The sequence below is a fragment of the Bidens hawaiensis genome, unplaced genomic scaffold (assembly GCF_021521415.1).
Source record: "Bidens hawaiensis isolate Kalapana, Puna unplaced genomic scaffold, B.hawaiensis_p1.1 tig00019804_1, whole genome shotgun sequence".
Classification (NCBI taxonomy): Eukaryota; Viridiplantae; Streptophyta; class Magnoliopsida; order Asterales; family Asteraceae; genus Bidens; species Bidens hawaiensis.
In genome coordinates, this window is record NW_027493008.1 from 226,381 (window position 1) to 298,469 (window position 72,089).

At 36.6% G+C, this 72,089-nt stretch overlaps 3 protein-coding genes and 1 non-coding gene across 4 annotated transcripts; 3 read left to right on the plus strand and 1 right to left on the minus strand.

Annotated features, from left to right (window-relative positions):
• The first annotated feature begins 15,881 nt into the window (after positions 1-15,881).
• Positions 15,882-15,953, plus strand: TRNAD-GUC (transfer RNA aspartic acid (anticodon GUC)). The gene has a single exon. It is a non-coding gene; the product is annotated as a tRNA-Asp (tRNA).
• Positions 15,954-31,382: 15,429 nt separating this feature from the next.
• Positions 31,383-43,832, plus strand: LOC143559302 (agamous-like MADS-box protein AP1). Its single transcript, XM_077047922.1, has 8 exons — positions 31,383-31,570; positions 42,338-42,413; positions 42,503-42,567; positions 42,662-42,761; positions 42,925-42,966; positions 43,133-43,174; positions 43,262-43,335; positions 43,421-43,832. The coding sequence occupies exons 1-8, from the start codon at positions 31,386-31,388 to the stop codon at positions 43,524-43,526; spliced, it is 690 nt and encodes a 229-aa protein (XP_076904037.1). The 5' UTR covers positions 31,383-31,385; the 3' UTR covers positions 43,527-43,832.
• Positions 43,833-43,973: 141 nt separating this feature from the next.
• On the minus strand, positions 43,974-45,150 carry LOC143559305 (ADP,ATP carrier protein ER-ANT1-like). The gene is made up of 3 exons (XM_077047926.1): positions 44,893-45,150; positions 44,425-44,796; positions 43,974-44,308 (listed from the first exon to the last, which is right to left on the minus strand). Exons 1-3 carry the CDS (start codon positions 45,148-45,150, stop codon positions 44,033-44,035), a joined length of 906 nt encoding a protein of 301 aa, XP_076904041.1. The 3' UTR covers positions 43,974-44,032.
• Positions 45,151-48,543: 3,393 nt separating this feature from the next.
• On the plus strand, positions 48,544-51,111 carry LOC143559306 (hexosyltransferase GAUT11-like). Its single transcript, XM_077047927.1, has 2 exons — positions 48,544-48,711; positions 49,554-51,111. Exons 1-2 carry the CDS (start codon positions 48,544-48,546, stop codon positions 51,006-51,008), a joined length of 1,623 nt encoding a protein of 540 aa, XP_076904042.1. The 3' UTR covers positions 51,009-51,111.
• The last annotated feature ends 20,978 nt before the right edge of the window (positions 51,112-72,089 follow it).

Below are 72,089 nucleotides of genomic sequence, written 5' to 3' on the forward strand. Positions count from 1 at the left end.
ATTTAATAAATTCTTTATATATAATAAAGAAGTATTATTTTATCTATAATCTCGACTTTATGAAATCTTATTTTTACTTTATAAAATCAGGGTACGGGCTATATCCCCGACTAGGGTCTAAGCCATAATATAATAACCGGCAGAACCCCTACCTTGAATGGCTTATTACTCGAAATGCTTATGCTTTACTTGGACCGTACTTCTACTTGGACCGCACTTCTACTTGGAAGAAGGTCGAGAGAGTATTTAGGTAGGGTTATGGCACACATTTCGAGGTGAGACTTGTCAGGATATCGCCATATCGGGGTCGTGGCACGCTTATCGTGGCACGCTGACCTATTTATAGAAATTTTCTTGCAACTTCGCGTATCGCGAAGCTGCACTAGCTTCGCTGAGTTGCCGCGGAGGCTTGCCACGTGTCCTGCATCTTCGCGTATCGTGAAGATGCAACTTAGATTCTTCGCGTATCGCGAAGATGCAAAACTTCAATTCTGTTCATTTTTTGTCCTTGATCTTTTGGTAATTTGCCATATCTTGATTTTGTCTCATCATCCAAAAATACAAAGGCGGCTTTTTCGCGGCGATGTGAGCGTGCGAAGTGCGCTATCAAAGCGCCACATTGCGCCCATCGCCCTTCACCCGTGCCCGAGCCAGTGCGCATGCGCGTCGGGTGCTTCGCACCCTCCGCTAGGACTAGGGAGAGTGGTTGGCCACATAAGAACATTTCCATGGAATGTTCTCTCCTTATATAGTACTTTATATTTCCTTCTTCCTCCGATGTGGGATGAAGTCTCCTTACTTCATTCCCTTAATATAAGTTATTTCCATTCTTTGTCTTATGTTATCTATTCCTTATACCATGAATATTTTTAGTACTTAAGTTTTATTAATTTGTCAAATTTGGATCAAAATTTTCATGATGTTACAGGGCGTATGATCATACTTATTGAGGCTACCACGTGCAAGTAAATTCGAGCAAGTAATCAAGTAACACACAAGTCCATATAGTGAATTGTAGTTTGTAATCGAAATCGTAATACTTGAATTTGTAGTAGATACATATGCTACCCCAAAATATGAAAATGTTTAAAAAGGGGTTGTGAGAAACTCGCCTTGAATTTGAAGATAAACATTGCAATGAAACCGAAATCATGATAACGAAACCGAAGCAACCGAAAGTGCATTAAAGAAATCCGACACGATTGAACTTCTCGAACTATAATTAAAACAAAAGCAAAGTCTAACTATCGGGATTGAAAATGTTATAAATATTTTGTTAACGGAGTTAAGCATTATTTAATGTATCTTTTATTATTTTATGGCATCTTTATATTATAATAATATTTTTAGGCTTTAACGGGGTTTAACGATTTATATTATTTTAACTATTTTCGATCAATAATTTAACATAAATACATGAAATATAATGTTTACGAATATTGGATTTTAATGAAGTTTTAACTAAAAAAAATTGATTATGATAATGAATTATAATGGTTAACGAATCAAATCATAAAGTTATTTTTGATGGTTTAACGAATTATTTTTATTTATTTATTATTATTATTATTATTATTATTATTATTATTTTAAATATCATTTCAACTAACAATCTATTATTAATATGAGAATTTCATCCTATTTACGAAGCCCGGATTTTAACGATACGAATTTATAGTTTTAGCGTTTTATAATGTTTAACAAAAATAAATTAATAAAAAAATAAGTAAATAAAAACAAAATTATATTATAATATTAACGGGTTTCGAGAACTTGATGGAATAGGAAAAATTGGTTTTTAGGTAAGAATTGATAAAAATTTAGTTTATAATGATTTTATTTAATTTACGATAATTATATTTGATTTATGATAATTTAATTTGTTTAATTCACTAAAAAGAAAATGAAACAAAAATAATAAAGAGAAAACGGCTTGACCCGGGTTCGAACCCGGGTCCTTCTGGACGCCTACACATGATTTAACCAACTAAACTAACATGTAATTTGTTTTAGTTACAGATACAAAAATACATAACCAGTACTTTATGTTCATCATATTCAACGAAAAACCCAAGATTCCAATCAGTTAATTCATCCCATGTTCGTTAAATTAAAGTTAGGGGTTTGGATTGCTGGTTTAAAACGATTCACAAGCATATAAATATTACCTCATAACATTGCCGTTTGATGGCTAATCGTGGTTCACCGGAAAACGAGTTTTGAAGGGTTAATCCGAGATGAATAGAGCGTGTTTGATTAACAGGATGATTGTAGCGAGTTTCGAAGATGTTTTAGAGTCCTATTTATGCTAGCAATTGGATTGATTATGCGTCAATTTTATTAATTTTGATTGAGCTTGTTATCCGGCGATGGTTACGGATTTCCCAGAGATTACCGGATGTTATGATGTGATTAATATATCAATTACGAGTTACAGTTGACGGTTATGGTCGTTGATATAAAAAAAGGGTCAACGGAAAGTTACGGGGTTCCGGCGGCCGGAATCCTAGGGGCCGGAAACACGGGGTAAAGGGGGTGGGGCTGGGTGAAATAAAATATTTTGAATATTTTCCATTTTAGTCCCTAAATCCACATTACATGACTAGTCTTTGAATTATTAAGTGTTATCAAAATACGTTTAATAATTATATTTACAGTTTGTCCCTCAAACCTTGAGGATGTTAGATCTTATGTTAAATAATTATGATTTTGATTTCTTTCGCATTTAGCTCGATTAACGATTGGACTCGAGATAAACAAATTTAACATAGAAATAAATGAACGGACGTTGAACATAAAAACGTCGGGAAAACTTTATTAATTGTAAATGATGAACAAAAATACATTGAACGATAAACCGAGTCGGAAAACATTGAACGTCAAACAAATCTTGGGAATTTAATAATACATCTTGAAAACAAAAATTCGAAAATTCGAAATGAGTCGGGTTTTCAGGTTTGAAAATTAACGAATGTCACAGGATTCACAACTTTTGGGAATTTTGTCCCGAAATTAAAATAAAAATAAAATTTTAAAAGAAAACAACCGGTACAATGAGTTGTTAAAAGTTTTAACAATTTTCTATATACAGTGTTAGATAAAAACAATAACGTCGATCTTTGAATGGCCCGAAAGACGTCACAAATGGGAATATGGCAAGGATACTTATATATAGGATGTACCAACGGTGTATCCACCATGCCCATATAATACTGCATTTGTCCCGCCTTTCAAAGTCATTCTAGGTTTCTAGTTATTACACACAACGTACTTATTATGTCTTTCATGCGAGAACTTGGATAATTACGTGTCGAACCATAATTACCTTTATCGTCAGATGGTCCACATAATCCGTCCCATTGTGTAGGTTTTGAGATATGAACAATAAATACAATAAATTTTTATATGAAAACTTGGAAATCAAGAACAATGAACTATAGAAATTAACAAAATATATAAATAAATTCTTGAGGTCAAGGATAAGCGAGACTATGAAATCATTGAAGTTTTAAAGATACAAACGATGTTTACTGATGTGCTTGATGTAGTTTAATATTTATTAACTAAATTAACTAAAAATAAACACTAAGTAATACTCTAGACTCTCTAAAACTCGACTAAACTACTAACCGACAAGTGAACCGATCGGCTCTAGTAAAGCTAAGTAAGTCCGGATATCGAACCCACGAGACTCTTTAAATTACGTTTATTAGCTAATTAGACTCGACTACAAGACACGACTTATTATTTATATTTGTTTGGGGGATTTTTATTTAAAATACTAATTTAATACTATAATTAAAAACTAATTAAGAAAACAAGTAATTTAAACGAAAACAAAGTTTGTTATTAAAATACGATGATGATGAGAAGACTACCTAGGCTAGACTCCTTTAAATTTTAGCAATGAATTTACTCGGGAAAATATTTAGTTATGGACTGGGATCGTAAAATAGACACTTAAAAGAAAACCCAAATAGGACCCCTGACCCTTCTCAAGAGAAAACCTATGGATTTCTAACAAGTTTTAATGCACACCAGTATTAAAAATCAAGTTCGTTTACGGTCACCCAATTGTTTTTAATTTATTTCCTTTATACGAAATCCTACCTTACAGCGCGGAAATCAAAGGCAATTTACTATACTTAATTGATTTGATAAATAATAATAAATAATCAACCCTAGACGGACTACTTACGAATAACTAAATCTAGCAAGATTAAATAGTAAAGACTTATCAATAATCTAGCACTTTACAGATTTTAGATTAGCAGCACACTTAGGTTTATTTAACAATATTATTCCTATGATCTTATCGCGAAATCAAATCATAAAATAATCAAGAACACAAAGTAATTGACCTAATAGAAATCCTATCATATGACAAACAATAATCAAGGAAAACTATGGAACAAAACTCATCAAACAATCCTAAGCATCCATGCGCATCAATTAATTATAAGCAAATCTTTTACTAAATCATAAAACCATAACGTAAATAATCCCAAATCAAATCAAAACGTCAAGATAAGTTCATCATAATCCTAGGCAGTCTATAACGTTTAGCCTAGCATCTTAAAATTAAACGAAACAGACAAGTAAGAATTCATGGTGATAAAATAATGAAAGTGAAAGAAATAACAGATAGAACCTGTGTTCTTCGCCTTCAACCAATATGCGCAACACCAGCTGATTCTTCGACTCCAAAGCTACCGGAAACTCGTCTCGGTCGCCTCGGAACTCACCACATTCAGATGGAAGATTAAGGTCTGATTAATGGTGAGTTTAGGAGTCTTCATATAGGCAACAGGGTTCCAAAAATAGGTTAAGTCGGCCTACAAAAGAACATTCTGGAAATCTGGGCACCGCCTCACCACGCCGCGCGGCGGGCTTCTCCTCCCCCGTCGCGTGGCGCACCGGCCCAGGGGGGGTGCCTTGTCCGGTTCACTTCACGGTTCGGTCTGGTTCGTTTCCTGACGCTTCGGTTCTCCGATTCGGCTTGTTTTTGCTCCTTTTTCGCCCTCTTTTCACCAATATTAAATCCCGAAACCTAAGACATAACAATATGTTAGTAGTATACAAATCTTACGAGAAACCGACCAAAACTAATAAAATAATAGATAAAATATACACGGGATTTAATGAATAATAAACGTTATATCAAATATTCCCACACTCAAACTTTTTTCATCCGTGAAAAAGTCTCATTGCAACGGGATCAGAATCGGAGAAATACAGTCTAACAAACATATAGATTATCTTAAAATATTTTAGAAACAACGCAAAAACTGCGATCACCGATATTGTTTTCCATTTAAACCCATTCCTTTGTCTTTACCGGGACAAGTAAGATCCAACTATTATTATTATTATTATCATTATTGTTATTATTATTATTATTATATAATCTAGTGGAACCGACAGTCAAGACCCGCTTTATTTTAGATTTTATCGGATCAAACCACCCCAACGTGACTTTAACCTCATAATAGCAGGTTAAAACATTGTTGCACATTTTTCATAAATAGCTAAGACGATCAAGGATATTGTTTATCATCCTAAATTTAAACATCAGAGTATACCAAGCAACCATTAGATACGATTAAGTTTCAATTTAGTCAACTGACTAGCAAGTGTTCCTCACTACATGACATACCCCCGTTATCAAGCAATACCCCGGACCTATTACCACACATGATTTTACAAGTTTCCATCTGTCGGTTTACATACGTCGTGTCTCTAGTTGATCATGTTCTTAATGGTAAGGGACGCAAGTAAGAGGACCACGTATGACTAACAGTGGGATGATCACTGGATCATCAAGATTTTACTTCACTGTAATGGATGTAAGTGAGTGTAATAATTACAGTAAACTACGGGTTTATGCTTAAAAGCTTTTTATTTGATAAAATATCCGAAGATACCCAGATGAACAACCGTAAAAAGCCCCTGGTTTCCGAACCCGAGGCACCCATCAATACAGGATTTAAGGCTATAAAACCATACGCCTATGAAGTGTTAACCACTAAAACTAGAAGTGCAAGTTTTTAAGTTTATATCACTGGCTACACGGTATACTTTAACGTTTAAACCTACCCAAACATCATATGATAGCGTATTCATATTTCTATAAAATTCATAATTTTCTACAATCGAACTGTAAGTCCCGTGTCGGAGGATCTTGCAATGTGATACCAAATACACGATGAAATGCGGAAAATAAAAACTTGTTGATTCAATACGTGAATGATAATAGCAATAAGAACACACAAGAAAGGCTTCAAAACACATGTATATTATATGTCGGGTGCTTAAGCCCTTAACAACTTACACAATGTCACGACTTCAATATTAACAAATGACCAACCCTTTACAAGGTGAAATGCATGGTATTTATAGACATATACCATACCTAAGCCCAACACAATCACAAGCCCACCGAAAACCCTTTTCGGTTTACAAAAGAAGCCCACAGAAATTAGTATATTTCGGTTTACATATAAATGCCCAACTAAGCCCAAAAATAAAGCATAAACCATAAATATAGCCCAACAATCTCCCCCTTGGTTTATTGCTTGATTTTAGTCATGCTCGAGAATATCTTCAAAAATATGTTCTTGAGTTTGTTGAGTAGCATTAGATGGGCCTTGAGCTGTCTGAGCTTCAACAGTAATGGGCTCAACAACAGTTGGTTGAGTAGTTGGTATCACATCACTAGCCAGCACAGCCAGTCTCGGATATTTCTTTCGTTGTTTGCATGGAATAAGATCGATGGCTGGCTCTTCGTCAATATCATCTTAAACATGTGTCACAGTGACTAATTGAGGAGGCTTCAATGCAGTCAACTAGAGCCTTTTCTTGAACGCTTCGAACTCTTTAACTTGTTCAGCAGTACTGACTGTTGTACCTGGTGTTCATTCTCCATAGGTTGTGATGGAGAACTATCCGGCTCATTATCATTGGACAATGTCTCAAAGGCGGTAACATGCCTTTGAGCAGGAACTACAGGTTCCTCAGCTACAGCTTCACCTACAGCTAGAGATGATCAAAAAAACCGGTTCCTGGAACCGAACCGGAACCGAACCGGTTCCTACCCGTTTTTTGTAGGAACCGGACCCTATCTAATTCAACCCGATGATCCGTGACCGGTTCTTGCATTTCTGAGTGGGGGCGGGTAGGAACCAGAACCGAACCGGAACCGGTTCTGGAACCGGAACCGGTTCCTAACCGTTTTTTTGGCCGTTTTTTGACCGTTGGGGTCAAAAATAGCCGTTTTTTGACCGGTTACGGTACAGGAACCGGGTTAGGAACCGGTTAGATAGGTTAGGGGTCCGAGGGTGGGAGAACCGGTTCGGTTCCCTAACCGGTTCGAGCCTGGAACCGGTTTAAAAGGTGGTTTTGAATATTGGAACCGGTTAGGAACCGGTTCCGGTTCCTAGTCCGGAACCGTTTTGAACATCTCTACCTACAGCATCAACATCTGCCTTGATCTCAGCAAATCTTCCAAACTTAACCAACGGATGAAGACCTCGATAAGCCACTTTGTTTCCCTTCCAAACTTAATCAAATCTGTAAACAAAACCTTTTGAACTTCTGGGCCGAGAACACCATTAAACACAAACAACTTGGGCCAAAGATGACTGGGCCAAGAACACAAATATTATGGACACATTGGGTCAAACATAATGGCCCAAGGATCAAGACTAGCAACCGTCAAATTTCATGATCTAAAAAACAATCCCGATTCATGATAAAAACGATTTCTTAAAGACATTTGTTTCGACACGAGCAGTCATGAGGTAAAAATTAAAAGTTAAAAATAAAATAAAATTAGAATAAAAACTAAACTAAAACAAAAATGATTAACCATCTGGCCTTCAGTAGATTTAGCATATTTTGGGATCAAATTTCAGCTGTCTTAAAACAAGCAACCCTTTTAAGAAAAGATCCGAACATGAAATCATATTGATTAGGATACTTTCACAATTATTCATTTTCAGCATTATTGTGACATAGTGAAAAGGTTGATAGCAGGTAATTAGAAACTTAGCATGATTTTCATTGCGCCAGTGATATGCTTAGATTCAATTAGGCATAAAGCTTATATGGACATCACTTATGGACCTATGATGCTCCTTATCTCTTCTCAAAGCGTATTTGACTTTCCCCAGATCACCCCAATTTGACTCCAACCCCCTAGTGTTTGATCAAAGAACTTTCTTTACACAAAAAAATTTTAAGCTTTAAGGTTGAGCGTTGGACTTACATGCCATCCGGACTTACAAGCCTTACATTCAGAGTGTTTAGGACTTACTTGAATGCCCCACCCCTGTAGTTCCCTGGGACCCCTTTAAGCTTTTGGAAAACAAATTTGAATGACAATAATTTTCATATATATTTACAGTTTTTTTTTTAAGCTTCAAATGAAATGTAATATTTTTGGTGATCAAGACACTAACGAGCCCGTGTATGACTGGGTAATTGCTTTTCTGCCTATCATTCGGAGAGATGTATCTAGAGACATCCAAACATCTTCAAAATGACCTTCCACAATAACTTATATCACTTCAAACTTTTACTTATCATGGAAAGCTACCATACACATCAATGACTTATCAAAAGCCCTTTTAGCTTAATAACTTCACACGTTAAGCACGCAGAATCAATTTATCTATCATTTTTCAAAGGTTGGATCAATTTTCATTTGAAAATTTTTAAGCTTTTAATAAGCTTTAGCTGAATATTAATATCATTTCCCAGATGATAATCCCGAAGACAATTTTAAATCCAATCACCCCAGTTACCTTCAGTTTTCAGGTGAATGGCTATCCTATGTGTCTACATGTAGACGATAGGACCAAACACATAGTAAAATGTGTCCCTCAAATTTTAGGTGGCCGACATAATTTTCAGTGAGAGAACTTAAACCAATAGTTAAATCAAGAAAAGAATTTTTTTTTTTATGTAAGTTCAGTCGCCCCAGTTGCTTTGTCCTAAGGTTAATGGCTATTCCGTGAGTCAAAAATTGATGACGGGACCAAACATATAAAATATGTCCGTTGAACTTGAGTAACCGGCATGATTTTAAGCAACAGAACAAAATGTTTAAATTTTTTTAGTTATTTTTTATTTTTTTTAAGCACACACACACTCTTTTTGTATTTTTACACACACACTCTTTTTGTATTTTTCTTTTTCTCCCCCTAAATTTGTACAGAAATTATGACAAAAAAAAATTTATGTACACAATTTAAACCTCAAAAAATACTCAGTCATCAAAACGTAGCATCTTAAGAAACCCTACAAGCACATTGAATCCGGCTGTTTTGACCGGTTTCGTAAATAGGTCCGCCACATTATTATCAGTGTTCGGTTTCGTAAATAGGTCCGCCACATTATTATCAGTGTGGACCTGTTCAAGATGAATTAACTTCCGGTCGTAACAGTCACGAATAAAATGAATTTTGATATCGATGTGCTTGGTTTTAGCATGTTGAACCTGGTTTTTAACAATGGCAATGGCAGCATCATTATCACAAAAAATAGGAGTGTCAAGAAATTTCAAACCGTAATCCAGCAGTTGATGTTGCATCTAGATAACCTGAGAATAGCAGTCTCTTACACCATTATGTGTAATCTTTCCCTTCTCTCATCCCACAAAGGAAACATACCCTCCATTACAAATTTGAATGTCTTCCAACTGAGAGATGCCTCCAATCATGTGTCTAGAACAGCTACTATCAATATACCACGGTCTGATGATATTCCTCTATAGCTGTTCCTGCACGATGTGCGAGATTAGTTAGTCTTAGGTACCCAGTCCATTGTCACTCTTGGCACACCAAGTTTATCAATTTTAGATACGGGTAAACAAGACATGTCTTCCCGATTATCTAGAATTGTACATGAGGAGTTCTTAGGTTTGGAAACCGGAGACTTAGGTAACCATTTGTATTTCGGTTTTAAAATTTTGTGGCTAACACAAATGATTTGCTTTGTCTCAGGTTTACGATCAGAAGACCATGAAAGATTTGATTTGTTTTTTAATTTCAATCCCGAAATGTGTGAAGGTCTCGAAACCAAACTCAGTTTTCCGATGTGTTTTCGAGACATGGCAGGAGTTGCTTGTCTAACTTTGGCACGATCGGCCTTGTCTCGAATCCAATTTCCATCAGAAGGACTTGCCTTGAAATACTTTGATTTATTTGAATGTGATTTGTTGAAAGTATTCCGAGGCACGCTCCTCTGACGGTGTCCATAATATGGGACATAAGGATGATGCGGGCAGTTTCTAGCAATGTGACTAGGAATGCCACAGTTGAAGCAAGTTTATCGCTTCACATGTAAATCTGGGTGGCCAATTCCTGGTCTCGATCTACTTTGCAAATTTTGTTGTCTCGCATCGACCTTAGTGGTTGATTTACTTGCACTTTTCGTGCCTATGTTTACTTCTTTAACATGTATTGGTGGTGTGTATTTACTAGAATTTTCCTGTTTAACATCAGTATTTAAAGATACATCACACTTATTAATACTACTAAAACATTCAACCACACAATTGTTTATGCTCTTAAAAACAGAGCCCACACAACCATTAGTCTTAACATAAAATAAATCACACAATTCAAAGCAAGCATTATTAAAATTGTCTTTATTAGGCAAAACAAGTAAATCTTCCTCATCGTCCACCCAATCCTCAATGATTACTTCATCTGCACGCGAAGTAGAAACATTAGTATCATTCACTTTCACAACTGATTGAGCTGGTTTGACAAACCCGGGTATTATCCTTTCATTATTTTCAGGTTTGCCATATTTCAAAGATTTCTCTTTATCTTCCTCAATAACAAAAGGAGAGGGAGTATAATTATCATTGTATGGAGGTGGAATCTCATTATACCCAATTCCCTCACCCTTCTTTTCTTTCCATCTTAATTGCTTTTCAATCATAGACTCAGCGATCGCACTAGAAACATCAAACTTTTTAAAATGGAACCTAACGTTTTCAAATTTATTCGTTAATTTAGCGTTTTCCAAAATAGATGCTTCAAGTTTGGCGGTTAGATCAACAATTTTCTTATTGGCATCTAAGATGTGACAACACTTGACACTGAAATCACTTTGCAGTTTTAAAATGTCTTTGTTTGATGCTTCTAGTTTTTCTTTAAGACCCTTCTCAAGTTTCTTAAATGTATAGTTTTCGTGTTTTATATTTTCCATTTCCCTAACAAGATTACTATTATGCACACGAAATAGCTCTACCTTTCTAATACATGCTTGAGAACATAAATTAGAGTTTACCTCAGATGAACCAGCAGGAGTAGAAGCCATGAAAGCAAACTGGAGACTCTTCACCTGATCTTTGGCCTCATTTCCTTCTTCAACATCATCAACTTGAGCGAGGTTTGCAGTCTGACCCAGAATAGTGAGTTCCTCCATCTGATCAATTCAATCAAACTGTTGTGCAACTAATCCTTGCTCATTTCTTCCAGCAACAGCATTATCTCCCCTTGCACCATTCACAGGATCCAGAGCCCTTTCAGTATTTCCCTCCTTTGCTGGATTTGTGCATTCTCTAGCAAAGTGTCCTGGTTCATGACAGTTGTAGCACATGAGGTTCTCCGTGTTGAAACCCACCTTTTTGTTTGCAGGTAAGTTCCAATTGTTCCTGCCAGTCCTTTTGGTGAACTTCTTCGCTCTGAATACATCTATGGCAATTTGCCAGGAGATGTCCATCTCTTCAACGTCATCAGGATGGATCTGATCCAGTTCAATAGAACCAACTGGTTGAACAAGGTCTCCAGCAAGAAAAACATTATAGCAGTTCATGAAGCCTGCCATGAGAGCAATATTCTCTTGAATTTATTTTGAGATGGCAGGTCCTTGGGCAGGAGACTTGCTGGAAGAAGCAACACTGGGTTGGGGTTGAGACTGTGGAGATGGCTGTGGAAAGAATATGGAAGCAGGCGGCTGTGGTTGAGGTGTAGGTGGAGTGAATTGGCTTTGAGTTGATCTGAACATGGAAAAAACTTCCATTTGGCTGCTGCGGCTGCGAGTACACACCCTGAGAGGACTTGAACATGGAGAAGTTGTCTTGTGATATAAGTGCGTTGTATGATGACGCGGCGTATCCAGCAGCAGTATACGAATTTGCATGGTTGATTGCTCGCTGTTTGTCATCCATATCACATGACTTGATGATAGCGATCACCTCAGATAGGGTTAGTCTAGAAAGATCCTTTGTCTTCTTGATAACAGCAACGTTCATATCCCATCCTTGTGGCAGAGATTTAATCAACTTGTTGTTGGTTTCAATGAGAGTTAAGTGTATGTTGGCTGATCTCATCTCGGTTACAAGTGTGACGAATCTTTGCAACTGACTTTCCAAGGACTCACCCAGAACATGATTGAACATATTAAACTTTTGGCGCAGCAAGTCCTGACGACTGCGCTTCATGTCTTCGTTTCCCTCATAGACCTCTATCAGTGACTACCATAAAGCCTTTGCTGATTGCAACTCGGGAGTCCTTGAGCAATCTCAGGTGACAGGGCCATAGTCAGCATCAACATACAACTCGATAGGCTTGACAGCAATCTCTCCTTCGGCTGTTTCATATGTGATCGGTTGAGGACCTCTAACTATGCTCCTCCACACCTTAGCATCTTTCATCTTGACATACTTTTCGAACCTGAATTTCCATTCATAGAAGCCTTCATGCTTCAGCAGACGAGGCACACGGGAAGCAGTACCCATAATGGAGTCTAGCTCCTGGTGAAGTGCTGAGTTAATGGATGCGTCGATGGATTGATCCATGATGATTACAAGCCCAAAACAAACCCAATACTCGAATGGTAGCTATTATTGTAAGAAAATTCTACCAGGTGTAAGTGATTATCTCAACTTCCTCCAAAGTCTAACACACAATCATGTATCATATTCTCAAGGGTTTGGATAGTCCTTTCAGACTTCCCATCTACCTGAGGATGATACGCGGTACTGATGTTTAGTATTGTTCCCATTACTTCATGGAACTTCTTCCAGAATCTCGAAGTAACACGAGTATCTTTATCAGACACAATCAACAACGGTACTCCATGCTTTACCACAACCTCACTTATGAACACTTTTGCTAACATTTATGATGAGATAGCTTCTCGCATAGGCAGAAAGTGAGCACTTTTTGTTAAACGATCTACAATCACCCAGATGGTATCATGATTCTTAGTTATATGCGATAGCTTAGTCACTAAATCTGTGGTGATGTATTCCTATTTCCATTATGGTATCTCAAGGTTGCATCTTCCCATACGGCTTCTAATGTTCTGTCTTTACTTGAAAACAAGTTAAACACTTACTGACATATTCTACCACTTCATTCTTCATATCCGGCTACCAGTAGTCTCTCTTCAAGTCCTGATACATCTTGGTGGATCCTGGATGAATCGAGTGTCTCGACCTATGAGCTTCATCTAGGATTTGGCCTCAAAGATCTCCATGACGTGGAATCCACATTTGGTCAAATCTGGTATTTGCACCATGAGTGTTATCCATCAACTCATTTTGATGCCCAATAATTCTTTCTTTCTTCATTAATCTTTCATCCTTGAGAACTTCTGACCGAGCCTTGCTGTTATCTCCAAAGAAATCTGAGTTAATGATTAGCTTATATGACTTTCCCTTGCAATGACTTCCTTATTCTTACGTCTTAGTGCATCAGCGACCACATTCGCCTTACCAGGATAGTACTTGATATCACAATCATAGTTTTTATCAGCTCTAACCACCTTCTCTGCCTCGTATTCAATTCCTTCTACTCGAAGAAATACACTCTTATGATCGGTATAGATGGTACACTTAGTACCGTACATGCAATGCCTCCATATCTTGAGAGCATGCACTACAGCTACTAACTCCAAGTCATGTGTTGGGTACGTACTTTCGTGAACTTTTAACTGTCTGGATGCATAAGCTATCACTTTACCTCGTTGTATTAACACACAACCTAAAACTCGATCGAAGCATTAGTACAAACCACCAAATCCTCATCACCATCAGGTAAAACAAGGATTGGAGAGCTTGTGTGAGTTTTTTCTTCAATTCTTCAAAATCTTCTTCCTGATACTTACCTCAATTAAATACTATAGCCTTTCGGATCATACCAGTCAACCGTGCGGCTACCTTAGAGAAGTCTTGAATGAATCTCCTATAATAGCCAGCCAACCCTAAGAAACTGTGTATCTTAGTTGGGTTTTACGGAGTTTTCTAATTCATTATTGCTTCAATCTTAGCTGGGTCCACAGTGATCCTATAACACCCCGGCTTAAGCAGAAACGCCCGAGTGTGACGTACAAATTGATCAAAACACATGCGACACTATTAAGTGACAATATTATCATTAATTGATTTAAACATCATATAGGCAAGTTTGTAACAAAAATTACAATAATTCAACTACACTGTTTGTCCGTTTGTTTGTATAACCTAAGTCTAGTGTCTTCTGCAAGTATCATCCTCTAACGTTTGTACATTTAGCATATGTATAAAATAATGTCAACTATATGAATAGTTGGTGACTTCACACAGTTTTATACAAATACATAAAAACCATACAATTCCATGAAACTTGTGAAAAACGCAAATAAGGTTCTTTATACTCGATTTAAGGTCATGAGTGTAAAGAATAAACGAAGGTCCTTTCCAGTTGGGGACAACCAACGTACTCGGATAATGAGGTCCATTTTCCACTCAAAACAAATGGTCCTAAGTGCAAAAGGGGGCGTGTGATCATACTTATTGGGGCAACCATGAGCAAGTAATCAAGTACACACACAAGTTCATGTAATGAATTGTAGTTTGTAAATGAAATCGTAAATACTTTGAAGTTGTAAGATACATATGCTACCCCCAAAAGTAATAAAAAGCGTTAAAAAGGGGGTGTGAGAAACTCACCTTGCAATTGAAGATAAACTTGAATAAAAACCGAAAGCGCGTTAACGAAATCAATGCAATCGAACCTCACGAACTATAATTAAAAATACAAAGTTAAAAACTAATGGGATTATAAAGGTTAAGTAACTCGGTTTTCTGAGTTTTGCAATATTTTAAGTATCATTTATTATTATATGGCACTTTCTATTATAATATTATTTTAAGTTTTAACGGCAATTTTAGCGATTTAATATTATTATATTATTAATTTAATATGCGAATTTTTATTATTAATGGAACATGGATTTTTTTAACTGTAGGATTTTATTTGAAACAAACTATTTTAATGTATTAAAAAGTGAATGAACGGAATTATAAAAATAATATTAATGGTTCAACAAATATGAAAGAGTAATTTTCTAGGGATGGCAAAATATAATTTATAATTAATTTTATTTACTTTAGAATAATTTTGTTTAATATATATAAAAATTTAATTTAATATGATTAATATAATAAAGGAACAAAAATATCTAATACTGGAACAAAAATGAAACTTTAGTAACCTGATTGAAACAAAATATTTTATAAGTGATTTGATTGGAACAATTTCAAAACTTATTACCATTATATAGAATAATCCCTTTATATTATGTGGTAAAAAAAAAATTAAACATTATCTCTGACATTTTGTTTTAGATCCGTCACTATTTTGGCATGTGAAATGATTCCAAAATCTAATGCTTATCATCATTCAAATTTGAGCATATTCATTTTTAAAAGTTGGAAGAATCATCACTTTTAAAAAGAATACACGGATTTTAGACGACGGATTTTGTTTCAGATGAGAACAGGCCTGTAGGTTTTGTCTTTCTTTCTTTTGCTGACTTGCCATTTATCATGGACTTTTGACAAGGCTAAATAAAAAATAGCAATACAGTGTATTAAAAGTGTCGTTGTAGTATAGTGGTAAGTATTCCCGCCTGTCACGCGGGTGACCCGGGTTCGATCCCCGGCAACGGCGAATTTTATTTTTGTTTTTAGTTCGAAAATGTTTAGGATAATCAATGATGATACTGAACCAAACATTAATGCCACTCAGCACAACTCATATCAACGGTTCACTTATCATTAGACCAAGCCCGACTCATCGTGATTCGTTCTTTCTGAATCTGAACCCAACTGGTTCACCACAACATGCTTAATGTTTGTTCATGGCCCGAAGACCATTAATAGTTTCATCTTCAAGTTTTGTTCGCCAAATAAAAGATGATGTTGCCTTTGATCCTGTAGACACCTTAAACTTGCTATTTGCTGGATCTCAAAATGTTATGGATCATAAGATGTCAAGAACTGATGAAAAAGTATTGAAATCGAATCAAGTTTATAAAAGCGTGATCACACATACGCATACACTTTCTGAATTGTTAGCATCTCTAGTCGTACCAAGAGGCTTTCTTCTACACTCATGGCGGTCTGAAAGCCGCTCACGACAGCTCCTCTTTCCATGGTCAACTTCTCTTAAAAAAATACATGGAACCTGAGATAAGCAAACAAGCTTAATCACCATAAATCATAAATGTCACTAAAATTGATTTTAAAGATGCTTCATGGATACAAAACAGACAATAAAACATAATTAAAAAAAAAGCTATTCAGATTTGGTTGAGGGTTACGAAAACTAGCAAGCTATTCTGTTAAAATTTACAACTACTTTATCATTCTTTTGAATGCAAAAAACAAATCAGACTTTATGCCTCTGCCCTCCGGTGGTAATCTTTAAACTCATGATGCATTGTTAGCGTCCGTTTGTTTCAAGTACGTAATATGTTTCGTCTGACTGAAAAATTAAACAACACATCATGTACACGTAACTTTTCGAAGAGGTACCAGAAGTGAAATATGGTGTTACCATAGTACCATCCATATACGCTTGTGTGATTCAACAGTACCATCCATATACGCTTGTGTGATTCAACATCTTCAACACGTTTGTTGTGTTCAATTGTTTGGTTCATCCATATACTCTTTTGCGTGATTCAATATTTTTCAACACGTTTGTTGTGTACAATTGTTTGGTAGTACATGTACTCCATGTTAAATGGCCCACAAAGCATAACCTGGGCCGTTACATAAAGACTCTGGTTAGGCCCATTGTTTGGTAGTCTGGTAACTGTGGTGGACCGGTAGTCTTTGTCTCTCTGATAGATGTACATCTATCAGAGAGATAGAGACTACCGGTCCGCCACAGTTAGATTTTCTTATAATAAAAAGAAATATTCTTTTATTTTAGAATGCTGGCTTTTTTTTTTTTGTGTTTACCATCATATTCTTCAATTTAGAGAGCTCTGTTGCCCTAATCAGACTAGACTATATCGTATTAACTGGGTCCATGCTAGCTTCAGAGTTTGCATGGGTGTTCCCCCGGGTAAATTTTTAATAAGTTTCCTTATGTATATATATTTTAATTAGCTTGATTTTAATAATATATCTTATAGGTTACGCTCTTTTATTTATACTTATAAGAATACGTAATTATTTATTAAGATGTATAAGTATGCGTAATTATGTTAACTCCAACATATAATGGTTAGTAGAATTATATAATATTCAGAGCATTCCCAACCTATCCCCCGTCTCATCTATATAATTACACTAAAAAACACTACATTTCTCTCTTCTGTTTAATTAAATAATATTTTTGTGATACTTTTACCATTACAGTTTTCTCTATTCACCCTATAATTTACAAAAAATCACTACATTTTTCCTAAATTTATAAAAAATCACTATATTTTCTCTCTCTACTTTATAATTTACACTCACAGCTACTCAAAACCACACCCTATAATTTACAAACTCACTCACACAAATTTGGGAGGTAGAATGGGAATGCTCTTAGAATAGTTATTAGTTACTCTAATTTAATTTAATACTCGTAATAGTAACACTAGTATTGTTTTGTTATTTAAAGAAACCTATAGTAATTCACTGACTTGTGATATTTGTATTTGTTGGTAACACCGACGAATACTAACACAATTACTAATATTCCTTACATTTTAGAAAATAACATTTACTAAAACGTTCATCGACAACGACACCCAATCCAGGTAAGTATGAATTTGGTCATCTTTTGTGGAAACTCTGTTGACGGACGATCATCGACCATCGCTAATTTAAAGATAAAAAAATATGATAAAGGTCTAGTGAGAGTTTTCAATCGGTAATAAACATACTTTTTAGTATCTTACTTTTTATTTTAAGTCATTTCAATCCTCACATTCACTTGACAAATAAAAATAAATAAATATATACTTATGACAACATGAATAAACGAACAATAACATAGTTTTCTTTAATCATCATTTATATACTTATGACAACATGAATAAACAAACAAATCATCTCCGTAGATAATATTCCTTACATTTTAGAAAATAACATTTACTAAAACAACATAATTACCAAATTAGATAATAGCATGGTTATACAGAATAAACTCTTTATCACCCATTTATTTGATGTCATATTGTACTCACGTGAATGGGTATTTCTAAATCATTTAGTCACCCATTTATTTGATGTCATATTGTACTCACGTAAATGGTTATTTCTAAAATCATTTAGTATTGATTAAACAACTTAATGCATAATAGTGCTTACATTTATTGCGTAAAACTAATGATATTTTTCTACCAAATCAATAATATATATAAACGAAAACCCTAAAATCCTATGTGTCGCGATGTGGTCGCTTTACCCTTTTATGGAAGCCACCAGATTTCTTGATTTTTAAATGGAATTCTCTCATTGATTTAACCCAAATTCATGGGTATGGGTCTTACCAAAACCAGATAGCTCTTAAACGGGTTATAAGATCTCATTAAATTAAAAATTAATCTTACCAATTATTTGATATGAAAATCCTATAAAATAGGGATATAGTAAAATTTAATATCCAATTAAAAAAAGATATTATTTATAATTAATAAACAATTTTATAGTACAAAACATAAGCGGGTCATGGATCACCAAATCCAGATAGCTTTTAAACGGGTTATAACATATCATTTATTTATGAAACCCTTTCATTATCAAATTCTAAGTATATTATTAACTTTCTTACAATAAAGAAAATTAAAATCCAAAATATAAATATTAAAAAAATAAAAAATATAAAACAACTATTCTCTCAAGCCATCAGATTGTTTTATTTGTAAATGAAGGCTTCTCACGCATTTGACCCGAATTCACGGGTAAAGGTCTCACTAAACCTAGATAGCTATTATATTAAAAAATAATCTAATCAAATATTTGAGATGAATATCCTATAAAATAGGAATATACTAAAAATTAATATCCTATTTTATTTAAAAAAAAGATATTATTTATAATTAGGCAACAATTTTATAATAAAGAAAATAAACGGTAATGGATATCACCAAACCCAAATAGCTTTTAAACAGGATTATAACATATCATTTATTTGTGAAACCATTTCATCATCAAATCTCAAGTATATTAATTATTAACTTTCTTATAATAAATAAAATTAAAATCCAAATATACATATATAAATATTAAAAACGAATAATTTAAAATAACCCCGTAATACGGAGGATAAAATCTAGTATATGAATATAACGATAAGTTCTACCTTATATTTTCATTTTCTACCACGTTCATTTATGAGATAGCTTATGTATTATCATTTTTTTTTAATTTTACTTCTTTATTAAACTTGGTTTGTTTGTTTAATAAAAAGGACCCTGTTACGGTTACGGGAATATAAATATATAATGCTTTCAACACATTTGTAAACTTTGACATGTTTTCTAAGTTAGTAATCACGAATTCACGGATTAAAGATGATGAGACTTATTATTATTAAAGAGTTAGGTGCCACTGTCAGTTGGGTCACTTGGTGACACCTTATTAGTCTTTATATTTTGTTTTTTTTATTTTCGGTACAATAACAAAAATAAGGAAAACCGAACGAACGTAAATTTTGTTTTTTTTATTGTTTTAATTTTTGTACGGTAACGAGCGTGACAAAAACGCGATTTTTAACTTCGCGTGGACTCGTAGCCTTAACTTATAGGACTGACAACACGCAGGTTTACCAACGCCCGAGTTTACCGAACGACGCCACCACAATGGTCCACCTCAATTTTTATATGTTTTCCGTTTTTTAGCTCCGGTACCGTAACGAAATTAACGGAAGCCGACCGAATTCGTGCCGAGTTACCACCTCAATGCCCGAGACCGACAACCCGTGGGTTTTTGTCACTGCCCGGGTTTACCGACCAAATAAACGTCGAATATTTTATTTTTTATTATGTTAATAGTTGTATAGGTTAACTTGACCAACTTATTTTTTTGATTTTAACACTCAAGTTTTACCAATGGTGTCAATAGTGTAACTACACCTAACCGATAATCTCCAAATTCGCGTTGACTCACCGCTATAATGCTCGGGTTTTACCAACTCCCGAGTTTCAATACTGACAAGGCCGACTGGGACACTGTGCAACGTGGGCGAACGGCACGGACACTTAATTTTCGGGGGCACAAATTTATATATATATATATATATATATATATATATATATATGAAAAAAAAATATGTGTATTTAATGCTTTACCCTAATTATAATTATATAATAACTAGTTTGGTCTAGTGGCAAAGTGGCATAACTCCCAACCAAAAGGTTGTAGGTTCTATTTAATACAAATTTAAGCTTATTTTTATACAAAAAGATTTTACATAACCTAAATCCTAACCAGGTAAACTCATATAAAAATTTAATTATTTAAACTAAAGAAAAAACAATTTAAATAAGGCCTAAAAATTTTTTTGCTTATATTTTTTTCGTTACTTGCTAGGGTCTCCTTTTTATTTCGGCTCTGTCGAGGCATATAAATTCTCGAAGACGACCCTGAATACTGAGGTTATACTAGCTGCCTACCTCAACACGACAGGTAAATCACTAGTCTAACTAATATATTAAAGCAACACAATTTTATTCACATGTCCTTCACATAAATTGTCCACATAGGCTTTCATGTCATCAACCTTCCATAAATCTATTTTCCACATATTCACAATAAAATTTTTAATCAATGGTATTGACTTTTATATTTTTGTAACTTATTAATGTAATTATGATATTAATTATTCTAATTATTGTTAGAATTATAAAACTTATTAAATTTACTAGGTTTAAATTGTTCATCGTTTCTTCTTTAAAAGACACATGCTTCGTTCAAAAATCATAACGCTCCCCATCATTTGTAACCAGATTATTCACCTCATTCATAACCGGTTCTTCATGATTTGTCGATTTCATCATCCAAACAACATCAAATATGTTCATCGTTTGCAATTATCAGGTATGATTTATATTTTAGTGTTTAATCGATTTTTGTGAAGAACAACATCAACTTGATTCACTGTTATTGGATTTAGGGTTTAACTGCATGAATTTTCATACTAACGATTAATAGATTTGATATTTATTCTATTCCTATTAATCGATTTATGTTTTAATCTATTTATGGTTTAAAGGTATGATTTTTTTTAATTTATCGGTTAATCGATATGATTTTTAATATGTTTGTTACTAAAAATTATGTTTATATATTGTGATTTTTTGTTCCTAATACGTTTTTTCCAAGTTTTACTAATATTAATTTATTTTTATGACCTATCAATTTAAAATTTGAAAATCTTATTATATATGAATAGGAACCTAACTGTTAGAATAATTAAAATATTAGTTTATTATATTTAACACATTCCTTTATTTGGTATAATATTAGTCAAACAATAGTAATTCATTTAACGAGCATCTAATTTTACTAATATTTTAAAGCAATATAATTTTGTCCACATGTCCTTCACATAGGTTATCCACATAGGCTTCCATGTCATCAACATTCCATAAATCTAATTTCCACATATTCACGATAAAATTTTAATCAATGATATTAGCTTTTATATTTTTGTAACTTATTAATGTAATTATGATATTAATTATTCTAATTATTGTTAGAATTAAAAAACTTATTAAATTTACTAGGTTTAAATTGTTCATCGTTTATTCTTTAAAAGGCACATGCTTCGTTCAAAAATCATAACGCTCCCCATCGTTTGTAACCAGATTCTTCGCCTCATCTATAACCGACATTTTTTGTTTCAAAAGTTTTTTGAACGAAAACTCTACACGGGTGAAAATATAAGTTTAAACTTGGTATGCATTTGTAAGCTTAGTTTTCAAATAATATTACAAAATCTGTTATTAATGTGTTTTTTTATTTTTTTCAGGTATAATGGTTCATTTATGTTATATTATTCCTTATTTAATGAATTATTTATTTATAAAGTATTTTTTTTGTATGTTATAGACATAGTTTACCATATTTTGTAATATCTGCTGGTAAAAACTTATGTCAGATATTTGTTTTGATTGAATATGTTTTTTGCATTTTATATTGTTTCTTAATATGTTTTCCATCCGTATGTAACACGGGTTATTATCCTAGTTGAGATTGGAAACCCAATTTTGGCATGTGATTAAAGCGTTGTATGTTCAATTTGGAGGTACCGGAGATCGTGTCGTCCATCAACTCAACTCAAAGTGGTGGGATCTTAAAAGAAAGGGGTCAATTCCATCGATTCTACCTACGAGCACTTAACGAGATGCCTGGACAAGATGCATATGCACAAGCGCATCGTGATTACCCAAGCTTTGTCACTCACAAAGGGTTTTTAAACCTCGAGGCGTGGGATGTTTTAAAAAATCATTCCTAATTGTGCGGGAAGCTGCTTCGGCTCTTGCTCCCGCTTAAGATAACTCTGATTCCAGCGTATCCATAGTCGAGGATTAATTTCATGTTTTATTTATTTAGTATTGTAATATTATTTTAATGTTTTTTAGTTTTAAATTTATTTTTTAATGTATGCTATTTTAATTTATATTTATATTTATGTTTTTCAGATTATAAATAATTTAGTTAGTTAAATTAAAGGAAAAAAAATAGTTGAAAGATGGAGTGAGATGGTTGTGGATAGGCATACAAACGAACCGAACGAACAAGAACAAGGGTATGTTCGTGTTCGCTTATTTAACTTTAAATGAGCACGAACACAAACACTTGATCGAACACACATTTTGTGTTCATGTTCATTTATTTAAAAAATAAACATGTTCGTGTTCATTTATGTTCGTTTGTTTAAAATCTAAGCGAACAGTTCACAAACATGAAGGAGCATTATTAATATAGTTGAACAAAGATAAACAAACATAAATTCACATATATGAACAAATGTAAATGAACAAAAACAAACATGAATGAACAAATATAAAACTATTAAGTAGATAACTTATCCAGATAATATCCAAATATTTTTTATTAATATATAAACGAACATAAATAAACATGCATAAATGGACATAAATAAATGAGCGTTCATGAACATAAATGAACGAAACATGTGTTCATATTCGTTTGTTATATTCGTTTATTTATTAAATAAACGAACATAAATGAACTAGGGATGAGCAAATTCAGTACGGTACCGGTTGGTATCGGTACCGGTACCGAAATCGGTACAAATTTGGTACCGTCGGTACCAAATCGGTGCCAAAGTTTTGAATTTCAGTATCCGAGCCGGTATCAGTATTTCACAAATTTTTTACCTTTGAACCGGTACCGGCCCAGTACCGTATTGACCCAAAAGATTTCGGTACCGATACCGGTACCAAAAATTTGCGATTTTCGGGACCGGAACGGTCGGTACTGGTACGGTACCGTACCGATCTCATCCTAAAATGAACTTCCCGTCGACGGTTCATGAACAGTTCACTAAACGTTCGGTTTGTTTACATGCCTAGTTTGGATAATTCCATGGGTTATAGGATGGATTGAGATGGCTGTAGGATGTTATGATATTACGCTCATGTAGATGAGAAAGAGTGTGTGAAAAAATGGTGTGGGATGTGGGAAGGTAGTGGTGTCACACCCTGACTCAGGGCCTAGGTGTGACGTCCCGGGTTGGTACTTATTTTGTAAATATATCAGAGTAGTGGGTTCATTTTAGCGGAAGTCTTATATATTAAAATATTAATTTACATTGTCAAAATTACTCGGTAATTAAATACCCGAGTTTAGTTTACAAAACAGTGTTATATTATTATTACAAGGATTTATAAATATTCAAAATAGAGCCATCTCGAGCGATCTTCTAATGACTCAAATCCTTGTACATCATCTATCGTCATTTAATTACCTGCATGGTTGGGAAAAACACGTCAGCTATATGCTGGTGAAACGTTGACTCGATAAAACAGTTTATAGCAGTCGTTAATATACAAACATAGTTTTCTGTTTCACAAACTCAGCAGGAACGCCTGTTATTCTCGGGATTTGTACCATTGCCCTACACACACAATTCAAAGGTTCCCCGAGTACATAGCCCCTGTTCGGAGACAACCTTCCCCTAGGCTATGTGACCCTGGTGGAGAACTGGTTATGACTGACTTGGTTTTGTATGCCAATTATCAGTTATGTTTGGATCCAGATACATGTGTATTCGATATGAGTTGCTTTTTATTATCTATTTTGTATTATAACGATTTTAGAGACAATAATCTCATGCAAACATTTATCAGACTCTTTGCAATAAACAACCTGTCTATTACAAGAGTTAAATCAGTTCAGACCATAAAAGGTTAACGTGTTCACCTTGTATTATCAGTTGGTGATACTATAACTTTTCTCCTCAGTATGCTATTGACCTATATTTGTAATAGGTATGCATAAGTACCTAGTTGGTAATATTCAGCAGACTTTAAGCCTGTTTCAGTTCAGCAGACTCGAGGTCTGATTAGCAGACTCTTAGGTCTGATTCAGTTCAGCAGACTCAAGGTCTGATCAGCAGATTCAGTGGTGAAGCTTGGGCTTTGCCACGGCGGTGACCGAAGTCACGGACCCAAAAATTTTTGGGTCAACGATTCGGTTCATGTCGGTGGTTCGGTTCGGGTCGGTGGTTCATTCGGGTCAATGGTTCGGTTCGGGTCGGATCAAGCAATATGACATCTATATATCTAATTTTTTTTCCATTCATTTAAAAACAATTGTTTTTACAATTAAAAAACCTAGACGTAAAATATTCATAATAATACGAGAGTCCAGAGGATGGGTGAGTACCTTAGAATAAGAATTACAAAGCAGCCCGGTAACCTTTAAAATACCAATTACAAGCTTAATTGACTAATTTCCTCAAATCCCCAATTCACAATTACAAACCTTAATTTTATAGTCCTTGAACTATGTTTAACAACACAAAGATAGAGCAAATAAACTATTACCTTGCGGTGGACTGGGGACCGTGGACAAGCCACGAGCGGCAGAGGTGGATGAGCGGCGGACAGCAATGGGGCGGTGGGCCGGTGGCGAACTCAGAAGGCAGAAGGCAGGCAAAAGGGAAGCAGCCAAGCAACATGGCAATTGTTTTTTAAAAATTCCCGTTTCATTTTTTTCTAATTTATGTTATGTAACAATTTACAGCAAGCCCCTTCAAATTTGAATTCTATTAAAAACTAAGTTTTTTATAATTTTTATAACTTTTGTTTATAAAAACCGTGAGGTTTCATAAAAAAATCAAACGATAGGGTATTATATTTTAAAAAAAAATTGGTGGTGACTGGTAGCTTTTTGGAAAAAATAAATTGGCGGTTACCGCGCTTAATACTTATAAAAATTTTCGAAAAAAAATCACGAAATTTACCAAAACGGCAATGACTGGGGCCACCCCCGGTCCCTTCATAGCTTCGCCCCTGAGAAGACTCTTAGGTCTGACCTAAGCTTAGTAGAGTTATAGTCGTTTTATGAAAATATTTTGTATTTACATATGACGTTTGGAATAGCACGTTTTGGCCTAATAAAGGATATCACGTTGGCAAACTTCTCCAGGTAAGTAAACAAGTCCCGCGGTTGATTGGGATGTGTACGAATTACTTTCCTTAGGCAAGAAGAGTCTACTAATGATATCCCCTTCCAGTTACTACGTGTCCGTCAAAATAATAGTTTTGATAACATTACTTCTTGTGAAAGTAATGTCGTTATATTAAATAAAACACCACTTTGAAAATCAGTTATGTTAAACGACTATAACCATAGCTAAGTTTTAATAACTATATAATAAAGTAACTTAACCGTAATCCTACCTTAGTCGGCTAGTCGGAAGTAAAAAAACTAAAAAAAACGGCAGCAGTTCAGCTCGTGTTTTGCTTACGGGAACAACAGCTCGTTAACAGCACCTCAGCACCTTGTTTCTTCATGAAATAGGACCCTCGGAACCTTTGAACACCCTAGCACACTTCCCTAGGCTAACTATGTGAAAATGGTGGTGAAATGGATGTGAAATGGTTCAAACCCGAAGCTGCCTATTTATAGCTTTGGCTAGTGCATCTTCGCCTCGCACGAAGCTGCTTAGCGTAGCGCGAATCGCCTTATGCGCCGCAATTTTTGCAGGTCAAATCCCAGGCTGACACGTGTCGGATAAGCTTTGAATCGTGTGCCAGCAACTTCGCGTCACGCGAAGATGCATGAAAATCAAAATTTTCATTTTCAGCTCTTTATCTTTTAGAATTGGCATTTTTAGCCCAAATTAAATCGGGTATTTCCATCGTGTTACAAGTGGGATGACTCCCACCACCCTAATGAAATAAATATAGCTCTATGAAAAAAAGAAGACCATATCGAGTACAATTCCATCCATAGTCATGTTATAAGTAAGGTATGTGAATGGTGAGATGCATGTAAATTATAGCTCAATTTAAGAGGATAGATAAGTTGTTTTCAAGAAGATCTTCGCTCCAAAATACCATTCATAGACTTGAGAAAATGCAAGAAGCATGGTGTGCATTATTAATAAAATTATTTATAAAAGTATAATAGGAGCAAATTAGTGTCATAGAGACAAAAAGAGAACAAAAAAGAAACATGTATGAGCCAATAAAAGTAAAGAAAAAACGAAGCCTTTAAGATAAAGCTAAGTGAAAAAAACTGTATCCTCAACTAGAAGTTATTAAACTTACATTTTTACGAAGTCCTATCCTCGATCACGTGCTTCAATGTTTCATAGAGATGCAAGTCTAGCAAAATCTTTCTAATCATGTCACCCCAAGTTAGTTGCGGTCTATCGTTACTCCTTTTATCCTCCTCGGGTTATCAGGGCTCTAACCGACGCCGTCGTGTGTATGCTCCTCACATGCCCAAACAATCTCAGTGTACATTCCCTTATCTTATTTGATATATTGTTTTTTTTTTCAATAAACCTAAAGTTTTGGGTTGTGGAGGGCAATGTGAAGTGTGGAACAAATTTTGTTTGTTTCAGTCTTATACCAGGCTATACAAGTGCAAACTCGACCAGTACTCGTCAGGCACCGAGTATATATATTACTTTCTTAAAAAATTATATGCTAGGACTTTCGAATACATTTAGAAAAGAGGACTAATTGCTATCATATGTAAGGTACACGACTTTATTTACGCTCAAAATCAACAGTGTTCAAGTTATAAGACAAACGTGTAACGCTTGAATACATTAAGTATAAATCCCGTTCATTTTAAAGATTGATGACATACTATACAAACACAAATGACAAAATTTCTCTCAATCGTCCACCAAAAATTGTTACAGAAAAAAGAAAGAAAAAAAAAAGCCATGGGAGGGGAGTTGGACCACCGCATAAAAGCCCTAGTTGACACGTGAATCCATATTTTAAGGGCTACCTATAATTTCTTTTATATGATATCTATAAAAGGACACTCCACCAACACCTCAATTTTGAAAAGTGACATATAGTTAAAATCAAATTAGTTACGTTGTGCAAATTGTTTTACTTCATATATATTTTTTTTATAGATTTTAGCATTTCGAATCTTAGGATGGTATCTTCGTTCTTGGACATATTTGGTGGGTTCAAGCCTATTGTGAATTTGGCTTTATTTTAACCGTAAAAATAGAATATCATAATTACGTGATCGACTTCTCACACCTCTCACGTATATACTTACTATATTTGTATAGGTACATAATCTATATACCTTTTCCGTATACATTTACTAGTTAACTTGACAGTGGAAGGGTCCACGGGGGTTTTGTTCGATCACATGGATGTTCTAATGGGTTATATCGTGTTGGATCATTTTAAAATCGTGTCGTGTTCAAGTCATGTTATGTGTCGACCAGTTTAATGTTTATTTGTGAATGTAAGTTATACATACTGTCTGCTGAGTAAGTAACAATTTATACAGTATTACGGCTCAAATGAAAATGTTGTAATTGATGTCCTTTTAATTGTTTTTGTTTCTCTGTTTCTTCAGTTAAGAGCATTCTCAACCTATCCCTTATCCCTATCACTATAATTACACTAAAAACATTGTATTTTTATCTCCTGTTTAATTAAATAATATTTTTTTTTATATTTTTATCATTGCAATTTTCCCTCTCCTCTAATCACAACCGATTCAACAAATATTAAAAAATAATTAGAGACAAACTTTGTTTCCACAAATTTACAAAAAATCACTTCATTTTCTCTCTCAATCTTATAATTTACACTCACAACCACTCAAAACCTCACCCTATAATTTGCAAACTTCCCTCACATAATTTTGGAGAATATGATAAGAACGCTCTAACAAATTGGTTTTACATGTTTATCGAGATTAGAAAAAACGAATGGAAGTTATAGGAGAATTATAAATTAGTAAATTGAGAGCCTTGATGCCATAAAGTTTTTTAGGGCTATTACTTTGAGCATTTATATAATTATTTTCAAGATTTATTTAAATTGTCGAGTTGTTCTAATGGTTGAAGCAGGGCTGGCCCTAGGATGGGGGGGGGGCTGGGTGGTCGACGGCCACAGACTCGACACACCGCTAGGCCCAAATTTTTTTTAAATATGTATTTTATTAAAATAATATGTATATTTAATGTTTAAACTTAATTACGCCGCTAGCTTGGTCTAGTGGCAAAGGGGTATTACTCACAACTAAAAGGTTTGGGTTCTAGTCTTAATTGAGACAAGTTTAATCCTATTTTTATATAAAAGTATTTTACACAACCTAAATTAGAACCAAGTAAATCCATATCAAAATTAAATTATTTAAACCCAACAAAATACTCCTTTTACTTAAGGCCCAAAAAATTTTTCGTATTCAGCCAACTTTTTTTTTCTTGTTTACTTTGTCGGAGCCGGCCCTGGGTTAAAGGAATGCTTTCTAACTCTTGAGATACTGATTACTAATTAGCCGAAGTTTGAATCCTTATGGTAGCAGTTTTTTAGCTTTGTTTAGTATCCATCTACGTATTGATTGTTGTATTAAGGTCGTTTTTATAAGTATGTTTTATCTGTTTTTTTTTTGTTTTAAATATGACGAAATTATTTTTTAAGTTTAATTAGGTTCTCGTTGGTAGCTAAAATGAATGGATAGAATTTTTAGAATAAAAGGCGATAATAAATTTCATACGGAAACCAGTCTTAATGTTAAAAGTAAATAAATAGAAGGAAAATGACCGATAAAAACCTTAAAATTTTTCGTTTATTAAATAGCTCACTTTAAAATCTAAATGTGAACTCTCTCTGTATATATAAAACCTTAAACAAGTTAATATGTTAGCTCATTCATTAAACAAGTTACTAAGTTAATTCATACATCAAACGACGCGCTCATGTTAAATCATTTACTAAATATGTCGTGCTTGAATTGACATGTTTAATAAAACAAGTTCTATTTAACTAGTCCAAAACCTATTAATTTTCATGCCATGTTTATTTAATATTATATTAGGAATTAGAGGTGGGCAAATAAACCAGTTAACTGAACTGACCCGAAAATCAAGCTGAAACCGAACCGGTTTGCAACCGATTGAAACCGTAGTTTTGAAATCGGTTTATAATTTTCTCCACCAAAATTGGTTCCAAACCTGTTAACTGAACCGAAACCGGTCAAAACCTGAACCGAAACCGATCATAACCTGATAAAAAAACCAGTTTCAACCCGAATTAAAAACGATCATAAACCGGTTTTAACTTTTGTTAACCAAAACAAACCGGTTTATAAAAAATAATTTTAAATTTTAAACATGTTTATGCACCACTGTCAGAAATTTGCCTCATAGTTCTAACTCAAAAAGGAAAGAAGTGACACAATAACACCAATAAGATCACTACAAATAGAACGCATCTCATATTTTCACCCTAACAATGTGATAAAATCTAAACAATTTCTCTTATTAAAAATATTAATTAAAATGAAAAATCCAAAATATGTTCATTAACTTGTACTACTTATACAATTTCTCAAAAGTTTTAACTAAAATTAAAAATAATTATTCCTTGTGTTAAAAAAAAAGTGTCTCTAAGATACTAAACTAAAAAGGAAATAAAGAAGTTAATTTATATTTCAAGAGACATGAATGTCGGCTTTCTTGAAAGGGAAATAAAACTTAAGTGGGACCCACTACATGCTGTTGTTGACTTGGCATTTAGTCTTTCTCTTAATCCCACCACCTTCAAGGTTGTACTATGTGGTCCCCGCTCAACCAAACAACTACTGCGCAAAATTGTCCTCGGACCAATCATACATCGACAACGTTTTTTGCAAAACCACTCCGGTTTTCCACGTCTTAATCAGATTTAATCAAACATTTTCTCACAAATATGAATATATACTAGATTTCCAAAAATAGCATACCTTTAAACATTTGTTACTTGCTTTTTCATATTCTTTCATCTTTGTGAAATTAAAACCAAACCACAATAAATTCATAGATTTTTCTCTCTATTTATCTTACTTGTTGAACAAGTCACACTCATCGTTTAGAAATAAATCAAGTTAAGTATTTACCAATCGAAAAAACAATTAAATTCTATCTGACACAGACACAGTTACCGCTAAGCTTCTGATCTTATAATGTTTCCGAACATTTTGATACTTTACCAATTCTCACATAGGATAATGGTTTCAGGTATATGATCATAAGATCTTGACCCGAAACAATCTTGTCTTAACATAGTCAGCAAACCAAGCTACAAGCATAATAGTTTTTTTGTTGAATATAATATACAATAAATAATATATAAACTAACAAGTTAAACTATCATATATGAGTACACACGATACAAATTTAAAAAAAAATACAATTTATTTTAAGATACATAATTTTGTTATGGGAATGAGTAGTAGAAACCAAACTATTATTGTTTTTTTTTTATATTTGTCTATATATATATTTATTGTTAGAAAGAAAGTAAAAGCATCTATCTATCTAGCTTAAAACAGTTATAACTGTGGGAAGAAGACCAAAGTCTTAACAACTGTGTGTGTGAGAGAGAGATAAAGAGAGAGAGTGATAATAATAATCGGTGGCCGGAAAATGGGTCGAGGAAAGGTGACGTTGAAGAGAATAGAGAACAAGATCAACCGGCAGGTGACTTTCTCTAAACGGAGATCAGGTTTGTTGAAGAAAGCACATGAGATCTCGGTTCTCTGTGATGCTGATGTTGCTCTTATCATCTTCTCCACCAAAGGCAAGCTCTGCGAGTACGCTACCGACTCCTCGTATGTAATTCTTTCATTTCTCTACGTTTTAAGTCATGTAATTTCATTTATTTTATTTGGTTATTTTGTGTTAGTTGAAATTGAAGTTTTTTATTTACTTAAAAAAATGATTTTGAAAATTTATGTGTGTGAAACACTACATGAAATCAAGATAATTCATGCACGGTTAATTTATGTTTGGTCAAATCGTATTCGATGGCGATTTTTGGGAACCGAAATTGGTGTGTATAGTTTGAAGTAATTTGGTGTGAGTTTAGGGTTTTGATTTGTTGTGGATTTGGTACAAGTGATATAGAGACATGTTTTTTTATATGAGGAAAATAAGTGTTAGAAGTTGGAAATAAAACAATTTAAGAAAAGTGGGATAACTGTATTTTCGTGAACGTTATGTTTTTCTGAAATTATAGTACATGCTAACCCTTAGTTTTTATTTACATCAAATTAAATGCTCTACTATGCTTAATTATGACTTCTTCAATTAGCTGATATAAGTTGTGTGAGCATGTGTGCCCATGTGAAACAATATATACCAAAAACAATATCTTTTCCTACATGAGTTGTTGATTAACCGAAAGAAGAATGAGAACTTATAAATAGACAACAAGTACCAAAAAGTTCAGTAAGAGAGAAACAGATGTTGCTATAATAAACTAACTTGATTTTGGCCTAGCTTAAAGTGTGCAAACTGCAATCAAATGTTAATATTCCGTACAATGAATTTAACATAAACAAGAATGATAAGTACTTTATCAAAATATTACATGAAATTGTGTCTAGGCAATATATCCTACAATGAATTACACCTTCATATATACCAAAAAACATACACCGCAAAAATTACACTACATAAATTAATTAGCAATGACATTTACGGATGTAAAGATATAGAGGGCGTCTCCTTGGCAATGTGTTACTGTTGGTGTTACTTGTACGAAAACATGCCAAGATAATTTATTTACCAAGGTTACATACAGGAGTTCAGCGACAGATAACTTAGTGGTTATTCTAGCAATATCACCGACGGATCAATGGTGGGAGTTTCAACCATGGATTAGCAACGGAGCCTGGCAACATATCAGCGTTAATATCCATGGAAACGCCTCTTGCAACATATTCTTACTAACAAACGACTGAAGAATCTTATGCTAGCTAGGTATCACCGACGTTGCTATACAGTCCTCACAATCGACTGCCAATGCTTGGGTTTGCCTGCGTCGGTGTCCGTAGGTGATTACTGTCTATAATTACATCCTTGATTAAAATAATTATTCACATAAAAAATAGTAAATTTATGTAACATATAATTCTTTATTCTAAACATATAACCGAAAGAAAAGCAAAATAGAATTACATTTATATCTGCCTCTTGCTTTTCTAAAGCATACAAACATTAATTAGGTACCAATGCTCAGTTGGAACATCTAAGCAATGACATAGTCTTTTAAGTCTCATTTAGGCTTCTTACCACAATCATTATGGGAAACATGTGCCAAATATTATGAAGATTCTTCACTTGTGCTCATCAAACATTTTGATGATTAATTAGTTAACTCAAAACAATCTTTAAAAGTATTGGAATCATGCAACCATGTGACCCATATTCACATAGCCATGCCCATATCCTTTTAAATGTGATTGCTACAATACTGTCAATACACTTCTATGTAAATCATATTATAACATGGTTGTGTACCCTTCTGTTTCGAAGATCCCATTTTCTTACATAAGATCACAAGGATACGTGATATGAAAATATGCAGTCGTGTATTTTAGTTCCAAACATCATCTAAAACCTTACACGACTATGTGAATAGTTTCACATTGTCATGTCTAGCATTTCCCAAATATTTTATGTTTTTTTACAAAATGTAGCACGACTGTGTACATAAGTAGCATAACTACATATGTACTCGTATTTTTCGATTTCTCAAAATTCCATTTTATTCACAAAGTGACATGGCTATGTAGATAGAAAATGTGTAGTCATGTCCTGCATTTTCAACTCATTAAGTTTTTTTACCCAAATCGAAGTTCATGAATCATAATTAGATTCTGAATCCAACCTTTCAAAATCCGAATCTATATGTATGATTTGAACAAATTCATAATTTGACCCGCGACTAATTTCATCAAAATTTATACCATATCAATTAAATATGCTAATGCAACTCAATAAACTAAGAGTAGTTCATTATCATATTACATTTCAATTCAGACACTTAATTAAGACTTAATCTTATAACCATATATGTTTCACAAATTCTAGAGCAAATGCGTATTGGCCTCGATCTCTACTTATATTGCTACGGATTCAAGCTTAAAACATTGAACTAGGGTATATATCACCTTATAACATGCCAACACTCATAAGTGTTTCACGAGTCTTAGGGTATATGGGATGGGTCCGACTACTTTTTTAATCAACATATGCACTTACACATGCATATTATAACTAACTAATCGATCTAGTCTACCTGTGTGGTTTTATACATTCAGGATTCATCACGGTATTTTTTTCCACCTGTAACATAAATCCTTTATTATCAAACCATCTTATTACCGATTTAATATGCACTTGGTCATTTAACAAATAATTTGTACAAGTTGCAAGTAATCCATCTATTTCCCACCACAAAACTTATCCAGATATGTAGGTACGCATATATATTTCATCGCCAAACTGTCCAAACACATCTTGTAATTGTATAATGACTAATCTATACGTAATTGCACCATTAAACTTATCCAGCTTTGTATGCTATAGCCTTTAGATTTAAAGTTAATAGTATAAATAAGGGGTCTCAATCCTCACTAAAGATAATGGGTTTTGACATGATTAGGTAGCATAATGTCAATCTCTTTTTATTAACTAAATCAAAGCTTTAACTTTTTAACTTCAATCCAAACTAAACAAATATTTATGTATTTATTTATTTAATTGATCATATCATTTATCTGCATTTCAAACTAAACATATAAATACCGTCAACACCCTTAAGTTCTAATTCGTCATAAAATTATTATCAAACCATAGCAAATGCTCATGTAAAATATATCTAAAAACATATTAAATAGTCATTGTATGTAATAATGATAATCCTGTGTGTGTGAACTTTGAGAACCAAGCAGAAAACATGATTTTGTTTTTTAAAATTTTGAAGAGCTTCTACACACTTTTGAGAGTATTTTCGTCAATTGACTTATTTATGGAAGACTAATCAGTGTTCGTTTCTTTTTTCTAATCTAAATAATCTTTAAAAGAAAGTTTCATATAATATAATATAATATAATATAACAAGTTTGGATAATGGTATATCCTCTAATAATTGTTGGTATTTCGGACTCCAACTTACAAATCAGTGAACTTGAGGGACCAATATTGACAAGTAGGTCATAGTTGATTATGCTTTCTAATTACAATATGTTTCCTAATTGTTTTGTAATTATAATTGGTAATATCTTGGCTAGCAAGTTAGGGTGAGTCTATATAAACCAGGGTATGGTTAGACATTATAGAACACACGACATGCAACCGAGTTAAGGCTTATCAAGAGTCAAACCGAGTTAGGTTTGAGAGATTGTAATCGGTTTTTTTGAGTTATATGTTCTAATTAATATAAACGAGAGTTATTCGTTTAGTTCATATTTGATTGTCGATCGAGATTTGAATTGGTATCAAAGCGGTTAAGCTCTTGGTGTTTATCAATCAAACTCGTGATCGATAAGGAGGAGACCGAAGACTCAAGACATTGATCAAAGTGGTGATCGATAAGGAGGGTTCGATCAAGTCGTGGTCGGAATTGCATCCAAGTTTAGCCGGGTCGTGATCGGCAATTGAGACAAGGGTCGTCAACAAGCTGAGATTTGGTGACCAGAACACAGCGGCGTTTTTGTTCTCTGATCGGTGGTGAGGTGGGTCAGCTAAGACACATATCGAAACTAAGTGGGGTTTTCGAATCAGGGACCATTCCTAGCAGTGGTAAGTTGGACTTGTTACGGTTCTTGTAAGTTGATTTTTGGTTAAACAACAAGGTTGGTTGTTTTGATGCCTTGAAATCCATAAAACAAAGTGCTTAATTTACATTGGTTACTTATCTTTCAAAGTAAGAATACAAGCTGATTTATTTTTATTTTCTTGGTTAAGAAGTAAAGTCTTGGTTACAAAGAAAGAAAAAAGAGAACATATTTAAGCATTGAAGGTTTCTTTTTCCGAGCGAAAGGGCTCTGTTCTGAAAAGTTGTTTAGACTGATTTGTTTATATTTTCTCAAACTGGAGAAGCGGGTTCAATTTAGAGTTCAATTTTCATTGTTCGGGTTGAATGAGTTTGGGTTTGACCGAGGTTTGAATTAAAGAACCTGGATTGGTAAGGAAGAACGTACATGGAGGATTAAGGCGGACCATAGAATTGGTACGAAGATTAAAGGTTTAGTCAAGTTTCTTCAAGAAGCCAATACCATTATTTTGGTTGCAAGTCAAAGATGAGCCTAATTTCTAAGGGAACGTGTAAGGATCTAAGAAAGCTAGTGTTTGCTCAAGATCACAGTGGAGTCAATGGTGGTGTGAGTTTTTATGACTAAAGGACGAGTCATTGACAAAGATTAGTTAAGTACAAGGTTGCTAGAATGTTCGAGCTATGAAGGATTCGGAAAATACAACTACAAATCATGAGTTCCAAGAGAATCGAGACAAAGAAGGCATGTGCCTATTTCTAGTCGGAAATTAGGGGGTGATTGTTGGTAATTATAATTACAAAACGATTAGGAAGTATAACCAACTACGACTAATTGTCAATATTAGTCCCTCAAGTTCATCAACTTGTGACTTAGAGTACGAAATTACCAACAATTTCCCTCAAGATGATACTAGTAGTAAATTAAGAGAATGAATGTCTTACCATCACATGTTGTAAAGACATATCATTTTCCTTTCCAACAAGTTTTAAGTACTTAGGAATTAGTATGCACCTTAAAAAGACCATTTGCACTCTTTATTTGTAACATAAAAAGAACTCCTAAATATGTATACATAATATATATATATAACAGAAGTAAGTAAATAAATAAACTGAGATTTGTAATAAAGTTCATGTTAGTAGCCGCTTTCAATTACTCAGTCAATCATATACAATGAAATCCCACTAACAGAGTAGGGGCTGGGGATGGTTTTCAATGGAAGCACACGTTATACCTAATCCATGGGATATATAGGCTGCTCCTAACGAGACCTCCGTTTCCAAGGGCACAAAGAACAAATATTAGGTAAATAAAAACATATGCATATATATGTACATAAGACATAACACTTAACAACACATAAACAACTGTCAGTAGTAGGAGTATCAAAAGATAGACAAGAAGGCATGCATATTCAAGTATAAACAAAAAACTACATAACCTTGATACCCTAAACTCGGGCTCCCTTACACTGCAATCCCTGATGTATACACGCTCTCCTAGAAGTCTCTAACTCTCCACGAGCTCCTATCACTGATCATGTCCTCAGAGCGGTGCAAGTATAACAAATCCTTCTTAATCTGCTCTTCCCAAGTCAGTTTTAGTCGGTCTCTATTCCTCTTCGCGCCCATTATGAGGTTTTCCACTCTCCTCAGAGGCACTATCAGCTAGCTGTTTCTTCTTCACGTGCCTGAACCACCTCAATCTTCCCTCCCGTATATCTAGCCTTGAAAACTTCATTCCTTATCATGTCCAATCTCATATGTCACACCCCAATCTATGGTGGAATATGCCAGGGCGCGAACTGCTGGTTCACAGCTCACAAGGCACTAACATAACAATATTAGTGACAATATCTAAATTACTTTATTAAATTCAAATCCAAAATACACCAAATATCTCAAAATAATAAAAGCAAACACAATAATCTTTTTATTAAATTAACTTAGGGTATCTTTAAATGATTCTTCACCTTAGCTTCAAACCAGATGATAACCTGTAATATGCATACAAAATAGATATATTTGTCAACACAATGTTAAGTGAGAAAATCACCAGTTTTTTATAATATGATATTATATGTATAAATGAGCAAACCCATACTGTGAGTATCAATCAATTAAACAAATGTAAGTAATTGGTGTCGTTTGACCATTACCATGCGAATCGGGTTTTGGCTACTAAGACGTTATCAATGAGTTATGCTAGAATCAATGATAGACATCTCTGAATGCTAGAATTAAACAAATAAGCAAGTAAGCAAATAGCAAATAATCATTTAATCGATCAACACACAATATTTGCTAGCTGTATATAGTATGTAATACGTAAAGTATGAATAGGTGTGCATAAGTCCCCAAAACAGTTGTGAAAAACAGTAGACAAATAGAGGAGTGATTATTCACGGTATTAATTAGACGAGTTTTAGTAAATTATAAGAATAAAACAAGAAATCAAACTTTTAGCGTGCTGACTGAGTTAACCCGAATGAACCTGAAACTTAGAGATAATATAATAGAATTAAAACCGAGAATAATGCAGTTGGAATCAGATTAAACGGATATATAAAACTCAAGTTATGAGGTTTTTAATATTCATATAAGTTGGTATTGTTCAGAATTCAAACTTCAAGTCGAGAGTCGGGTTCTGACCAGTACACTTAAAATTTTATGGTGAACAAAAAAGTCTTCCGGCCCGAAATCTAGTTCTGACCAGAAGTTAGAGAAATCGGATAGTCAAATATGTTGACTATTATGCCCTTAAGCGGGTCGGGGTCAAATTGACCACCGATACTCCTTCAATCTGTGAAATTGATTGAGGACTTTTGTTTCTGAGATAAAAACTTATAAAAATGTAGAAGACAACTTACTCAAACAAAGACTAGAACTAGGAGAAATTCGTGATCAAACGTTCTTGAACACCAAAGTCAAACTAAGCTTGAAAGAACTTGATTATATCCTGAGAAATCAATAAAGGGAGAGGGCAATTCCGTGAGATATGAAGAGGACGGTTGAGATGCAGTAGGCTTAGGGTTTAAGAATGTGTATTGGTTAAGTATGCAGATGTAAGACTTGTTAATTTAGAAATCAACTCGATTAGGGAAGATAATAACCTATTGATGACTATCAAGCCTATTAACCCCACTAAAGTTACAATAAAGGTACTCGATTTAGAACGACTAAATCATAAGCCTTTAATCTCTAAGGCTGCTCTCCATTCCTCAAGCCTCTCATTTAAGCCTTATTTACTCTCCACCACAAACGCAGTATCATATGCGAACTACAAGCACCACTGTATCATACTCTAGATCCACTTCAACAACTCATCTAGGACCATTGTAAAGAGAAGAAAATTCAATGTCGAGCCTTGATGCATGCCCACATCTACTGGAAAAGCGTCTAAGTCCCCCACGGGGTCCTCACGATAGTTCTAGCGCGATCATACATGTCCCTAATAGCTTGGATGTACCTCCCTGGAATCCTTCTACATGGCTCTCCGATATAATTCTTGAGGCACGTTATCGTATACATATTCTAGGTCTATAAACACCATATGCAAATCTCGCTTCTTTCCTCTACACTTCTCCATACACCTCCTAAGAATGTGTATTGCTTCTGTAGTAGATCTCCCCGGCATAAAACCAACCTAGTTTTTTGAAACTTGGGCTTCCCTGTAATTCTCACGTCAATCACTCTTTCATATAATTCCATAGTATAGCTTGGGAGCTTTACCCCCTATAGTTATTGCAACCATGGGCATCACCTCTATTCTTGTATAAAGTTACTACAACGTTACTTTAAGTTTCAGGCGTCTTACATGTCTTAAATATAATGTTAAAAACAGTTGTTAACCACTAGACTTCTTCCTCTCCCAAACATTTCCAAGTCTCAATAGGTATATTGCCCGGCTCTACCATTTTCATGCAAGTTCTCTTTACCTCTTCTGATATGATATTCTAGCAAGAAGAATTACTTAAATGACTCCATTGTATAGTAGGTCCATAATTTTCTTCCCAATGACTGCTTCCTTCGCTAAAAAGGTTGTAAAAATAGGGTTGTCATATTTCTTTGATGTCCAGCTCCTTCCTCAAAACTCGCCCATCAACTTATTTTATGAGTTTTGTGTCCCCAATGTCTCTCTAGCTTTAGCGATTTTTAGCATTCGATGTTCTCCTTCTTTAGTCTCCAGTTTCTTATACATCTATTCATATGCTTTGTCTTCGTGTCTAACATTGCATTCTTCGCCTCCCACATAACCTATTTATATTATTCAATCTCATTTTATCCCCCTCCTCTACACACCTAATATGCTCTCTAATTGCAGCATGTTTGTCTCTCAGCTCATGTTGCACTCCCTCATCCAATCACCATAACTCTTTATGATCATCACCTCTTTCGGTCGCAACCTCAAGAGTCACTTTTGCTGCCTATGTAATAGTGTACGCCATCGTTTCACACAACCGATTTGCATTGTCATATGGTCTGCCTATGTCCCCGTTGGATGTCTATGAATGTTGCAATCCTTTCGTCCTTCAAGTTTCCACATATGATTTACTGTTTAACTTAAGTGAGTATTTTGGCCACACGTTGCGGGGGCGATCAATTCGAGCGGTTAAAGATTGGCCAATTCGAGCGGTTAACAATAGCCTAAAATTGGCAAAGCCATGGTTAACGATTGGTCAATTCGAGTGGTTAACAATAGACTAAAATTGGTGAACCCACGCCAACGCTAATGCCACTAAGGGCTCGAAATTGGAACCAGACAATGTTAGTCCAGACATTTCGAGTTCTTAGATGGAAATTCTAAAAAAATTGGATTAAGGTTAAAACCTGAGTTGCATATATATCTTCCAAAAAGACATCTTATCACTATAGAAATCCAAAAGTTTAACGCACAATATGTTAAGGGATTAACAATTTTGACGATTTTGCTCTTTTTATACATTCAACATAGGGGTGGCAAATGGGTTGGGTCGAAACGGGTTATGGTCGGAATTGGTCAACTAAATAAAGGGTTGCTTTAGTTCGGGTCGGAACGGGTTAGGGTCAACAGGTACGGGTCAGAACATGTCCGGGGCGGAATGGGTCAAGGTTGGAACGGGTTTCAGATCGTTTTTTTTTTTTTTTTTTTTTGAAGAACAAGGACAATGGAGGAAACGTTTTAGTTTTCTTTTACATTTTTTGTTTTTAAGTTATGATTTTTTTATTAGTTTTTTGAATTTTTTAGGGGTTTTAAAAAATTCAAAAAATTAATAAAAAAAATCATAACTCAAAATATAAATAAAAAACGAAAAATGTAAAAAAAAAAACTAAAAAGTTTCCTCCGTTATCCTCATTCCAAAAAAAAAACCCTGAGAAATAAACTGAAACCGAAAAGTCGACGAAAATGAAACAAAAAACCAAAACTGAACTGAACTAAATTGATTGAAACCAAAAAAATCGATCAAAACGAAACTAAAATACTGAAACCAACACAAATGAAACTGAAAAAACCGAACAAAACGAAACAAAAAGCTGAAAATGAATTCGAAACCGACAAAAAACAAACAAAAGAAACCGAAACCCAACCCGTCTAGTGCTCCGAAACCAACCAAAAAGAAACAAAGGAAACTGAAACTCAACCTGTCCAGTGCGAAAACTCGTGTCGTCTCGAAACCTAATCCAAGCCAAAACCTAAACCAAACTCGTTCCAATCCAATACCCGTTTCAACCCGAGCCTACCATTTTTCTTTGAGACACTAACCCATATCGACTCATTTCTTTAAATTTGTCGACCCATTTTGACCCGAAAATAAGAAATTGGAATTTCAAGTGACCCATTTTGACCAATTTAGTTAAAATCTATGACCCAAACCAACCCATATGATTTTTAAACAACCCAAATTAACCCATTTGAAACCGTATGAGTAAGATTGCCACCCTAATTCTGAACCACTTTGTCTCTTTGATATATTCAAACCAAGTATGTGAGATTCAAATTAAGTTGTCAATAAAAACAATAAATTGAATTGACCATTAAAGAAAGTCTATAGAAGTATGAGGTTTGATGTTGAAATTACATCTAAGCATGTAAATAATTCAATTGGGCCACTCAATGCATAATTTGATGAATAGTAAGTTTGAGAGAGTGACCATATTTTGTCTTTTAATGTATATATAATACTTTAACCAGTGTCTACTAAAAGCTTTTTCCCATACATTGGTTAGTTACATTTAATGTAACACAAAACACATGAGTAGTTTAAGTAGATGATGTTGCTTACTTTGTGTAGTTTCTACACAAACTATCAAGACTATATGTATGTATACACCATGAACATGCATAATCTCTAAAAACATATATTCTTCTCTTTCTTCTACTAGGATCCAAGTTTCTTTCATCTTCCGTTTACCCTTGACAGCTAGAGACTCGCATGTAGTTTTCGATTTCGTATTTCCTGAATAACTTTTTGAATCATGTGATGAGACTATTTACAAATTGAAGTATTTTGCAAACAACGAAATCAATAATCAAATAAGACAGAAAATGATTATTCAAAGAAGCTCTTTTATGTGAAATCAAAGTATGAATCTGACTATGAAAATTAGACCAGACGATCATCCAACCGATAATACAAGATGTTATCTGCAACTGTAGTTGCACATGCATGCATCTTATTATAGCCAATGTACGATATGCCACTCTAACTTTATGACAAATTTAAGGCCTGCTTCTTTCGATAATGTATTAATTCATTTACAATGCTGCTTTACATAATCTTGGTTTCATTTGATGTCTTTTACTATTCTAACAGCGCCATCTTTTTTGCAACAGAATGGAAAGAATCCTTGAGAGGTACGAGCGACACTCTTCTGAGAAGCAACACACTTCAATAATTAACGATCCACAAGTAAGTCGGCTGTTTAATGCTCAAACATCTTGCATGACTTTTATATTCTTTTTTGGAAAATATAAGACTGAATTTATAATTTCTTCTAGGGAATCTGGACTCTGGGAAATGTGAAGCTTAAAGCTAAGCTTGAGCTTTTGCAGAAAACACAAAGGTACTTGCAACGAAAATATAAAAATCATGTTTGTTTAATGTTTAGATAGTTAAAGAAAAGTGGTCAAACATGATGTATTGATTTTGTTTTTTAGGCATTTAATGGGAGAAGAACTTGATTCCTTGAGTCTCAAAGAGCTTCACAGTTATGAGCAGCAAATTGATACAGCTCTTAGACACATTAGGATAACAAAGGTATGACATTTTATTTACCATATTATATTATTATATTATATATGCTACTTCCTGTTATATGGATGTGTAGCATCTTCATTTCTTTTCATGTCATTTGGTATATTGGATCTAGATAAAAAGAAATATTAGGTGGTTAAATTTAAACCAATTCTATTATTTGCAGAATCAGTTGATGCTCGAATCGATTTCTCAGCTCCAAAAAAAGGTACACACATTTCACAGATTCAGTAAACAACAGATTTTTGTTAAGTAATTTAAACAGGTACATAGCAAAACCTTACAAAGTTTTATGATGAGATAAAGTGTATCCTATAAGAAAACTGATAAAACACAAAGATAATGTTATGATCCAATATCAAATGTGTCAACAGGACAAGGATTTGCAGGATCAAAACACCGTGTTGTCTACGCAGGTAAACTATATAAAATGATAAATAATTTCCCATGTTTTATTCTGAAAAGCGCCTCGGCATTTATGATTAAAACTTAAAATCATGCAGATCAAAGAAAAGGAGAAAGAGTTAGAACAACATGAGATGATGCCTTCCATTCATTTGGGCTTGTTAAGCAACTGGTAGTGTTACTTTTTTTTGTTAGAAGTTTTTATTTTTATAAAAGTCATGAAATATAAACCTAATGTGTTTGATTGGAATACACAGTGACAGGTGTGAGTTAGGAGGTGGTGGTGAAGTGGAGGAGAACCCAACAGAAGGCCGGCCGTCAACAGTAATGCCGGCTTGGATGGTTCAACACCTGAATAAGTGAAGATATGGATGTGGATACAGTGATGTCTCAGCACCGTCTATGTTTGTTCGTTTTTAAATAACATACTAGATGTTAAAGGGTATATGTATGGTTTTTTGGGGTTTATGTATATAAGGCGCATCGAATATGGATGTTGTTTACCGTTAGTTTGTTTTCCACCAAATTATTATATACTAAATGGTTATGAAAGCCTATTTTCTGACCTGTTTTGAGGCAGTGAAATGGGTGGCTTCATGACTAATTCTGGATGTATTTGTTGAGTTTGGTGGTTTCATGTTAATTATGCTATTACTTGAAATTTTTACTAGACTTGTATAAAACATACATTATTATCAATATTCTAAAACAATGAGAAAGTATTGACACATTTTCAATTCCAAGCCTAAAAAATTACTGGGAAAAATCTCCCAAATTGGCATTTCAACTTCAATATAATGTGTATTTTCCATCTTTCAAAACAAAATTTCAACAAACAAGTACAAAAGACCAGAAATCAACATCAATCTTCAAGACCCGTATGTTAAACGACACAGTGTATCATACCCTGCAAGAACACCCGCCCCTGCTACGCCAACAAGCACGTTTGCAGTAACCCCTCGGTATAATGCCCAGAAGCCCTCGGTGGTTATAATCTCACACAGCGCGTGTACACCCTTCCGGTACTTTACCGGTTCACCAGAAGTCATCATAATTCTTCGTCTAAGTGTGTCAAATGGGTACGCGCAAAACCCAGAAAATGTTGTCACGCTCCAACCCAAGAAAAAGCTAGCAACAAAATTGTCCTGCAAGTTGTTGCCACATGTCAGAAACACAACAAAAGATAATAATAATAATAATAATAACAACAACAACAACAACAATAACAATAAATAATAATAATAATGGTTATGAAACGCACCTGAAATGGTCCAACTAAGACAATGGGTTTCAAGCTGTCAAATAGCCCGAAATACAACCCTCTGTACAATGTAATTCCCACAATTGAAACCGTGAACCCACGGTACAAGCCTCTAACGCCATCGGTCTCAAGGGTTTTACGGTACACATCGAATAACCCGTTAAACTGTCGTTTTCTATTAACTGAAATACCCGTTGAGTCCGTTGCTAAACGGGTCCGTGCATAATCCATATGATATAGAAACAATGAAGTGGTAGCACCAGCAGCACTCCCGGAAGCAACATTGCCAATAAACCACTTGGCGTACCCATCTCTCTCCTTTGACCGGCCAAATAGACTTTTGAAGTAACCTTTGAAAGCGAAGTTGAAAGCCTACAACACTTCTAAAACGTTTAACAATTAGATATTAATTAATTCTCAATTCCTTGAAACAGATACTATTATGAGGTTAGTTAGTGAAGGGGCTACCTGAGTCGGAAAATATCTAATGACGGTTACTTGATTACCGCGCCAAAATGAGAAAAAGCCTTCTTCTTTAAAGACCCTTTTGAAGCAATTGCTGACCCCTGTATATGGTTTTATGAGTTGACCTCTTTTTAACAATTCGCCTTGATTTTGGAGTAAAAGCTTTACTTTGTCAAGTGGTGCTGCTGCACTTTTTGATATTATGGCAGCGGTGCCTCCCATCACGAAATCTGAAGAAAATCTCTTTGATTTTGTTGTCATCCTGAATCTTTTTATGTTGGATGGTTGTAGAAGGTAAAACGAAAGGCGGTAATTAGTTATTTTGTTGCTCAAAGATTAAGAAATGTGAGATTATATATTACTGTTACTATGAAAATGAACTCTTGCTGCAAAGGAAGTCATTATGCAAGTTAGGCCTGTAAACGAACCGAATGTTCAGTGAACTATTCGTGAACCGTTCTGTGGAAGTTCGTTCATGTTCATTTATTTAATAAATGAACGGACATGAACAAAAAACTTGTGTTCGTTTAATTAAACGAACGAACATGAACACGTGCTCCGTTCGTTTATTTATGTTCATGAACGTTCGTTTATTTATGTTCATTTATGTCTGTTTATTTATTTTCGTTTATGTATTAATAGAAAATAATTAAATATTATCTAGATAGGTCATCTGCTTAAAGGTTTTATATTTGTTACTTTGTGTTCATTTAGGTGTTTTCATTTAAGTTCGTTTATGTTTGTTTGTGTTAATTTACATTTGTTCATGTATGTTCGTTTATCTTTGTTCAGTTATGTTCGTTTAGATTTTAAACAAATGAACACAAATGTCCCTTTTTAAATAAACGAACATAAACATAAATATTTGTTCAATTAAGTGTCTGTGTTCTTTTAAAGTTAAATGAAAGAACACGAACATGCCATTTTTCGTGTTCATTCGATTCGTTTACAGGCTTTCATTATTCGCACTCATACATCAGTCTCAATCTCTAGGCTTTGCCGATTTTATTTGTGTTAGTTTGTGTTTGTGAACACATTAATTTCCTTAATGAACGAACACGAACATAAAATCTCGTTCGGTAAGTGTTCGTGAACCGTTCGTGAACACATTATTTTCTTAACGAGCGAACATGAACACGGCCTTGTTCGTGTTTGTTCGGTTCGTTTACAGCCCTAATGCAAGTTAGCAACCACAACAATCAAGAATTCATAATTAGTGGTACAGGCACAGTAGTAATAGCTTATCATCACTAGAATTAAACACACATGCAATGAAATATTAAGTATAAGTCACAATCATCATTCATTACACATCTGCAAGCTTAGTATCACACGTGTTACAAATTGATACATTGTCATAACGGATGATCTATACAACAACAACAACAACAACTTGAAACTATTATAAGTTTTAGGACATGTTGCATTTCAAAAAGACAAGCAGTATTAATACACTACTAATTGCTTAATAACATCATCTCAGCCATTGAGCTATTGCTTAATAATATAAAATCACTGTAATGAATGCAGAGTTCATCAAGCATTGGTTAATTAATTCATAGTGAAATCTGATTGGATTGGCAATAATAAATAAAATACGGAAGAACAATCAATGGAATGAATGAAATCAAGAATTAAAACCAAATACACCACTCACTAATAATGAAATTAGCCTGAAAGGAATTGAAACTAACCTAACAAAAGAAAGAGTGTAAGATTCGAAGGGTTTACTGGAATCGGACAAAAGCCGAATTGGGGAAGAAAGATTCAGCAGCAATGGAGATTCAGAATCAGAATCATGGGTGGTTTGTGTTGAGAGAATAAATCTTCAAGACGATAGAAGAAGAAGAAGAAGAAGAAGAAGATGGAGCCACAAGCGAGCAGTTTTATTTTCCCCTCTCAAAATTATTATTATTATTATTATAGAAGTGATATCAACATGTCAGCATATACGATACACTTCTAACCTTAAACCAACTCAACTAAGACACCAATGCTGGGGAGGCGGACCCAACCTTACGAGTTGGGTGTTGCACAACACCTATGTTTTTTTTATTTGATACATATACAATCGATTCCAAGCAACAAACAATAATTTTGTGCACTCGCATGCATAAAAAAAAATATGACCTACTCCAAAAAAGGTTGATTTAAATATTATTTATACAATATATAAACCGATTAAAAGCAACTTAACAAATATGAAACTACTTCAAACTAATTTTAGACGTTCACAAGGGAGGGGCACAATATGGTAGTAAGGAGTCTCTCATTTATTTAAGAGGTGGATGATTCAAATTATACAAGATAAGATACATGTATTAATGATTTATGAAAGTATTTAGGAATATGTTGGTTTGTTGTTAAAAAAAAAGACGAAAAAAAATAGTTAATTGGACCATTCACCATTGTCCATTAATCCATCATAAACCATTCGACTAAAGAGGTACTAAACCCACCTTTAAGCCCATTAATCAATAATCCATTAACCCAATAACCTTTAGCCTAAATCCACCTATTTGAACACAAAAGCATGCACATCTAAATTGAGTAACAATGAGAAACAGAGTTGGAGGTGGCAAGAGAAATGCTTTTTTTAGATGACAAAAGCATACATGGTTTTAGATGGCAAGAAAGCAATCTTTTTATGACAATGAGAAAGAGAGTTGGAGATCAATTAAGGGGATAAATTGAGTGAGTTGGGCCCAAATATATCTAACATGCAATCAAGCATAATACTTGAACCGTTGTCAATCACCACTGTTTTCATGCCAGCACAACAAAATAAATGCATATTATTCACCTTTCAGTTACATGCATGATAAATTCATTAGAAGGGTGTAAACGAGCCGAGCCGATGGCTTGAGCTCGGCCCGGCTTGTTTCGAGCCCTTTTTCTAAAGCTCGGCCCATGGGTTATTTTTTTAAGCCCGGACTCGAGTAGTTTATTATTTATTAATTTAATAAATTTATAACCATTTTTATATTTTTTAAGAAAATTCTTAAACAAACCTAAACTCGGCTCGAGCTTGTTTAGCACCTTAAGCGAGCCAAAGCGTGGCTCAAGCTCGGTTGTGTGCAGTGTTAATTTAATGCATATAAGTCCGATATTTGTTAACTTCAAAATACACTAGGCTCGTTAACGCTTGACGAGCCTAAACAAGCTTCCTATACAAGTCTCGAGCTCGATAACTATACGAGCTTTATTTGAGGCTGGGCTCGAAAAAGCTCCGCTCATTTCACGCTTTTTTTCAATCCCAGCTAGAGTATCTTGCGAGCAACTCGGCTTGTTTGCATCCCCAGTCACTGAGACAGTTTATTTATTATTCTATTTATATGCTAAATTAAAGATAAAAATAAAAGTTAAAAAAACAAAAAAACATGTTTTTTAAGGTCAGTTAACGTAGATATACAAAACATGATCTTGTTAGCAGCTTCCTAGAAATAACCATTCTACTGTCACTAGTGTTTTCGATTCATATCAATCAAGAACAAGCCATTACACTTACACGTGCCTGGCCCCCCCAATACCCACAAATTAATTCATCCCCAAATCAACTTCATAACCCATCATCCTGTTATTGGATCGGATATTAATAATAAAGAATCTTGATTCATTTGGATGGATAGTGGCTATTGATCCGGTGAAATTGGGATGCGGCGGCGGGCGGCGGAGTACCGGCGGCCGGGTCGACGGCGGGTTTCAATATGGATCTGGGTGGGTCTGATTGGGTTGTTCTGTATTGGTGGGTTTATTCTGTTGGCAGTTAAACAGAATCAAGAATATCATCAAGATCATGCTGCACAACAACATCTCATACTGGTATTATTATTTACTTTCCCATTCTTTATATTATTATATATATGCATCTGAATCAATGCATAGTATTTTGATTCCATTGTTATGAAAAACCCTAGCTTTAGGTGCGGCAACTGTAATGTTTTCGATGCGGGTGTTTAATATTCGAATGGGACTCCGAAAACTTGAAATACGAATCTTTTCGGTTTTTGAATATTGGAACTCGAATTCAGTAACCAAACTTCGAATCGATAGGAACTTTTTGTTTTCGAATCAAGTAATCAAATAAATTTAAAGTCCATAATTAAGTAATCGGCTTTAAGTTTCTGTATCTAAATTCGGAAAATTGGATTTTATTAATCCCACCTTTTAAAGGTTGGTCGATCATAATCCCACCACATAAAATTGTTGCCACCGGCCCCACCTTTCGTACTATTTTCTAAGGTGGAGTTATTATCATCTTATCTGCCACCTCAAAAAAGTGAGATTAATAAAATCCAATTTTTCTTTAAATTCTAGTTCATTTAGTTTCTTTTACTTCATTTACTGTTTTTTTTTCTTTTGATTTCTAGAGCACTTTGCGAACTAGGGGTGTTCAGTATTCAAATGGGACTCGAAAACCTTTAAATTTGATTCGAGTTCAATAATCGAATTCGAATCTAGCTTATAAATTCCGAATCGAATTCAAATACAACTTCAAAATTTCGAAATTCGAAAATTCGATTTGATTAATTCGAGTATTCGAAATTTTATTCGTTAAACACGCCTAGATCTTTTTAGCTTTCTCTTACCATATAGATGCTTGTATTATTAGTACTTTATATCATATGGATTAAACAAATAAGTCGATTTCGGACCAATTTCAGGTTAGAAATGATGGAACATTGCAATATTCTCATGACAACCTAAATATAACCAAAGAGACAACAATCGCTAATTCATATGCCAGACAGTTATTAGATCAAATGACACTTGCAAAAGCATATATAGTCATTGCAAAAGAACACAACAACCATCATCTTGCTTGGGAGTTAACTTCAAAAATCAGAAGCTGTCAGTTTCTTCTTTCAAAACCCGCCATGAGAGACACCCCGATGACACAAAACGAAGCGGAACCACTTATTAAAAGCTTATCATCTCTCATATTCAAAGCACAAGATGCACATTATGATATTGCAACCACAATTATGACCATGAAATCCCACATTCAAGCCCTTGAAGAACGAGCAAATGCAGCCACCGTTCAAAGCACGTATTTTGGACAGCTGGCAGCCGAGTCAGTCCCGAAGAATCTTCATTGTGTTAATGCTAAACTTTTGTCTGGTTGTCTCACGATCAAGAACCTACACGAGGTTACAAATGAGATCAAGAATTCACCGAGATTGGTAGATAATAATCTTTATCATTTCTGCGTATTTTCAGATAATTTACTAGCGGTTTCAGCTGTGGTCAACTCAACTGTCTCAAACACTGACCACCCAACGCAGCTCGTGTTTCATATAGTCACAAACGAACCCAACTATGGAGCCATGCAAGCTTGGTTTGTTAGTAATGACTTTAAAGGGTCGATAATAGAAGTGCAAAAAGTTGAAGACTTTACTTGGTTAAACGCTTCATATTCGCCCATTGCTAAAAAACTAACAGAAACCGACTTTCAGGAACATTATCTTAAACAGTCGCAAGATATGAACAACGAGCCGAAGTTTTTGAACCCAAAGCATCAGTCTTTATTAAACCATCTTCGGTTTTACATCCCGGAGATCTACCCTCACCTTGAAAAGATTGTCTTTCTTGATGATGATGTCATCGTGCAAAAAGATTTGACTCCTTTGTTCTCGTTGGACCTTCACGGGAATGTAAACGGGGCTGTGGAAACGTGTCTCGAAGCGTTCCATCGGTTTTATAAGTATTTCAACTTTACAAATCCGATTTTGAGCTCCAAGTTTGACCCGCAGGCGTGCGGGTGGGCATTTGGCTTGAATGTCTTTGACCTTGTAGCTTGGAGGAATGCTAAAGTGACAGATGTGTACCATTACTGGCAAGAACAGAACAGTGATGGGAGTTTGTGGAAGTTAGGGACCCTGCCGGTGGGTCTGTTGGCGTTTTATGGAAGGACCGAGCCGCTTGATAGGAGGTGGCATGTGTTAGGGTTGGGTTATGATGTGAACATTGATAACCGGCTCATAGAGAGTGCAGCCGTGGTTCACTTTAACGGGAACCTGAAGCCGTGGTTAAAGTTTGGGATTGGAAGGTACAGGCCGTTATGGGAACGTTATGTGAACCAAACGCACCCTTATATTATTGATTGTGTTACAAATTGAGAGGGGGTTAGAAGGGTCAAAAGGTGTAGAAAAGTTTTGTATTGTTTAGATGCTCTATTTTTTGAAGAGAGACTTCTATATTTAAGATAGTGTATTGTTTATGCATTTTTGCCACCCATACAAGCAAATTTTGTGTAATAGTTAATTTCCCATAGTTTTCCTTCTATTTATAACTGTTAATCTGTTACTTTACTCTAATGAGGCTAATGATGGTCTTTTGTGTAGATCTTAGACCCGAAAGTTGTTGGTCCATGTCACTACTAAAAAACGAGTATAAGTTAAGAACGCCGTCCATTGGTAATTACCGACGAGTTAGTAATTAACAAAGACCTAGTCAAAACTTAAAACCAACTAGTTTAATTTGTAATTGGCCTTTTGGTCCAATAACATTGGAGTGATGGTTAAGGTTTAGATCTCTAAGGTTTTAGGTTGAAAATCTGACCCAAAGGGTTTTCTTATAGCAGTGAGTTTCTTTGTTGATGGTGTTCCTGTGGTAAGTCAGGCATTGAGTGTCAAAATCAGTATGAATTGTTGGCATCCCATCTTAAGAAGACTCATTTGATTATTGGGGTAGTTCTGAGCATTGCTTGAAAAATTTAAAATATTAGTTTAATTTAATTTGAGTTAAATCAAATTGAATCAAGTTTGTTTGGGTTAAATTAAGTTCAAAATTTTGCTGAAAGAGGAAACGGAAAGAAAGAAGTTTTAAGATTAAGTTCGAATCCTACTTGTATCATATTTGGGTGGATATTGGCAATGAATGATTTGAGCTAGGCCTTGTGCAAAGGTTGTCAGTTCGAATCCTGAGCCCACTCGGGTTTACGTCCCATCGTGTGTTAGGCCAGAGAGGTCTGCTTTTGTGGTGGCACAACCACTGCTAAGCGGAAGTCGGCGGTATGGTTTCTCGGGGGCACGCCCAAGTCAAACTCTAAAGCTAGCGTGGGCCCGGTTAAACAACATAGTTTGGCCAGAGTGAGCATCGGGGCTCTCCAAAATTATAGAGTGCGGTAGCCTAAATACAAGAAAATCGTCGTTCTAAAAAAAGTAAAAATATTACAAAGATATAAAATTCAAATTACAAAAACATAGATTTATGTATTGGGTACTGGAAACCCCTGGGCTTGGGTAGTGGCCCGGAACCGGGTTTCGAGTATAGATCGGGTCTGGGTTTTTATTGAAATACATATCCTATGCATACCCTATGATAGCGTTGGATATGGGTTCAGATCCTAAAAACCCAATTCCATGTACTTTTTTTTTCTTTCAGGTTTGGGTCCCGGTTTTTTGTGCAGCAGCACCATGGTTGAAAAAATCTCGTCTAGGCGTCAATTAATCTCCGGTTAATCATTAGTTGGCACCCCATCGATTAGTCGTCGATTAATCACTATTTGGTCAAGGTCGGTCCAAACTGAAAATTTTATGTAAAATTTGGTATAAATTTGTATATTATAAAAATTACATATAAATTCCAATCAAACTAATCTCGATTAATCTCTAAGGTCTATCAATCGGAAATCCCTACCCAAAGCTCAATGACTTTTACAACAATGATGGTAGCACAGCTTCTGATGTGCGATAGATAAATAAAGACAAAAATTACATCTGAAAAATTATAGTTTAAAACTGAAAATGACATGGGTTTGTGGTGGGAGTTGATTAGTCGTTTAAAAAACACAATAAAACCAAAAAGTTAAGTCACTCTGAAATACAATATAAATTCAAATTGTCTTTCTCCAATAATCTAAGGGGCTGTCTGTGATTGTTTTTCTTTTATCAATTTATAACTTACTATGTTTTATCTTCTGTATCACGGGGTTGTATTATATTTTTTGTTTTTTAATATTTATTTTTTGAATTTTAATTTTTTTTATTTTAAGAAAATTAATAATATACTTAGGTCATATTTAGGATTCCTTATTTGCACCTCCTATTGACTTATATAAGTTGTTTTTGATAAGTTACTCCCTCCAAACCTATCAAATCCTCCTTTTTCCTTCTTTAAAAACTTTAAAAGGTCACATTACCCAACACCTTTTTAACTTATAAAAGTTAATAAGTTACAAGAAAAAAAAATAAGGAATCCCAAACACCCCATTAGGGTTTGAGGTTTCACAAATAAATGATATGTTATAACCCGTTTAAAAGCTATCTGGATTTGGGGGTTAGGTTCAAATAAGAAGTTTGATTTTCCTAAGAAGGCTAGGAAGGAGGGTATTTTAGTCTAATATTTTAATATCAAAACTCACTTACTTTAATCTCAAAACCCACTTAAATTAATTTCAAAAACTCACTTACATAAAACTCAATTACATCTTCACTCATCTCTTGCAACCACCACCACTCCACCGTCCACCGCCACCACAACCGTCACCCACCGCCACCACTTCGCCGGAAAAGTCCGAAAAAACACAATGAAAAACACTATGAAAAACACAATGGAAAAATACACTATAAAAAAACACAATAAAAACACAATTGTATGACACAACGTAGATAACACAATGGAAAAAATACAATGAAAAAAAAAACACAATGAAAAATAGTATTGTATAACACAATTTTGTAAAACACAATTCGGTAAAACACAATTTGTAGAAAACCCAATTCGTGTTCTTTCAATGGACAAGATTACTTCTTATCATTCCTACAAAAAATATACTTCATATTATAACCTAACCCCTGAATTTGGTAACCCATGACCCGCTTATTTTTTTTACTATAAAATTGTTTCTTAATTATCAATAATATTTTTCAAAAGAAATTGGATATTAGTTTTTAGCATATCCATATTTTATAGGATTTTCACATCAAATATTTGGTAAGATTAATTTTTAATTTAATGAAATGTTATAACTCGTTTAAAAGCTATCTGGGTTTGGTGAGACCCATACCCGTGAATACATGTCAGATGTATGAGAAGCCTCCATTTACAAATAATGCAATCTGATCGCTTGAGAAAATTTAGAGAGCAACCAGAGAGCTTTTAAAGGCTTTCGTTTATATATATTATAGATTCTTTTGAAAAACTGAAAGTTGTTTTGAATTATTTATGTTGTGAGAGGATAAGTTAACAAGACATAATATTGTAATTTTTAAAAATCAACTTTTGAGAAAAGTCATAAAGATATAAAATAAGGAATCCCAAACACACCTTAATTCATTCCATCCTCTCGTTCCTACTATAAACTAAATAGGAAAAAAAAATAACTCGTTTTATATTTTCTTCTAGTTTTTTTTTTAATAAAAAACAATCTTATTTTTATACTTTCGGTCAATTCTTCATCTCCAACACCATTATTTTCTTTCTCCTATGCCATATGATTTGTTGCCACACACTTTGCTCATGGTCGGTTACCGACGTTGACGACCGCATATCGTACAAATTGTTTTTATCTTATGAGATGTAGCAAGCAAACATGAAAAGCGTATTTGGGCAAAGTCATATATGCACACATAAAAATTAGGCACAAGATCAAATAATTACTAAAGCAACATGATAACTAAATACAAAAAAGAAAACGATGCAACATATATAAGTACTTACACATGGTATTACGCAATATACAAACATATTTATGCAACCTATTTTTTTGTAACTAAACTTCTTGTGCTTGTAACTACCCGCATGCATATTGCAAGTACGCACAATACTATGGGGAATAACTGTGTGTATTTTATATAGATAGCTACGAAATTAAGAAGATCCGGTACAAACATTGCATAATTATTGAATGTGTTGTGTGATTATTATATGCGTTGGATAATTATTTCTATACAATGTATAATTATTGTACTGATCTATATCGCACATTTATCCTCGACCAAAGACAGGTGTCGTAATATTTCAGTTTTTTTAGAACTACGACTTTCTTGTATTTAGGCTACCGTATTCTCCAAATTTGGAGAGCCCCGATGCCCCACTCTGACCAGACTATGTTGTATTAACCGGGTCTACACTGGCTTCAGAGTTTGGCTTGGCCGTTCCCCCGGGAAACTATACAACCGGCTACCACTTGATAGTCGTTGTGCTGCCGCAAGAGCAGAACTCTCTGGCGTAACACACGATGAGACGAAAAATCCAGGTGGGCTTAAAATCCGAGCTGACAACCTTGTACAACGCCTAGCTTAAATCCTTCATTGCCAATATCAACTCCAAGTGACAAGTGGGGATCAAACTTAAATCTCCATAAGAGAACCCAATTTCTATCATTAAACCATAAGTAAGGGATCGTAATATTCTAGTTACTTCATACACTTTGTTTAAAGCACTTTGTACAATTGCTTTCAGTTTCTATACATATATACCCTTTATCTATAGAATTATATATATGCATTTAAAATGCAACTTTTAGTTCTCTCACAAAGATCACTGTAGCTAAATGTACTATTTACAAGCCTTTAGTATCAAGAATTTAAGCGTCAGTATCTTGAAGGTTCCATAGCTGTTTGTTTTTAGCCCGCTGCAACACGTGTCTACAAACTGTTTCCCTTTTAGGTCATGCGTTCTCTCAGATGTTCCTTTCGCTTGCTTTTCCTTCTCCCGCGAATGGCAGCCGTGATCTTTAGATTTGTTTCGATTTATCAATTATTATTTTTTAACTTTAGGTTCTCTCTGTTTTTTCTTTTCTGTGTTCATGCTCTTCGTAATTGGCAGGTGCGAGTGACTCATTGATTGCCATTTATGACAGACGGAGTGAAGAAACACTAACCGGACCCCGGACAGATTACTGGTAACCTGGGGGTTGGATAGCTGTTTCCCACGAGGGGTTAGACCCTTGGAAGATGGTTCTTCTGATAACCTGCAAAACAGACACCGTGAGCTCGTCACTGAGAAGGGGGGGCGGGGGTTCCTCCTTGTGACCACCCTCCGGCGTGAGAATCAGACTAGATTGCTCTTTAAATATAAAAGTATATTAAGAGATTGCTAGAGCAGATATCAGGTATATTATGATGATATAAGATAATGTAATAAGATATGATAAGATGAGATGGTCATACCATTTGTGGTATTTATAGCCGAAGGTAGGTTTCCAAAGAGGTATGGCCGGCTGCAACAGTATTCCTGTTCCACCAACAGTAGCCTACGCACGTGCCCTGCTGGTAGTTGGTGGGTAGGTAGCGGCTGATAGTGACCAGGCCTGCTGTATACTATTCCTGTTCCACCAACTGACGGCTACGCACGTGGTATGGCAGTAGTTGGTGAGTAGGCAGCGGCTAATAGTGATACAGTACAGGAGCATGCTGCTCGCCATACTGTATCAGTGAGCTGTCGTATCTCTGATCAGATCTTTCGCCCATACCTCGTCAGGTACAGTAAAAGATCCTTCAGTATACGGACTGGCTTATTTGGGCGGGAGTATTTCTCCTCCCGCCTCTGTGCGGGATTGCTCCCGGCTTGGCTCATTCCTTCAGGTGACACTGAATGATCGAGAGCTAAGTGCCTTGTGCGTGTAGCCATGCTGCGCGGGTGGCCTTCCCTAATGGCTTGTATCCGAGGCTGCGGGGACAGGCGGAGTCCTTCACCATTGGGAGGCATTTCCTGCGGGACCAGCTTGCGTACTGCGTGTAAGGACGTCACGTCTCTGAGCATGGTTGGTCCTGCGGATCCAGTTGGTCTCTGCGCAGACGTCCCTGTTTAAGGTGAGTCTTGCGGGTCCAACTGGGCTCTGCTGGGACCTACCTCTTCAAGTCCCCCCAGTCCAATGTTCTTCTCATGAGTGTTTAATAAAGTGAGGTGAACTTTTGGACTTGAGCAAAGGGTTTTGAAAAGGGTTTTGTAAGGTTTTCCATGGGGATTCTTTCCGCGGAAGTCCTTGTCACTTGCAGAAATGCCCGAGTTTCCTGCTTAGTCTTTGGGTATGATGCGGGTAGGTCTGTAACCTCCTCGCAAGTCAGGAGCATTGAGTCCCAGTTGTATGTATTTTCCATGAGGTTTTGGTAGTTTTGAACATAGTGATCAATTATGTTAAGACCACCAATTCCATCCTGGAGCTTCAAACAACGTAGTTCTCGACGTTCCCGCTATGCGGGGATGTTATTTCCGTTTCCGCAAGCATTGCCCAGAAGATCCTTCTTGGTTTCAATTCCCAGCGGAGCGCTAGGTATGTGAAGGGTTTTGCCTTGACACTGTACCTGCGCTCGTCTTACGGTTACTTTACTTCCAAGGTATTCCTGGCGTCAATTCCCTGCGGGTGCTAGGTATGTGAAGGGTTTTGCCTTTACACTGTACCCGCACCCGTCTTATAGTTACTTGGTTGCCGAGGTACTTGGCTTCAATTCCCTGCGGGTGCTAGGTATGTGAAGGGTTTTGCCTTTACACTGTACCCGCATCCGTCTTACGGTTACTTGTTCACCAAGGTTTTCTTGGCTTCAATTCCCTGCGGGTGCTAGGTATGTGAAGGGTTTTGCCTTAACACTGTACCCGCAGCCGTCTTACGGTTACTTGTTTGCCAAGGTTTATTTGGCTTCAATTCCCTGCGGGTGCTAGGTATGTGAAGGGTTTTGCCTTTACACTGTACCCGCATCCGTCTTACGGTTACTTGTTCACCAAGGTTTTCTTGGCTTCAATTCCCTGCGGGTGCTAGGTATGTGAAGGGTTTTGCCTTAACACTGTACCCGCAGCCGTCTTACGGTTACTTGTTTGCCAAGGTTTATTTGGCTTCAATTCCCTGCGGGTGCTAGGTATGTGAAGGGTTTTGCCTTTACACTGTACCCGCATCCGTCTTACGGTTACTTGCTTGCCAAGGGGTAAGGGGTATTTTCCCGCTTACTTTTTAATATTTTCAAATTTTTGAATTTTGAAATTCGAAGAGTTGGTGAAAAGATAACAGTCCAAACCTCTGAAACGTCGTGCGACGGTTTCTTCTGACTGTGTCAGGACGTGCAAGAAGTTATGGTGACGTGACAGAACATGGTCATTCCAGTCGCTTTTTCAGGCGCGTGGGCGCGATTTTTCGGGCGCGTGGCCGCGAAATTACTGGCATACGTCCTTTCAACAGCTGTTGCCAGCTTGGTTTTTGCCACGTGTCATAGTTTCATTGCACATTCGATTTCTCTCTCCTCCGCATTAATTTCACCGCATTAATTGCGATTACTATATAAAGGGGGAGAGGGTTATTTGCAATTCACACTTTTAACTCTTCCCTTCATCTTTAAGGCGATTTCCGGCGAATACTCCTTTATTCAATCGAGCATTCTCTCGAAATCGTTCTCTTCTCTCTGCAAGATGTCTTCTCGTGATGCTGAAGCTATAGCCGATGACTGGGGTACTGCTGGCGAGTGCCAGTGTGCTCTGCCCGGCGATCAGTACCGGTATGTTGTCAGGAAGTTCATGCTCGATCATCTCGAGCCTGAGTTTCCTGAATCCCACCAGACCGTGTACGATGCCCCCAGAGGCAAGATCGGGGTTTATGCTGCATTTTTTGTCTATGGGAATCTTAGATTCCCGTTGACAAAATTTGTTTACCGTGTCCTTGAGAGGCACGGTGTTCATTTGACCGAGCTGCACCCCATGGCGATCGCCAAGATTCGCCATTTTGAGTGGGTGTGCCGGATTTTGGGCATCGAGCCCCATGTGGACCGCCTGATGACCTTCTATACCTGGAGGTGCATCCAGGGGTGGTACACCTTGACGACCCGTATTAAGGGTCTGAAGATTTGCGACACCGAGCGCAGTCTTCGCGCGTGGAAGCAGGAATTCTTCTATATTTCTGCCCGCGCCATCCCCCTTGCCATGAAGTTTAAAAATGGCCAAGCGATACCGAGCCTTCACGCCCCCAACTACCAGGAGGCGGAATGGTTTTCGAAGATATCCCGGATCCAATCTCCGGTTTACCGGTTTGCGGAGTCCGGGATGGTCATGTTAGGGATGAGCCGGGTGTGGAAGGATGCGTCTCAGGTTCCCATCCTTCTCGAATACGGTTTGAACTCTATTCCCTATGGTATGTCTTGTCTTTCTTTTTGATACGCGTTTGTCTTCTAACTGTTTATTCTTTCAGAGGGAAATGATTTGGAGTCGCTTCTATACCCGCGGGAAACCGACGGTCCTGCGCGGATGGGTACTCGTGCTCTGGACGAGGGCGAGTTGCCCATCCTGGAGCAAACGGCGGATCGGTTTGTGGAGGTCTATCCGCTGGGCCACGAGATCCTGAGCCACCGGCGGCCAGGTAAGGCGATATTCTTTCCTCAATCCCTCAATGCTGTACCCGCTGCTGGAATTCCTGACCCGTCTTCTTCTGAGGAATCCTCAGATGCTCCTCCGTTGGTGCGGAAGAAGAAGGCTGCTGCCGGCGTGAAGGGGAAGGAGAAGGCCTCCACAGCTGATCCAGTGGTTCTATCTGACTCGGAGTCAGATAGTGAAGAAGTGGCGGGGAAGCCCGGTGGTGAGAAGACCACTGCTCCGGAGGCTACGACCGTTACCTCCGGAGAACCAACGAAGACAACGGTGACCGGTACCAAGAGGCCGGCTCCATCGGGTTCCTCCCCGCCCGTCCGTACGTTCAGGGTCAAGAAAACCCGTAAGTACAATTATAATGTCTGTAAATTTATCACTTCATTAATTTATCTAACACTTTCTTCTTTGTGCAGGCGTGGATGTTGACGCATTCCGGGGTGAAGCGCAGAGGAGTACCCTTCCGCCAATGACGGTAGGCTTGGTCAGCCTACCTGAGGCGTCGACCCAGGTGACCGCGCCTGCTTCCGCTGGTTCAGTTGCTCCTGAGCAGACTGTTCCAGCTGAGATGACGTCCCCGCCGGCTGTGAGTGCGATTTTTACAGCATCCTTCACAGAGCCGGCGGTTACTGCTGCTGCTGACTACGAGGCGGCGACCACGGCGGCGACCACAACGGCGACCACGGCGGCTGCCACCATGCCCGCGCCACCGGCACCGACGGCCGGACCATCAGGTACGCGCAGGGCGTCCCGCCGATCTTTGCCACCTTCCCGTCTGCCTGACCTGTTGGATGGATTTCCTTTAGGTTCAGGTGATGGGTTTGGCGGCTATCGGCCTGTTATTGACCCTACAGGTGCGTAGGGTTCCTTTCTTTTTCCCTTGTTTTTTATCATCTTTTCCTTACTGCCTTTGTTTCTTTTGCAGTGTCGGATTCCAATGAAGTGTATGTTCCGCGATGGAACATACGCCGAGGAACAACCCTTCGTACCCCTGTGGAGTGCGTGGACTGGGCTCGCCACGCTGCTCCTCATGGTGCGTTGGGGGAAGCCATGGCTAGCTACCAGGAGGGTAGGCTAACCAATGAGCTTCGGGTTCTCCAGGCCCGGACGCAGCCACGCGTCGAGCTGCTTTGTCGTGAAAACGACAAGTTGAAAGCAGCTCGCGCCAAGGACGTATCTGAGGCGCGTGCTCTTCGGGAGGAGAACCAACAGCTGGCGGCAGCTGCCGCCGACAAGGGGAAGGCCTTCAAGGCCCTCGAGGTTGAAGTTCAGGCGCGACTCGAGGCCCGTTCCAAGGCTGCCCAAGCTGTGAATGAACAGCTTCGGCTGGCCAGGGAGACTGCGCGAAACGCAACCGAGAGGGCTGCCAAGGCTGAAGCCGTTGCTGAGCCTTTGCGTGTGGAGAATGAGGAGCTCAAGGCCAAATTAGAGGCTCTTCAACGCGCTCATGATGCCTTGGCAATGGAAGATGCCAAGAAACTCCAGGAAATCCTGGACCAGAGGGGGGTGCTTGACCACACCGAGCGGAAACTCAAGGGCGTCAAAGAGGCTGCCGCAAAGGAAGTTTTACTTGCCAACCTTAACAAGAGCGAAGCCGAACGCGCCCATAACGAAGCTCAAGCTGCCCTCCAATGGCTTCTTCGAGAAGCGTTGCCTCAGGTATGTTTAGTTTTATCTTCACGCTTTTCTTTTGTAAGAAAAGGTTCTAATACTTGTGTTTACTTTGTAGGTTGTGCGTCGGGTCTTTTCAGAGACCTCTTACGATGATGCTATGACCGCAGCCCTCAACGCTTCTCATGAGGATGGGGAAAAGGCCGGCTTCCTGCTTGGTCTAGGGTTTGTTGAGAAAGGCGTCCCGCCTTCCAACTTCCCTTTGTTCGATGTGGATACCGAAGCCATTTATGACCAAGCATTGAACCAATACGCCGCCTTCCCGCATCCAGTGGTGGAGAAGGTGGACGAAGTAGCTGCTGCTGATGATGGGTTAGCTGTCCTCAAAGCGTTCCTCGAACCACCCCGTTCTTCTGACGGAGCGGGTCCAAGTGGAAGCGGCCCTGAAGCTTGATCCTGAAGATCCCTTCCCATTGCTAAGATAGACTTGTATAGTTTTATTCTTTTGGGCGGGTAGTTACCCGGCCATTCTTGTAATAGTTAATTTGTGAAATATAAATCTTTTTGCGTATAAGATTGTTATTTCCTTCTTTGGGTTCCTTGCTTTATAAACTTATGACTTGCATACTTAGTTTAAATTAGCAATTTTCCAAGTGTTTAGAATAAGAACCTTTGAACGTGGTTGATAATGGGTTAAAGTTTCGCTTCCTCCTTCGTGATTGTGCGGGTAGAACCGTCACTTGCACTTGGTAGGATGGCTAAACTTTAGCCTTCATCTGACCTGCGTGTAGGTTTTCCTTTTCGAAATTTCTAAGGCATTAAGATAAGTTAACCTTTGAACGTGGTTGATAATAGGTGTGAAGTTTTGTTTCCTCTTTCGTGATTGTGCGGGTAGAACCGTCACTTGCACTTAGTAGGATGGCAAAACTTTACCCTTATCTGACCTGCGTGTAGGTTTTCCTCATCCTTTGAGGATAAGTTAACCTTTGAACGTGGTTGATAATAGGTGTGAAGTTTTGTTTCCTCTTTCGTGATTGTGCGGGTAGAATCGTCACTTGCACTTAGTAGGGTGGCAAAACTTTACCCTTATCTGACCTGCGTGTAGGTTTTCCTCATCCTTTGAGGATAAGTTAACCTTTGAACGTGGTTGATAATAGGTGTGAAGTTTTGTTTCCTCTTTCGTGATTGTGCGGGTAGAACCGTCACTTGCACTTAGTAGGATGGCAAAACTTTACCCTTATCTGACCTGCGTGTAGGTTTTCCTTATCCTTTTAAGAATTTTGTTTTTGACCATTCGACGCGCAGTTGTCGATAGGTTAGTGTTCAGTTTCCTTTCATGATTCATGCGGATAGACCGGCACTTTCATTTAATGGGAGAATTGAACTTTTCCTTCAACTGACCTGCGTGAAGGTTTGCCACGTTATTGGGTTCGTGCGGGTAGGACCGCCTTCCCATGCAATGACCTCACGTAATTATGCGGTGAAAACCGGCATATTAGTGTTCAGAAAAGTATAAATGTAAAATCATCAGCTTCGATGTTCTTAAAGAGAATCATTTCCATTAGAAGTGGCTCTTGGCCTTTTCTTTACAAGTTGGAATTGATTTACATGCAGACTGTGTAAATGAGCTCCCTTCCATGTTGGGATGGGAGTGCCATCGAGCCGATACGCACCTGGTTCGGGATCTCGTTCTTTACGCAGCATGTAGTCTCGATTTTGAAGCTGGAATTGATTCGTGTCTTCCCCAGCTGAGGTTCTATACGCACCCGCCTGCTCAGCCTTTATTGTGCCACGAGGTGCGCGAGCGTCCCATCTCTGACAAATGCTTCGACCATGTCCTTTACGTCTATGCATTCTTCAGTGTTGTGGCCTTTTGTCTTGTGGAAGTCACAGTATTTGCTCCGATCAGCATCGTGACGATGTCGGATTATTGGAGGCTTTGGCCATGGGAGCTCTTCAGTGGCGAATATCTCAGTGACGCTTTTGGTGAGTGGCGTCCATCTGGAGTTCCGGTGCGACTGTACCTTATCCCTTCCGCCCACTCGATGTTGCAAGCCGGATGAGGTGTCAAAGTTTACCCTTGACTGCCAAATGCCTAGCTTCCGTTTTTTATTTAGTCTGGCGGTGAGGACGTTGTCTTCTCTCGTCTTCTGAGTGTAGAGGTTTGTGCTCTGTGGGAGATCTCTACCCAGTTGCTTCTCTGTTTCCGCATAGCGTTTTGCTGCTGTCATGATGCCATCCCATGTGGATGGCATGCCATCTTTACCCGTTAGGGTGCGGATGAGCTCTGGGTCATGTGCGCCCTGGATGAAGGCAGCGCGAACAAGATCTTCGCTGATATTGCCCAAACTTAGCTTCTTTGAGTTGAAGCGAGTGATGAAGTTTGGCAGAGATTCATCTTCCTCTCGTATGCATTTAAGGATTGTCCATTGCTCCTCGGTATACTTCCGTTGCTGGCTGAAGTGTTGGCTAAACTTCTGCTGGAAGTCTGCCCAGTCGTAGATGTGGTTGACCGGTAGGCGATCAAACCAAGCTCTAGCAGCCCCCACCAGCGTCATTTGGAACATGTAACACCACGTGGGTTCCGTCCAATTGCTGACGGTTGCCCCCGCTATGAACCTGTTCAAATGATCGTCTGGATCAGATATACCGTCATATGTGCCTATGTTAGGCATTTGTTTGGCACTCTTTGGGGCGATTGCTTCCGCAATGTCCCTTGCAAACTTGGACATTCCTGCATTTGCAACGTTTGGTCTGAACGTTTTGGAGAAGTCTCGTGGACTTCCACCTGTGCTTTTTGGTTTGAAGGCTTGTCCAAAATGCCTTTTCGGTTGGGATTCCGTCTCCTTACGCTTCCCTTTTGCCCTATGGCGAGGGTTCGCGTCGGAGTCGGATTCCTCCGAGTCATCCTCCCAGTACTCGAATTCGTCGGCCTGTTGCACGGAACGCAAGCGTTCGTCCAACTCAGCCTGGAATTCCTTTTGTCGTGCCTCCGCCCATGCCTTAACTTCATCGAGAGTCTGGCGGGGGAGTCTTCGTTTCTCAAACTGGGTATCGGTGGATCCCAGTAAGCGATCATTTACTGCACTTGCCCCAGCTTTGGTAAGTGGGGTAGTGTTCGTAAAATTTACTTCACTTGCCCCGGCTTCGGTAGCCGGGGTAGTGTTCGTAAAAACTGTGTTGCCGGTATTCCCCCTAGTAGCTGGGGTTGTGGTTACCGGAATTTCTCTAACCATCTTTGTAGAAGTTTGAAAAAACTGGAGAAAATTGTAGTTCTAGCTTTACCCACGGATGGCGCCAATGAAGAAACACTAACCGGACCCCGGACAGATTACTGGTAACCTGGGGGTTGGAGAGATGTTTCCCACGAGGGGTTAGACCCTTGGAAGATGGTTCTTCTGATAACCTGCAAAACAGACACCGTGAGCTCGTCACTGAGAAGGGGGGGGGGGGTTCCTCCTTGTGACCACCCTCCGGCGTGAGAATCAGACTAGATTGCTCTTTAAATATAAAAGTATATTAAGAGATTGCTAGAGCAGATATCAGGTATATTATGATGATATAAGATAATGTAATAAGATATGATAAGATGAGATGGTCATACCATTTGTGGTATTTATAGCCGAAGGTAGGTTTCCAAAGAGGTATGGCCGGCTGCAACAGTATTCCTGTTCCACCAACAGTAGCCTACGCACGTGCCCTGCTGGTAGTTGGTGGGTAGGTAGCGGCTGATAGTGACCAGGCCTGCTGTATACTATTCCTGTTCCACCAACTGACGGCTACGCACGTGGTATGGCAGTAGTTGGTGAGTAGGCAGCGGCTAATAGTGATACAGTACAGGAGCATGCTGCTCGCCATACTGTATCAGTGAGCTGTCGTATCTCTGATCAGATCTTTCGCCCATACCTCGTCAGGTACAGTAAAAGATCCTTCAGTATACGGACTGGCTTATTTGGGCGGGAGTATTCCCCCTCCCGCCTCTGTGCGGGATTGCTCCCGGCTTGGCTCATTCCTTCAGGTGACACTGAATGATCGAGAGCTAAGTGCCTTGTGCGTGTAGCCATGCTGCGCGGGTGGCCTTCCCTAATGGCTTGTATCCGAGGCTGCGGGGACAGGCGGAGTCCTTCACCATTGGGAGGCATTTCCTGCGGGACAGGCGGAGTCCTTCACCATTGGGAGGCATTTCCTGCGGGACCAGCTTGCGTACTGCGTGTAAGGACGTCACGTCTCTGAGCATGGTTGGTCCTGCGGATCCAGTTGGTCTCTGCGCAGACGTCCCTGTTTAAGGTGAGTCTTGCGGGTCAAACTGGGCTCTGCTGGGACCTACCTCTTCACGGAGCGAAAGCTGATTTGGGTACCCGATACGCTATTTTCGGGATGTTTGGACTTTTATGTGTGCTTATTGATTGGATTTATCTATTTTTAGGTCGTCCATTGGTATTTCTTCCGCTTAATTGCATCCGCAATTTGAATTAGGTTGTTTTTAGGCAGTTGTTTACCCGTTTTAATGTGCACCGGCCACAGCCTTTGATTTTCAATGTAAATCTTGACGATATCGATTGAATGGGATGTTTACTGCTTATGCCAGATTTTGTATATTCATATACGTACTTATAAACCCACCATTCTTGATTTATGTTTAAAGCTATTATACTTTCTAATGTTTTGATAAATCTTATAATTATGAGATTGACAAAATCATTAGATGGAGTATAAAAGTATTATAGTAACATTGACATGAATCATTCCTAAATGTTTATGTTTTTTAAGGGACTAATCTTATTTCTTGATCTGTTTCCACTCCTATTTTTTAAAGATTAAATTTCAAAATCATGTATGTGTTCAAGGTTGCAAAAGTCGTTAGGCGGACCCTAGACGGCTGACGGGGGAGTTGGGAGTACTCGGACATGGTAAATATAAAGAAAATTAATTTGTCAACCCTTGGGTGGACAAAAGTGAAATTGTACTAATTTTGACATTATTTTACTAATTCATGAAAATAACGTTAAAAGTGGCGGAAGGTTAATCAGGCATCATGTGGTGGCGTTGATAGCCGAAAGACAAGGGTACATGCACCAATCGGTCGGTGTGCCGATAGTTGAGTGTTATGTGCCTTATGACCAAGGCTTGATGCAAAACTACTTTCGAGTCCGGGGTCTCACCGGAAGCAGCCTCTCTATTCCTACGGGGTAGAGGTAAGGTTATCTACATCTTACCCTCCTTAGACCCTACTATAGCTTTGCTATTTGTGGGATATACTAAGTATGATGATGATGATGATGATGATGATGATGATGATTTGACTGAACCTTATTGCTTTTTTTTATCCTTTTCAATGGTGTTTGTGAAGTTCCAACATGTTGGCTTTAAGGTTGTCTCTCTTCAAAATTTATTTAATTGTGTCTTCTTACATCTTTATGTTTCATTAATTTCAACTTCTGAGTGATTTTGGTTGTCTTCTGCGTGTTGTTGTCTATGACTTCTAATGTTGACGTGAGTTTTTTGTGGTCTCCGTTATGTTTGTGTGTGTTTTGGTAATTTGTTATGTAGATATTGGTCGTGGTTTATGTCACACCCCGACCTAGGGCCTAGGAGTATGACCAATAGTTGGTACATGTTTTGTAAATATATCATAGTTACGTTCTTTTAGCGGAAGTCATTTGAATAAAATATCATTATATTAAAATCTCGTGAATTGAATACCCGTTTTGACAGGGCCGGCCAGAGGGCAAGGCGAGGAGGGCGACGGCCCCAGGCCCAATCCCTCCACTGGCCCGTTATTTAAAAAGATTTATATTTTTTTACTTGACCCTCTGAACCACCTTCTATATGGCTGTAAAAAGTGAAGATAGAAGAGAAAGAGCAGAGATTTTAAAGAAAAATGAAGTTTTCGGTGACTTTACCTGGTTCTCCGTAATGAAGTTTAGAAGGTGGTGTATTACTAAGAGAAGGTAATGAACATGAAGCTAGATAAAATATTTTAAAATATAAATATAGATATAAGCTAACTAATAAAAGCCTGAAAGGCCAGTAAAAAAAGAAAGGAAAAGGTGGTACAGGTCTATTTTACTATTTTGTAGTCACTGTATTCAAATTGCTATTATTATTATTATTATTATTATTGTTGTTGTTTAACTTTTTAAAACTTTCTTTTTTTTCACCTATTTTATTATATTTTTCCGGTTAAACTAAAACCTACAACTATTATTATTATTATTATTATTGTTGTTGTTGTTGTTTAACTTTTTAAAAATTTCTTTTTTTTCACCTATTTTATTATATTTTTCAGGTTAAACTAAAGCCTATAACTATTTGATTGATGCTCATTCAATTTTTTAAACTTTTCTTACGAGCAGTTTGATTTTTTTGGCAACACTGAGTACTATTTTTAAATGGTTAAACCCTTTTACATCATAAGCTTTCTTTTATTTGGTTATTACTATAATATATTTTTTAGACATAATTTAAAAAAAACTGATCATACTCTTAACATCTTATTTTATTTGCTTATAACTTTCTAGAATTCGGATTTTTATGTATATGATTTTACCATCATTATTAAATACACGATATTAAATAATGGGGAGAAACTATTTTTTGGAGGCCTAGTTCCATTCTCGCCCCTGGCCTTGGATTTTTATGGCATTCTCAGGGACGGCCCTGCGTTTTAATATTTTAAATACCTGTCATTTAAAATATGATTCTTCACAATATTTTGAAATATCTTAGCCATCAGATCATCTCTAATGACTATGTCCCAAATCTTCTAATCTGTCTTGCTTACTTGTTCTAACCGTTTCCCTGAAATGGGGGAAAATACGTCAGCTGTGTGCTGGTAAATAACGCTGACTCAATAAAAGGTTTCATAATTCATCATAACATAATCACATTCTTTAATACAAAATCACCTTCGTAATGACACAACACCAATAGCATTCAACGACTCAGTGGGCCTCATCCCATCTCATCGGAACTAAAATACCAATAGACCATATAATCGGACTTCACTTGCTTCATGGTCAGTATGTTTGTAGTGTGCCCACTACAGTACATATATGTAAGGATCCAGACACATGTGTATTTTAGCCTGAGTGTTTAGTACTACCTTGTATCAAAACGTTTTAGAGGATTTGAACCATCCCTCATGCAAATACTTTCATAACTCTTTTACATATGGATAACAGTCCATAGTTTATAAGAGTAAATATCTTTCATCAAAAGACACTACATAGACGTATTCACGTCTAAAAACATATACTATAAAAAGATTGAGCGTATTCACCTTTTGATATAATCAATGTATCTCACTGATAAATGCTCGATCTTTATCCTGGACCTATAGTACGAGAATAATATTCCATATATAACTAGATCTAAATCTAGCTTTAGACCTTTAGTCTATATTCATAACCTTTACCTTGATATCCATTTCTTTTTTATAAAACATACATATACTACGTTTCTTCATCATGAAGGAACGTGTATATCAAATTTCTTCTTTCATAAGAAATATCCTTATATAAAATAAAGAATAACATTTTATCTATAATCTTATCTTATGAAAGCTACATTTCACTTAATTATTTAATAAAGGTATAGACTATACCCCCGACTAGGGTCTAAGCCATATATAATAAAATAATCGGGCAGAACCCCTACCTTGTATAGCTTATCTACGAAATGCTTAAATTTCACGTGGGCAGCACTCCTACTTGCACGCACTTCTAGACAACGAGCGTGTCGGGAATGACGGGATTTTGGCTGTCTATTTTGGCGTGATGTGATGGAGAATTCATCCCCATGGCTGTCTATTTATAAGCAGAAATCGTGCATCTTCGCGTTGCGCGAAGGACAAATGTAGCCGCAATTTATATTATATTCCTTCGCGTCGCGCGAAAGATACTTCGCGTCGCGCGAAGTTGCTTAATAGGCTTGGTGAGTCAGCCGCTAGTCCTGCCACGTGTCGGCACGTGGTGACATTACGCCCATCGTCCGAGTCCGTGTCCGTGCGCGTGCGCGTCGAGTGCGAAGCACCTGATGCTAGACTGTCGCTATTTAGTCAAAAACAAGTAAATCAGTGTCCTAATCACCTTAAACTAGTCAGGGTAAGTAGGGTGTCGAACCACGAGGAGTATGTGGTCAGTGTGTAGTGAAACTGATTCCTAACATTATGAAGTGATTCAATTAACAAGGTGCTGATCACACTAGGAAACAGTTTGGTTTTATAATAAATGAACAAGTAATCAAAGATTCAATCAAGTAACAAGGACAAATCACACCCAGGAATCCAAGTAAGCAAACTAACAGCAAACTCATGCACATAACAGATAAACTATCATGTGTCAACTACACTGATTAACCGGTTAAACCTTAGGCATCCACGCTCGCTAACACACGGCACTGGTTATCAAACGGTCCCTGCCAATGTGACTCAACTAAGGGAAAACGTACGCTTTCTCACAATTAACAGGTCAAACAATCCTATAAGCAATTATCATAGCAACTGGCACACTAATCGTTTTGATCGAAATAAACCTAAACTGACGTTGTGCACAATAATACTAGACATAAATACTCATAGATTAACATCAACATAATTACAATCAATCGTTCTAGTACACGAGAAAATAACTGAAAGATTACAAACTATACATCCCGGGTATGACTCGAACGATCTAGCCGCGTCTCGGCATCTCTCGGGCTTCGGTTATGATGGATAGGATCATGTACGGGGCCTTGAGATGATTGGGATCAATGCTTCTCCTCCTTGCTGCTCAAAAATCGTCTGGATAGTGAATGATGGCGTCTAGGGTCGTCCAAACGAAATAAAACATCAAACCCTAACTTTCCCGACTATGGGGACCATCGCGTAGCGCGATGGCCATATGCCCATTCCATCGCGCTACGCGATGGAAGAAAACCTCATATTTGGGTTTCTCTCGTTGAGAAACCCAAAATTCATATATTATGGGTCCCGTAACTCATTTTCTAGCCCAGAATATGCTCGTTTTACTTTGGGGTCGCTTTTTGTGAACACATCTTGTTCAGTTTTAGCATCGGCTTTAGGTTTCTCATCCAAACTCTTCCCGAATCCTTCTAACACTTCCAAAGACTTCAAGTTATGCTCCGGTCATCCCGAGATATCATTCCATGCTCGTACAAGTGTCCAATTTAGCATCTTTAACGATCAATGACCTGAAAAACAAAAGCATGTATGAAGTACCAAAGTTCTAACAATATACTAAACAAAACTACATAATTAACACACTAATCTATATATAAAATACCCGAACATCACATCCCCACGCTTATCTTTTGCTTGCCCTCAAGCAAAACTCTAAAGAAAACATCAACCTCCATCATAGGTATATCAATTATCACCATTAATACTCGCAAGGTTTAAGGTATTACCCAGTTTCCCAGACTGACACTTTCTAGATTGACAACACACAAATAAAGTTAATGTTACAATAAAACTCTAGAATCACCCAGACAAGTGTACTTTGTTTCCGGTTAGGGCATACATGTTCATACCCCTAACACTATCAACACTCCTATCGGTTTAATATCTGGACTAGCAAAAGATGTGCCAGTATATGTCTCTGCCCTCAAAATACCTAATATAAGTTACAACTTAATACGCTTGCAGGTCAGTCTTATCTCCACTCATTAACCACCGGTTGCATAAAGACTCGGACTAAGGGTTTTGCTGAGGCTTAGGTTTGGGTGCGGATTAGGCTTATTTAGTGACTCAGGTGGATGAAACCCAGTTAAACAAACCAATATACAGACTCACGAATACAAACGAACTAATTACACAATCAACTGCTATTTACATACTCAACTGCTAATAACAACTGAAATACTAAACTGATAATTTCATTTTGTCTTTTTGCTGATTTTTCAGATTTTTTTTTAGACTGATAATTACAACTCAGACTTTATAACTTTACAACTTGTCTGACTAAATACAACTCGATATATATACGACTTGATAACGAACTGGATTTCATCACACGGGTTAAAATAAAATAAAGGCCAAGGCTGCAATGGTGTGTGATGTTCATTTTAGCAAACGAAAAAGGATAAGGTCCAAACGGGCTCCTAAGGGATAATGTCGGATAAGGAATTTATTTAGTGAGGAAATATGTACGGAATAGGTTTTCTAAAGTCCTAATCTCCATACAGGTAGTGGTATTAAGATCTCGAAAAGCATGTGACAAACAAGTTCTAATTATGTAAAACATACCGGTTTCCCTCAATAAATGACAAAACATGTTTTATATTTACTTTATAATATGTGTATTAAGTATAGGGGTTAATCTCACATATGTCTGGAAATAAAGGCTGCCGATATGAAACATGTATGCCCATCCCCTTGACTCGTTATCCCCGCCTAAACGATTCCATTTTCAACTTTTCATTTTAAAAACACTTGTCGGGAAAACTATCGAGAAGCTGAAAAACCAATCATGACCAAAGACCTCTAACTTGGCATTAATAGCAATAACTAACAGTTAATAACTTAGGTTTCTGAATACTCTTCAAGGTACTATCGGGCTAAAATTTTCAATTTCCCCCATCCCCACACTTGAGGTTGACATTGTCCTCAATGTTAAAATTTTAAAAACAATTAACGAACATTTGAGGGACGAGGTTAAAATTGAATGTTTAACAATTTAAAAATCGGGCTCTAATGTGATAGTTCTAACACAAAAATCTACAATTACACTCTCAACATGTAAACTAAAATAACAAAATAGATTATGAAACTGAAATCACTTGATATGGCTAATAAGGCAATACTAAAAAAATGGCTCGCAAACCCTCGTGAAAACTCGTCTTCTCCAAAGACTAAAACTGAATCTGCAAAATCTCAAAACGTGTAGAAGCAAGCTTCTCACCGTGTGTAAGACATAGGTCTTTTAAGAATTTTACAAAAAATGAAGTGTTAGTTCATTTTATTAAAATTTATTACCGAGCCAAATTAGTTAAGTTTCATAATAATTTTGTTAAATGAGTTAAAATGTTAAAAGACCTAACTCACTTTCGTAGGAATCACGGCTGCATTTAGCGTATGCAACAAGCCCTATAAACCCCCCCGGTAGCCCGGGTGGACGAGTGAGGTCTCGTGAGAGTTTATAGTAAACTACACCCATAAAGTTCCAATACACCAAAATATAGACGTATCTGGATTAACCACATCAAAAAAGAACATGAAAGCACTTTGGGTAGCTTAACTGAAACCTCGTTTTCTGACATAACTTTACCGCACACATCAAAATCCCAACTTTTTCATT

Bases quoted from the DNA above. Each gene is read 5' to 3' on its own strand.
- LOC143559302 (XM_077047922.1), top strand. From the start codon at position 31,386: ATGGGTCGAGGAAAGGTGACGTTGAAGAGAATAGAGAACAAGATCAAC. The intron at 31,571-42,337 runs GTATGTAATTCT...TTTTTGCAACAG, and splicing joins GAGTACGCTACCGACTCCTC to AATGGAAAGAATCCTTGAGA. The intron at 42,967-43,132 runs GTACACACATTT...ATGTGTCAACAG, and splicing joins TTTCTCAGCTCCAAAAAAAG to GACAAGGATTTGCAGGATCA.
- LOC143559306 (XM_077047927.1), top strand. From the start codon at position 48,544: ATGCGGCGGCGGGCGGCGGAGTACCGGCGGCCGGGTCGACGGCGGGTT. The intron at 48,712-49,553 runs GTATTATTATTT...GACCAATTTCAG, and splicing joins CACAACAACATCTCATACTG to GTTAGAAATGATGGAACATT.
- LOC143559305 (XM_077047926.1), bottom strand. From the start codon at position 45,150: ATGACAACAAAATCAAAGAGATTTTCTTCAGATTTCGTGATGGGAGGC. The intron at 44,797-44,892 runs GTAGCCCCTTCA...GAAGTGTTGTAG, and splicing joins TTAGATATTTTCCGACTCAG to GCTTTCAACTTCGCTTTCAA. The intron at 44,309-44,424 runs GTGCGTTTCATA...AACAACTTGCAG, and splicing joins TCTTAGTTGGACCATTTCAG to GACAATTTTGTTGCTAGCTT.